At 47.7% G+C, this 63,956-nt stretch overlaps 2 long non-coding RNA genes across 4 annotated transcripts; both read right to left on the bottom strand.

Moving 5' to 3' along the window:
• Window positions 1-15,901: 15,901 nt before the first annotated feature.
• Window positions 15,902-18,180, bottom strand: LOC114484408 (uncharacterized). Its single transcript, XR_003677272.2, has 3 exons — window positions 18,007-18,180; window positions 17,674-17,869; window positions 15,902-17,548 (listed from the first exon to the last, which is right to left on the bottom strand). It is a non-coding gene; the product is annotated as an uncharacterized lncRNA (long non-coding RNA).
• Window positions 18,181-18,265: 85 nt separating this feature from the next.
• Window positions 18,266-50,833, bottom strand: LOC114484407 (uncharacterized). 3 transcript variants are annotated; one of them, XR_003677269.2, is made up of 4 exons: window positions 50,670-50,833; window positions 47,606-47,676; window positions 45,296-45,406; window positions 18,266-18,358 (listed from the first exon to the last, which is right to left on the bottom strand). It is a non-coding gene; the product is annotated as an uncharacterized lncRNA (long non-coding RNA). The 3 variants fall into 3 exon arrangements; XR_003677270.1 differs by lacking the exon at window positions 50,670-50,833 and adding an exon at window positions 48,830-49,991; XR_003677271.2 differs by lacking the exon at window positions 18,266-18,358 and adding an exon at window positions 20,669-20,747.
• Window positions 50,834-63,956: the final 13,123 nt, after the last annotated feature.

The following is a 63,956-nucleotide window of genomic DNA, read 5'->3' as shown; positions in this document are numbered from 1 at the left end:
AGCAAAGAGGGAAGAAAAGGACTCTTGCCTCTTCGGCAGCTCCAGACTTCTCCCGGACTCCCTCCCGGCTAGCCGTGGCGCACTAGCCCCTTCAGGCTTATCATATGATATTTATCTTTCTCTGTCTGACTTAACTTTACTTAGTATGATAATCTCCAGCTGCATCCATGTAGCTGCAAATGGCATTATTTCATTCTTTATTATGGCCGTGTAATATTCCATTGTATATAAATACCACATCTTCTTTATCCATTCATCTGTCACTGGATATTTCGGATGTTTCCACGTCTTGGCTATTGTAATCGTGAATATAGGGGTGCATGTATCTTTTTGAATTGTAGTTTTGTCTGGATATATACCCAGAAGTGGGATTGCTTGAGCCCCACCGTCTTTTGCCACTTCTTCATGGGTGCCCATATTTAATCAGGATTTCTTTTCAGTTGGTATCAATACATTGCTAGAAGCCCCTCCGGTGACAACACACACATCAATGAAGTAACAAAGTAATTCCTAGATTACACATTTCTTTTTCACACTTGCTACTGTGAAGTGTGCTCTTGGTGAGAGGTATTTGGAATCCAGTTCATCTCGTTAGTATAATACGCGGCCGTGTTCATTTCGTCGATTAGGTCTTCGTGAGCATCTCCAAGTAGGAGCGGGAAGCCCTCAGGGGAGCGGGGGGCTGGGGAGTGGCGCTCCCTGGGGAGGGGGGGGGAAGCGTTTTCCAGTCATTTCCATGGTGGGGCCTGATCTCCACGTTGGGAGAACTTTGAGGTGGGAGGTTGGGGGTCAGGGAGCTAGGGGCTACTTGTTACGTGTGCGCACACACATGCACGGACACACACACCCAGGGAAGGGAACTCGGGGCTCAAGGCTGCCCCCCAGCCCATCAGCGCCGGGTGGACACACCAGCTTGGGGTCCTGACAGTGTCCGCTCACACAGGCTTGGATTTGGAGCAGGAAGAAAGGAAGCGGATGGGATGGGAACCTCAGAGTTAGACAGACGCTCCTCGAGATTTTCCTGATGTCTAGAGATTTCTACCACCCTCCAGCACCCACTATGCCACAGCCTGCAACCCTGCAAACTCCCAGACACTGACGCCAGGCCACCGCCCTCTCTCCGAACGTGCTCCCCGCCGCCCCGCAGGCCTGGCAGAAGGTGCCTATCTGTGTGAGATGGGGGTTTTCCAGCCTGCCTCTCCCCCCCCAGACTCTCCCGTCCACGTCCAGCCCCGACTGCCTAGTGGAGGTGCACCCGGAGGGGACGCGGGGGTCTGTGCAGCGCGGGTCTGGGCTGGATGGGCCGGAGCCCCCGCTTCTCCGGTGCTGGCGCCGTGCCGCCCGCTGGTGGCCGCAGAGGAGCAGTGGGCAGCTGGAGGGTCACGCCCCGCTCTGGGGTGGAGGGACACAGGAAGCAGACAGACACTTCCTCTAGTCAGTTGTCTGTGAAGGCCCCAAGCTCCTCCCACACGTCCGGCTCGGACCGCTGGGGATTCAGAAAGGAGAGACTGGCCTCAGTGACAGCCGATAAAAGAAAGGGCTTCCCTCGGTCTTCCTGCGGCCCCGACGGCCCTCCGAGTGCCCAGCACCTTCAGCCTGAGAAAAGCGCTTTAGAATCGGGGTCCAGCTGAGTCACTCCTGGTCCCTAGCAGCGCCTCCCTCGCTCGCCTGCCAACCCCAGTTCAGGGCAGTGCCCCTCAGAATGCTCTTCCTGGGCATGCTGTTTCCCCGAGAGCCCTTTGCGGGAAGTTTGCATCTGGCATCTCTCTAACAATCAGAAAGTCAGGAGCCATACAGTCCCTGGAGCTGGGTCCCCAGACAAGAATGCATTCCGCCTTGGAGGAGACCTGCTCTGGGTGAATTGCAAAGGCTGTGGTCCAACGCGGGGACCCCCGCGTCACCTGCTGAGCTGCTCTTGTGGTGCCATTGGTGCTGCTTACTGTGTGTGTGTGTGTGTGTGTGTGTGTGTGTGTGTGTGTGTGTGAGACACCCACCATATTTTCTGGTAATAGCTCTGAGCAGACATGGTATCAGTGGCCATAAAACAGGGCCTCTCGTGGGAAGCCCAGGAAAGTGGCACAAATAACCACCAGTGACGCACCATAACAGATGAGAGCTAATTAAAAATGACTTATTGGGCTTCCCTGGCGGCGCAGTGGTTGAGAGTCCGCCTGCCGATGCAAGGGACACGGGTTCGTGCCCCGGTCCGGGAGGATCCCACGTGCCGCGGAGCGGCTGGGCCCGTGAGCCGTGGCCGCTGGGCCTGCGCATCCAGAGCCTGTGCTCCGCAACGGGAGAGGCCACAACAGTGAGAGGAAAAAAAAAAAAAGACTTATTACACCGGAACTCTTATTACACTGGAACTCTTTTTTTTTTTTTTTTTTTTTTGCGGTACGCAAAGACTTATTCTCGGAAAAATGACTCACATTTATAAAGGGTCTGTTCACGTGAGGAAGAAATCACTCCTACCTGCTGGGCCTCCCTTTCCAGCGCACGCTCACTGGTATTTGGGGGAGGAAGGGGTCAGAGGTTAGTGAGAGAACAGAGTGTCTGCTGTCTCTGCAGCTGCCACGCACACTGGTACCTGCACAAAAAACTGGATGTTAATGGATTTGACTGACATTCAGTTTTCAACAGTATCTTTTCCCGGACTTCTTGGCGTTTTCATGTTTTTAGGACAATGCAATCACAGTTGCAACCCCAAAGTTTGAGTTTATAAGCAACTTTGACACAATCTGTAGCTCATGAAACTTGCATCCCGGCAACACAAAAACTTATCATGGCGAAGATCTGTTGACGTCAATGCCTTTTATAACTTATTTGTTGGCAAAAGGAGAGACATACTCTGCATTATTGTTTTGCAAGTGTGGGATCTGGGTCAGTATGACCTACAAATTGATAGGTGGCCCTGGAATTACCCGTGGGCTCTGAAGAGGAAGAAACAAAACACACGGTTACTAAGGCCTTGCTTGGTTCTGGGGTCGGGCAGTTTCGCAGGCTCCCAGGAGATGGCATCTGCTTTTTGGACAATAATTTTCAAGATATTCCTGTTTCCCTCTCCCGAGGCACACGGAGAGGGGGAGTTTGCAAACCCTGGGGGCAGCTGTGGGAAAGTAGGAAGCTGGAAATGCTCGGGTTAACCCTGGTCTTGTCCTAAAAGCAGGCTGACCCACCCACCCCCGGAAGAGGAATAACAGGTATGTCTCATAACAGGCAGCCACACAGTACAAGGTCTGACCAGAAAACAGTGTGTGACTTTATTTTACTTTTTATTTTTATTTTATACTGGAGTATAAGTTGTGTTAGTAGTGTGTGATTTTAAAAAGTGTTCTTACATAGGAGTAGGGATCATCATATCCTTTTTCAAGCATTTTGGGGATCACTCAGGCTCTAAACACAATATTTAACCCTCTTTTGCCACCTCAAGAGCAAAACAAAAGCCAGCAACCCAGATTTCAAAAACAAAAACTAAAGGGCAATGGCTCGGGGTGTCTGCGTGCCTGGAACATCTGGGCGGCACGGCTGGCCTCGAGATCCTGGGAGGGCGGAGGTCATGTTCCTGAGCTTGTGACGGACCAGACGGCCCGCCGAGTTCAAGTTCATTCATGTCAGATAACCCAGAGGGGCTGTTATCCTGTTTCCTGGGTAAAGAGGCCAAGTCTCACCAAGTCAGTGCCAGCAAGTGTCAGGGAGCAGCCGGGAGCTGGGCATCAATGCCACCGCCTGGGTGCCAGGTGAGGCCCCTGCCCACAGGGTCCCCAGTTAGGGCCCCGCGACCCATGTTATCCGCGTGTCTCTCCGTGAAGTGCTGGTGAATGTTCTCACCCAGAGGGGCCCGGGGCCTCCAACCTGCTGCTCTGTTTTCTCAACACCAAACTTTTGGAAAATTAGCAAAACCATCCGGAGTTTGCAATCTCCCTTTCTCCAGTTTTATTTCAAATACAGAAAACAGTCTAATGTTGAATGTCGAAGCTGGCGCCGGTTGTAGGTTCCGGGACCATTGCCTGGTCTAACCCCGGCAATCCAGAAGTGCGATTCTCCCTCAGTCGTGTGGCCACGCCCGTCCAGGGGGCAGCACAGGAGCAGGAAGGACACACGGTGGTGTAGGGGCGTGGAGGGGCCATGGGGGGGCCCAGTGGCAGGAGGGTCTCCAACGCGGGGCCAGATGGGTGTGGACAGGACAACGCGGCTGATATTCATTTATCTGCACTGTTGGGACTGTCCTGGCAAAACACACAGATTTTCTCATTCTCCAAGAAAAGCCTGTCAGGTCCACACACTTCCATAATTTACTCCCGTGAAAATTATTTTTAAACGTACAACCTCAGAAGGAACAACTACTCTGTAAATCACAGTCGAGTAGACAGAGAGCAAGTGCTTTCTCTCGATGTAAGTGATTCAGCAAAATGCCGTGACTGGCACTTATGCCATCAAGAACTAGTAAATGGAGGCTTCGTATCAGTCAGCGAGCAGAGCTGCCTTCTTCCCCTTTCCTTCTCAGGCCTCCGGGAAACAAGGGCCTGGCGAGGACAGAGAGAAGGGGCGCGCGGAGGACCCGTGGCGGGCCCTGCGGAGCCGCTGGGCACTGGCTTCACTGGAAGCACATCTCGCTGGCCTCGTGGGGTGTTGGGAAGATGCACGTTAAACCCTGGAAATCTCCCGTGTTTGTGGGAGGAAAGCAGAGATCTGCGCGTCCCAGAACTCAAAGGAACTGCGGAGATCATGCCATTTCATCAATCACTCAATCAACAGTGTTTATGAGACGTGTGGTTTCCAGGGAGTCCACCGTGATGTCGGTCTCCTGCCCTGAATGGAGCAGGGGCGTCTGGGGAGAACTGCAGAGGGTGATGGGGAGGCTGTCGAGTGTCACCAAGTGAAGGTGGCAGGAGGGGAAGGACCCTCCTGCCTGCCCTGCCCGCTTAGACCTGGGCACCCCCTGCACCCTGACAGTGCCCCAGCGGGAGAGCAAAGTGCCTGCTGCAGGGTCGGAGGGGAGGGGGTGTGGGAGGGGTGTGGGGGGGTGAAGATCCCCCCCCCGGGTCTCACTAAACCCCGTGGGTCTAGGGGTTCCCGTTCCCGCAGGGCTCTCGAGCCACCCGCAGGGAGGCTTCTGGCGGGCCCACGGCCTCACCCTCAGACACACCTGGCCAGGTCTGAGCTGCCGGGACAGCAGAGCTTGGGCCGGGGGAGGCGTCTGCACAGGCCCTCAGCCGAGAACCCCCAAGGGTCGCATCCACGGCAGTACATTCTAGGGCTCTCTGCGGGAAAGCTACACACCTGACCTGTGATGAGAAGTCAGCGCAGGTAACCCTCTCCCGCCTGAGGTCCTCAAAGTGGGGAACGTAGCTGTGGATCCTGGGCAAGGAGAGCAGACGGGAATGGGGGCGGGGCTGGGGCAGAAGGGCCCCGCGCTGGGATGCTCGGCAGCCCGCAGGGAGGTGGGCTCGCGGAGGGGTCCAGCGGGGCCTGCCCGTGGGCGGCCTTGGACAAAAGCTGCAGACGAAGGCTCATCACAGGATCACAGAGGTCTAGAGCAAGAACGTCTGAGAGCCCACCCTTCTCTCCTCGGCAGGTCAGGAGGAGACTCCAGACTCTGGCCGGCCTCCTCCTCGAACCCAAGGCCGTCCCAGCAGAGGACGGCCTCGTGGCCTCGACAGGGTTCTTGGAGGCTCTCCTTACTCTTCCCTGCTTCTTTGAAAGAGCCGGGATGCAGCAGAGAAGAGAAACGGTGAGGCAGCTTAGCCCTGGGCTCGAGGAGTTACGGCGCGGAGATAAACGGTGATTCAGGCGCCCTTCTGTTCCTCAGCCTCTTGATAGTTCATATCCACAAAATGTGCAACCAATAAGCGCTAATCCTGGGGCCGTGCTTAATCTCTGTCTGGGGCTGCAACGTAAGAAGGACGCTATTTGTCTGCAGGTAACACGAGTGAGCCACTTTAAGATGCTGATAAAAAAATGCCAGTCGTATTTACCGTCAGAACCAGGGCTGGGATGCGGGTCCCTAGCCGCTGATGCTGCTGGGCGGCCTGCGGCCTGGACGTCGGGTGTGAAAGGCCCCCGCGGCAGCTGTCGCGGGCACTCCCAGCCGGGGACCCCGTGAGACGGAAAAATAAAGCTGGGGAGTGTAGATCTGCATTTCCTTGCGTTTCGGATTTGTTGTGTACACATAATTATAGAGATAGTTATCTCCTTTATGGGAAGTGTATAGAAAAAAGTAGGAAAATAGCTAGGCACAACCTCATTACCCAGGTATACCCACGGTTGATTTTTTGCCATGTCTCCTCCGGGGTCTTTATTATTGTTTTTTTAAGCATAATTGAAATAATACAGTATCTATAATTCTGGGAACTTTAAAAAATTTAACATAGCATAAATATTTCCTCATGCATTAAACCATTTTGTAAACACAAAATGTAAACACAATTTTTAATGGTTGCGTAAAACTGAAAATTTTTCCCTCTTAAGTTACGATTTTAATCCTATTAATCTTGGCTCCTGTTCACTGAGCCCTGACTATTTGTAGACACAGTGTTTAGTGCCACCTATAGATTATCGGTTTTTAATTCTCAGATCAATCCTATGGAGTGAATACGATTATTTTCCCAATATTACGGATGAAGAAACCAGAATCCGATAGGGGCTAATGGTCCTAATCAAGGTGCCAGGGCAGGTGACCCAGCTGAGCATATTCACACCTCCATCTGAGCGGCCCCCCCCCCCCCCGTAGCCTGTGTTCCACGCACGCACTCCTGGGGCCCCTCCCACGTGCCAGCTGAGGGCGCCCAGGACTCGGACTGGCGGCAGGACAGAGAGCTGGGCCTGCTGTCCAGGGTCTCACTGGCCTGCAGGGCACACAGACCGCCGCTGACCCCCCGTTTCACTTTGGGGAGCTTTCCAATGTGCCTCCTCTTTTCTGCAGTAGGGACACTAGGACCTGTTGTGGGCCTCAGGAGGAATAGAGAGGATTGAAACGAGTGGGCTGTGCTGGGCGGCGGCAGCTCCTCCCAGGTGGGGAGGAGCGTTTGCGGGGAACAGGAGACGAGGGTGAGGGCGCACCCGGACCTGCACCTCAGAGCTGGTGTGGGCAGCAGCCACCTTGCGCCAGTGGTTTGCGAACTTTGGTGTCTGAGAACCACCTGGACCACAGAGTCTTATTCTGCCTTAGAAAGGAAGGAGCCTCTGACACAGGCTACGACGCGGATTGATCTTGAGGTCGTTATGCTGCAGGAAATAAGCCAGGCAAATACTGTGTCATCCACTCATAGGAGGCACCTAGAGTCGTCAGAGGCATAGAGACAGAAAGCAGATGGTGGGGACCAGGGACTGGGGCAGCGAGGTGAGGAGTTAGTGTCTAATGGGTACAGTTTCGGTTTTACAAGATGAAAAAATGCAGGAGATGATTTCTTGAATGCGAATGTTGTGTGTGTTTTGCCACACACACACACACACACACACACACACACACACACACACACACACACAAACAAGCACCAGAGCTCTTCTCTATTGAACTGGGCTGTGGAATCACCTTTGAAGAACTGGAAGCATAGCCTTGGTGCTGATTTATCACAGGTGTGCCAAGACCCAGGGTCAAAAAAAAAAAAGAAAAGAAAGAAAAGAATCACCTGGGAAGTGACATGAACCATCTCAGAGGACATGCTTTGCCACCTCTCGCGTGTCTTGCAAAGTCTGGGCTGAGCCCCAGGGTCCCCCCGGAACTGCCGGAGCTGTTCTGGGGCTACATCGCCCTCTCCTGAACAGGAGCCTCTGGGACCTGCATTCCGGGCTCTTCCCTCACCAATCATGCTCCACCCTCGAGTTTCATTTCAACACTGGGTTCCAGAAATTTACAACCGCTGAAAACCACCAACCCAAAGGAATGAAGAGAATTCCAGGCAGGCCCCCCTGAGAGATTTGGAGGCGGAGTCCGCAGACCCCTCTCTCTCGGGGGAAGGATGGACTAGAGAAGAGGACCCACGGCGCTCAGCACGGTGGTGGACAACGTGGGTGAGAGGCGGAATGCCAGGAGGGTCTGTTTCTGAGGCTGGAGCTGCTGTAACAGCCCAGGAGGGCGGTGACAGCCTCTTAACCAGGGCTAACTCACTGGCAACCGCATTCAGCAGGGCCAGGATCCAGGATCAGGAAGCAATTTCCTAGAGACCTCTGAGCAGTCGGATTAAATGTTACAAAGTCCCTGCGGTAAATCTTGTGCCTTTTGCTGATAATAGAGCCCTTGGGCTGTCACAGGCGTCTCACTCTTACAGACAATTCACCCAAGTCTGGTTACTTGATTCCAGCTCGCGGTATATTAGCAATGAAAAATTCGGTGGAGGAACTGAGGGGGCTGCCTGAGACAGGTGAAGACAGCGCCGTGACCCTGACAGCAAAGGAGGGACAAAACATTACACGGGAGTAAAATAATTTACAGCTTTGTCATCCAGGTCATTTACTGCAGCAAACAATCTCATGCAACATTTTTGGGGATCCAAGAGAAAATCAGAAATGGTGGCCCCAAAATGGAATGAATTTTTCCTTCTCGTGGGAACTATTGGGACAGAGATTAAGGACATTTGCTCCCTGGAGCGTGTTCCCACTTAGCTGTGCCTTTTTCTGGAAGACAGGCTGAAGGCTACTGACAGAAGAGCAACAGCTTTCAGCCCCTGTTCTCTCACCCATGTGTGTTGCGGGGGGGTGGTGGATATTGCTGCTTCCTCACAGCTGGAGTTTCCTAGGGGCTCCTATAATGAGTACCTCCACCGGATGGCTGAAAACAACAGGAATCTATTCTCTCACAGTTCTGGAGGCCAGAAGTCCAAAATCAAGGTGTCGGCAGGGCCGGCTCCCTCTGAAGGCTCTAGGGGACGGTCCTTCTTGGTGGTTCCCAGCATCCCTTGGCTTGTGGATGCATCACTCCAGTCCCTGCCTCTCTCTGTCCAGAATTCCCACCTCCTATAAGGATGCCAGACGCTGCCCCCCACCCCACTCCAAATGACCTCCTCTTAACTCATTACGTCTGCCAAGACCCTATTTCCAAATAAGGTCACATTCATGAGTTCTGGGCAGGCGTGAATTTGGGGAACCCTATAGGGTCCAGTACACCCATCCTTTACCCGTTCCTCTTCTTCTCCTTCCTACCAGCTCCCAGGTTTTCCTTTGGAGGAACGCCTGCCTCCACCGTTCTCCCGCCTCTGAGATGTGTTCAGCCAAATAGCACAGCCAGTGAGGGAGGAAACATCCCCCTTGACCTTGGGTCGGACGAGGAATTGCCAGGGGCTGGAGCCGCCATTTCACAGATAACGTGGAGTCGGCCCGGGGTGAGGTCCCTGGGCTCCCAGACACCCCGTCAGAGCTGTCTCCCAGAGGTACCCCGTGCCTGGAGTGCTGCTGTACCTGACGTGGCCAGTCCACCCTCCCCTGGTGTAGGGCTCCACTTGGGTCCCCTCTATCGCCCAGAGTGTCGTAGGCCTGCCTTCATGGGCCCACGGAGGAGAAGTAGGCCCCTCTGTCTTCAAACATGAGGCAAAAGGAACTTTTCTGCTTTGGGAAAAAGTGAGTAAAAAGGCACTTGGTTGTATGACCAAGCCCTCTGTCATTTGCCCATCACCCAAGGGTGCAGGGCAGTTAACCACGGCACCCAGGGCCTTTGGGGCGATTGAAGTCTCCTACCTCTGGACAGAGGATGAAAGCAGTGTCCGTAAAGAATGAATTGGGCTGGGAATACAGGACCTGTGAGACCCCTTGACAGGCTCCAGGCCCTGGGAGTCCTGATAGAGCGTCCGAAATGAAAAGAACTCAAGTAAGGTCTGATCTGGGGAGTAGAGGCTGCCCTGAACTGGGCAGATTCCCAGCAAGCCATCAGTAGTTCTTGTGCTACGAATGCGTGCAAGTAATATGATCAATAAATGCTAGTGTTCGTAACAAAAAATCATTGGGGGCGATAAGCTGCTAAAAGATAAGTATCTGTTTATTATTTTCATGAAAAAATGGCAAAAGTTTTAAAAGGTGAGGACTTGAGTTATTTGAAAAATTTATTAGAACCTTCTTCTTCAACATCAGATAACTTAAAAGTTGCTTAAAAGCATCTCTTTAAGTGTATGCATGTGTCTGCAAGCAAAGAAGAGCCCATTTGTGCTTTTTCAAATGAAGGAGAACAAATGTTAACTGAAATCTTTATTCAATACTTAAATGCCTGATTATTTTTTCCAGTTCTCCTACAAAGAAACAAGAACTATATGAAGACTGAAATGCTGCTTATTGCTAATACAGAAGTTTGCAAGACTAACTAGATGAAGATTTCTCTCTCTAATTATAATTCTTTACTCTTAGGTATGTAGCCAAGAGAAACGAAAACACGTTCCCCGCAAGACACAAATGTTCACTAAAGCATTAGTCATCATCGTGAGAAAGTAGAAACGACCCAAATGTCTGTCAAGGGATGAATGGATAAACAAACGGTGGTATATTCATACAAGGGAATATTATCAGGCTAACAAAAGGAATAAAGTGTGATACATGTTAAAAGATGAACCTGGCTAATGTTAATGCTGAGTGAAAGAAGCCGGTCACAAAAGGCCACGGGTTGCATGTTTCCTTCTATGTGAAAGATCCAGAACAGGCAAATCCATGGAGACAGAACGTGCTCTGGTGGGGACTGGGTTTGGGGTGAGAGAATGGGGTGTGCCTGCTGATAGGTCAGGGTTTCTTTTAGGAGAGACAGAATGTTCTAAAAATTAGAGGGTGGTGATGGTTGCGCAACCCTGTGAATGTATTTTTGAAAGCATTGAGTTGTCCACTTTCAGTGGGTGAATTCAATGGCAGGCGAATGCCATGATGTATCTCAGTGAAGTTAAGCATCCCCAGGTCCTACCTGCAAAGAGCTCAGAATCACTACATTCAAGAATCTTTTCCTTTAAGATATTTCCATGTTTGTTTTTTTTTTTCTGATAATTATCCAAATAATTGGGTCCGGGACTCTTACAATTTAGGATTTTTTTTCTTTTTTTTACAAAGTCAGACAGCTTCTGCTAGAGTTAAAATGAAAAAGTATTTCATGTTTTAGTAACAGTCCTTTTCCTTTAAGATATTTCCATGTTTGTTTGTTTTTTTTCTGATAATTATCCAAATAATTGGGTCCGGGACTCTTACAATTTAGGATTTTTTTTCTTTTTTTTACAAAGTCAGACAGCTTCTGCTAGAGTTAAAATGAAAAAGTATTTCATGTTTTAGTAACAGTCTTCCGGAGGTAAGAACCTTAACTGACAGCTGCTTTCACGACCTTCACTTTTCTCTCCTACGTCTCATCCGTACCCACAGTTATAAAAATGCTACTGTACTGACAACTCTTTTTAGAATTCTCCTAAATTAGGAAACATTATTTGTGACACAGTGGGAGTATGATATTGACATTGGTAAATGGATATTGATGGGTAGGTGGATTGAGTAATTGCGAACATTTTAGATGTCAGGTTAGCAGGATCCCTTGCTTTTAAGCTTCACGAAAGCAAAATTTGCCTTCACTGAGCAATTTGGACACTCCGTGTAAAAAGCAGGGGAGGAAAATGTCTATATTATGTTGAAAGTAACATGACCACATCATGACAATTGGGTCTTTGAACTATTGATGGTAAAAAGAACATCTTGTGGCATACAACTCCAAGATGATGAGCTGCCCAAAAAGACAAATTAGAGGAGCCCCAGTCGCAACCACGAAACTGGAGGCCATGGAAATATAACGCCTGTTTCAGAGCAGTCCTCTCAGATCCATCAGCATCCCCGCTACCACCCGCAGGAGAACAGCGGCTTACCTCGTGCGAGCTGGTTCAGAATTAAATGAGCTAGTTTATGCAGGTGGCTCGGGACAGTGTCTGGGATACAAAAAGCACTTAATACGTGTCAACTGTCATTATCACTGTTATTATTACTATTATTATTTTTACCTGCTCACCAAATAGCTCTTATAAGCATCCTGGAACTGAGCCTTCTGACTGTCCCTGGCTTGTCTGGGTTTTGTGTCTACCCTTGAGGTGGTCCCGTCCCCGGGTGGGAAGTGAGTTGCCACCCAAAGCACAAGGAGTGAGAAGGGGGGAGGATGAACCCCCCGAGTGGACTGGGGCCATTATCAGTGGTAGGCAATGAAGCGGGGTGGCCTGAAACAGCAAATGTCCACCCTGGGGGGCTGGACCAGGGGTAGGTAGGCTGGTGAACGCCGGGACACGTTTCATCCCGGGAGACCAGTGCGTGCTGACTTGTGTTTGACACGAGAGCTGTAACGGTGGAACTGCCGAGACGCGGGCGTGCGCGAGACCAACTGCCAGCTCCTCCCTGAAGTTGCGTATCTGAGCCCGTCCTAGTCGCTGGAGAGACGGTGCTGGGCTGGGAGGGAGCCCTGCTACTATTAGGGGACATTCTGGTGGAAACAGACGGACAATAAACAGGGAAGCACTGGAGTCTTCTACAGAGAGGGAGGGGAGGGGGCAGGAGGCCTCAGGAGGGGGCCCGTTTGGGCTCAGTCCTGAAGGATGACGTGGATGACATCCACTGGGAAAGAATTGCAGGGCTTGGGATCCTGAGGCAGGAACAGGCGTGCCTGGCTGGAGCCCTCGGACACTCACAGTGTGTCTCCGGTTCACCACGGTGAGAATGTAAAATAGGCGTCGGCACGAGGGCTGAAAGGTAAAACACAGAAAGTCTCCTATCCTTGGAGGATTATGAATGCTTTTAAACTTTTAAAAGTGAATGTTTATACACCACCATAAATCATATTTAAAAGGAAAAGCAGTTACTAACCAGCAAGCACCCACCCAGGACCGCACAGCAGGGCTGGACCATGACGCGGGGCAGGGGAGACGCTGGGCTGGGGCTTCTGGACGAGGGGGCTGCATCTCTAGATAAAGTGGGACAGGATCTGACATGATAAGTTGCTTAATAAGAAAAGAGCCACCTTATGAGGATTTGAACCAAGAGGGGACAGCCTGGAGGGCTCGGCCTCGGGAGACCCGGGCTCTGGGTCCCTCAGTGTGGCCCTGGGCAGTGGGGTCTTCATCTGAACAGCAGAATCACTGACCACTGCTTTCCATCCTCCCGGGACCATCAGGATGAGGAAATGAAACAGAACATGGAGGTTCTTTGGAGACTGGAGAAGACAGCGCAAAACTCACACGTCATTGACAGCATGGACCGAAACTTACCCACCTTCAAGTAGTAAAAACAAAGAAGAGTGCTTTTAAGAATTCATTTTCCCTGAACAAAAGCAAATAAACACATCCTCACCGTGTTAATCAGTCTTAAATCAGCTCTGTTTAAAACCTACAGACTCTCCAAGTATGGGTATAGCCTACTGATGGTTGCATTTTCCCTGATGATGGCATGAAATTGTAAATTTAAATAGAAATCGAGAATTTGAAGATGGGGGTTCATTTTTGGACGAATCACCCCGATAGTAGATATGGTTTGAATGTAGCCATCAGCAGGATGATGGCTTTTCTTTCAGCTTGGATTCCCTGAATATTTTTCAAAAACTTAAGTAGCATATGTTTTCAAAGTTAATAAAAAGATGTTTACATTGCGGTTGAGAGCCTAGCAATAAGAGATTCAGTTCCAGCTCATTGGAAGCTCAGCGAGATGTCCCGGCCCCTTCCTCGGGGGATGGGCTAGGTAGGAAACTGTGGAAACCCCATTTTGGTTCCAGAACCACTCCGAGTAATGGGGAGAGGCCACCGCATCCGAGAGAATTTTGGCAAAACCAGTGGGAAACGATCCTTTGAAGACACAGTGTTTCTGAAGAGGGTGGTCCTTTCCCTGTTCCCACTCAGCTCTGCTTTTAGCTTTAACACTTTCGTAATCGGAAATTCTGATGGTGAACAAAATTTATAATGATGTTCAAAGGCTAAAGAAGCCGAAAACTCGAAGTCTTGAGGAGATAAATATTAATGCCTATCGTGTTCCTAACTATGTTTCGTTAAAGTCTGGAGAAGAGGGCGGCTGAGAAAACATCAAAGAAGATTGTTTTGTCTGGAGAGGAGAGGGGCAGGGGAGATGACAGTTCCTTTCTAGAACATGAGGAGGTGTTCTTAGGGCAGAAGCTGCCTGTCATTCCCTCCTGGGTCCCGAGGAGAGCAGTGAATTGAGGGGGGAGTTCTGGGCCCCTGGTCCTCAGGGCCCCCTCACCCTGTCTACAGATTCCTTGGTGCCCGGGGGGGCCCACTGGGGGAAAGGAGACCCTGGGCTCCCCTCAGGGCAGCTCCCTGCTGGAGCCAGGGGGCCACAGGTGTGCTCCACGGCAGCCTGGAACCAAGAGGGTGCCCCAGTGGACACCTTCCTCCTGCTCACTCGGTCAGCGGAATAGGAATGGGAAACAGTAAAACGTAGGGAAACGAGAACATCCAAGATGACACTCTAGGGAGACCTAAATCTACAGAAAACCCTTTGGACGACCTCACTGGGCTGAACTCGGATTCCCGACACCCTCACGTTTCCAGCCTTTCCGGACACGACTGCATCTGTGTCAGATAGTTTTAGTTTATATAGCAGACTCTCTGTGGTGCTTATCACGTGACAGGCACTGTTCTCAGGGCTTTGCAGATATTCGCTTGTTTTCTGCTCTTCGGATAAAGGGAAGCACCCTTACCAACCCTGCTTTGCAGATGAAGAAACAGGCACAGCCTGGAAAAGTGGCTCACCCGGACCACGTAGCTGGGACGTGGGAGACATGGATGGCAAACCTACCCGCTCTGCGGCTGTTGATGTAAAGGGTCATTAAGTCTATCTGCATAAATGCAAGAAAAAACCAAGATGACCCCCGCGCCCGGGTGTGAGTACACGGCGGCCACGCGCATCCACGCGGTGAGCAAGGATGTACCGTGGAGTCGCCTCAACGGAGCCGAAATCAAACCCCAGCTGTGTTTGTGGGGATGCTGTGTTACCTGCCTTGATAAATTCACGGTCCTCTAAACCGCGCCAACTTTGACTGCTTCACACAAAGCTGGTTCGGTTAGAGGCCCCGCTTCCTCGCTTGCTCTTGCCCAGGCTTGCAGCTCACCGTCTCCAGGGCTGAGTGGACAGCACCCTTCTCTCGGGTTGGTGAGAAGGCCGGGCCGTTGACTATGAAGTTGGCTTGAAACCTCCGGTGAGCATCTTACTTTAATCAGGGCCCCTGCTCAGTTGAGCAACATCTGCCCACCTCCCAGCAAGGAGACGAGGAAGCGAAAGCACATTTGTGGTTGGGGAAAATGAAGGAGCCCGCGATGAAACAGACACGCGCAATTTCCCAGCCTCTTCTGGCCCTGCCGACTCCTTCTACGATAACATCTAATCTCGAGAGCCCTGGGAGAATTTTGTTAATCATAGGATTATTTTTGCATGGTACATAATGAAGAAGCAGTAAGTTCAGAAAGGATTTTTTGATTGGTATGTCACTAAAGATTTCATTATAACGTTCATTTTAACACAAATGTTGATCGCTTTGATTATACATAAAGACGCATTTCAACTGTCCCTATGGCAACCGTGATAGTCTCCATTTAATTTAAAATAAGTACGTGGTAAAAGCATGATTTGTTGACAAATGCATTTTCAAATAAGATATTATATCCTGTTGGGTTTTAGCTCATTACATATCCTAAAATGTAGATGGACATATATCTTCATGTCATAAGATCAAAAACAGCAAAAAGCACAGTCATAGTCTATTTGGAATTCTTGCATTTTGTTATTTAAAAGCCAGTTGATATGTTCCCATAATATTTATATTTTTATATGTCCACTATCACATGTACTTAGTTAATATGCTTTTAGATACATGATAGAAAATTATTCTATCTTAAATGGAAAATTTTTATATCATTATTTAATTCTTTGATATAAAAAATGTTTATAAAATGATATAAAAAATGTTTTTACCATTTAGCAATAGGAAGCCCTGCAAGGGGGTTGGAGTTGGAGTATGATGTTCCTGGCATGCAGTTTTGGGGTTTATACTGTTGGGGGTTCACTCTGCTTCTTGGATTTGTAGGTGTTTGTCTTTTGCTACATTTGGGAACTTTCCATCCACATTTCTTGGAATGCCTTTTTTGGGCCCACTTCTTTCTCCTCCTCCTGGGACTCTGATGGCGGGATGTTCGCTCTTTTGTTCTAGGTGCACGGCTCCCTGAGGCTCTGCCCACGTTTTTTTTTCCAGTCTGTTTTCTCTGTGTTCCTCAGATGGGGAAATTTCTGCTGTTCATCCTGAAGTTCACTGGTCCTTTCCTCTGTCCTCTCCAGTCTGCTTCTGAGCGCATCCACTGAGGTTTTCACTTCAGTGATTGTATTTTTCAGTTATAAAATTTCCATTTGGTTCTCCTTCGTGTCTTTTATTTCTTTGCTGAGAGTTTCTATTTTTGTTGTTGTTGTTTGTTTCAAGTGTGTTTGTCATGGTTTGTTGAAGCAGTTTATTTTGAGGGTGCTTTAAAATCCTTGTCAAATAACCAACATCTGGGTCCTCTTGGTGTTGGTATCTGCTGAGCATCTCCTCTCGCTCCGGCTGAGATTCTCCAGGTGCTTGGTCTGATGAGTAAACTTTTTATTGTAACCTGGATATTTGGATCATTCTGTGATGACAACTTCTGCTTCGGAAGGCTTCCCATGATACCACACTAACAGGGCGAGGGGCGCTGTTCTTGCTGCCAGGTCAGGGGCCGACCAGTTTCCCTGAGGAAGGGGTGCAAGGGTGGTACCCAGCCTTGCTCTGGGCCTCTCCGATGACCTGGCTGTGCTGGTGTCAGCCTTCTTCCCGCTAGATGGTAGTAAACGTTCTGGCCCTAGGGCCCCCCTCAGCCTTTGCTGGGGTCGGGGGTGGGAGTGATGGTCGTGGATTTCTCCATGGAGTTTGGAAGGTGTAAGGCAGTAATTGAGTCAAAATTCTCTGTCCTGCTAGGCCGCCCCTCTGGCCAGAGAGAGCAGACTCTTCTTGGGACCTCTGGTCTGTGCCCACTGGGGTTCCGGGGCTGCTGGTTCCCTGTATCCAGTTCAGGGTCTAGGAACGCACTCCCACACCTGGCAGGTCTGCCTGTTCTCTTCACTTTTCAGAGTCTTTGCGTGTTTGTTTCATATCACGTGCAGGGATTCTGCCTGTACTTAGAGGGGGGACAGGGTGATGTGTGTCCATTCCATCCAAGTCCTGAATTGCAAACCCCCTGCACTGTCTTACCGTATCATTTTCTTTGCTTCTGTCAAACATTGTTCTTTCCCTGTTTATTCCCATTTTCCAGAGCTCAGCATGTCCTGTTTGAGACCTCCTGCAGCACAGTGGACCAGGGTGAACGAGCGCTTCGGAATCAGATGCACGTTTCACTCCAGCTCCGTGACCTAGGTGCTGAGTGATCTGGGTAAACCGCCAGCCTCCTGCATGCCAACCGCTTCCTCTGTGAATGGGCACGATGCCCCCTGTCTTGTAAGGTTGGAGCACTCACTGCCACGCACAGTGCATGGAACCGCAGGCTCTCGGAGAGTGGGAGTTGGTATTATCAACACTCTCCCTTTCGCTGGCATCAGATTTCACAGTCTAATATCGGGTCTGTAAAAAGAAACACACACACAAATATTACCTTCAAAGGACAATTATTTGTGATTTGACATCTGCAGTAAAAGTTTCACACACAGGCCCCCTGCACCTTTGGGCCCACTCACCCAGCCACCTACCGGTCTCAGCGCAGAAGGCCGGCCGCGGGCAGTGCGGACACGGAGGGATTTTCACAGCGGACGATGGCAGGCATCGTCTCCATCTAGCACTAACTGCTCTGCGTGTTCCAGAAGCTTCCCTCTGTGACAAGAGCCCCGTGGAAGTGTGACATTGACCGAGGTGAGTGAGTGCCTTCTCCATTTCACATCAGGTTTTCTTGTAACGTGTGACCAACACAAAGGAGCCAAACCTTACCCCGACGTGGCCTCTGCCGTGGGCCTCAGAACATCGCCTGTGGGTGTCCCCTCGTGGCCGCCCTTCCCAGGCTGGAGCACGCGCACAGGGGCTCTTACCTGGCGACCGTGGACAGTGCGGCCCATGAGCTCGGAGCCGCTGCTGGGTGGCCGCGTCAGTGACCTGGGCGCGAGTGGATGCGCGGGGTGGCGCGCAGGGCCCGCGGGGGACCTTGTGCTGGAGCCGGGGGGAGGGCCTGGCCTCTCCCCCTCGGCTTCTATCACCTGCCTCTGCGTTCCGCTGACCGGCAGCCCGCACCGACCCACGACTCCTTCACCACGAGAGGACGTGAGGTGCAGAACCGCGCTCGTCTCCGGGTTCAGGTCTTTCAAGGCTCACCGCTTCAGGGGCACAAAGCCTGGCTCTGGGGCAGCCTGTCCTCCCGCTGAAATTGGAGCTGGCGGACGTCGCCTGTGCAGGAGAACACAAAGGTAGTGGTTTGAATGTCTTTCATTTCTGTGTCTTTCTCCTACAAAAATGCCTTTTACTTTTCTCTGATACCTGTTGATTTTTACGCAGAGGTGAGTAAAAGCAAATGTACTATTGGATCTTGCACAGAAAGTCATATTTAATGACATTTCGTTGGATAGGTTAACAGTCCACGTGGACGAGTTTGAGAAACATTAAGGAACGGAAACTTCCACTGTGTTCTTGAGTTTCCGATAATGGTCTTCCTGTCGGCAACTTTTTAGCTGTGTGATCTCAGACGTGTGGCTTTACTTCTCAAAGCCTCAGTGTCCCTGTTTGTAAAATGGAGATAATAAGAGTCCCACCTTCAGAGGGTTACTGTCTGGATCACATGAGTTAGAAGATGAAAGCCCTTAGAACACTGTTTGGCAGAGACCGTGAAGCACTTTCCTGCTGTGATTAAGGAGGATAGCAAAGTGTTACAGGCAATTCTCCAACATTCACGCCGCAACTTGCCTTCCCCCTCTTGGTTGCTATGGTTGGATTTTGATTTGTAGGGCCCTCTGGATTTGGGTAGAAAACAAATAGCTTCGCGTCTGGAAACCGGTGCCCCCCCCCGCGTGGCCCTAAAGCTTCTTGTCCCAAGCTGTCCAGGGTCAGCCTTGCCTGGATTTTGCTCTTTAAATTTCATACCCTATTATATACATATGGCATTTCTCTTTCACGTTTGGAAAGATTTGCTGAAACTGGTTTCGCATCTAAATACGCTATTTGTACTCTCTCAAGTGTGTCTCACAATACTCGGTGACAGTTCTTTTACGTTAGCAGATTCCCTCGTCACCACAGTGCTTGACCCTCAGGCCCATCTCCTGGGGTCCCTTTGAACCCTGAAGACTTGGAGGGGGGCCTTGGATTTTGCCAATTACATTTGCTCTTCCAGAAACATTTGTTGTTCCTTCCCAGTGTCTTCTGCCCTCCTGGTGGTGGCCAGCTGATTACTCAACGATTTGTTCCAGTAACTTCCCAGATACCGATTCCAAGATGAACAGTCTATAACTAGGTCCTAGGCCATCTCTCTTAAAAGGTGGCAATACTGTTCCTTTCGAGGAACCTCAGGAGACTTTTTCTGTCCTCTGGGACCCCTCACATGACGGCTCATGTCCCGCTGTGACGCCTGCCAATGCCTAAAGTGGTCCAGAGACCCCTAAGGGAACCGATCCTTTGCTGGGTAAGGGTCCATCATTCCTCTTCCTCTGCAGCCTTTCCTTTCCATCCATCCATCTCTCACGGGGATTGTGCAAGACTGTTCACAGAAGCACTCTGCAGCAAAAATAATGAACTCAAACATGAAAACTACATAGTCTGGTGTTTTGCCTTCCATTTTAGGGGAAGGCGTTTTCCTTTATTTTTCCCTTCATTTAATATATTTGAAAAATGTTGACATTTCTTATTTCTCCTGTGCTGCGGAATCGTCCAAAGCTCGTCACTCTGTAACTGCTGTCCACTGAGACCTGTCTTTATGATCCGGTGTGGCTGTGACTTTATGAAGAAGCCACTTTGATGCCCAGCTTTGCAGTGCTGTTCCTCCGGATAACAGGGGGGACAGTCATCTCTGCAGGTGGCTAAACGCTGGTCCCTCCTGGTCGCAGGATGAATTCTTCGGTGTGGGTGCGCTGGGGGGAGGGGGCAGGCCCACTGCTCAGTTAGATCCCTGAGAGGCAAGTCCACGCCACCCCAGCCCCTCCCGGTCCTGCGCCCCCTGCCTGGGTCTGCACAGCCCACGGCTCTGGCTGCCAGGCCCCCTTCGCCCAGCAGGTAGCCTCTCTGGATGGGGCGCCACGAGGCGGCCCCTTCTGGCTACCTCCTGTGGAGTGTGCCAGTCGTAGGGAGAGGAACCATCTTCCCCACTGGGCCAGCGGGAGGGCAGGGGCTCTGGACGGCCTCTCCCTGCTCCTCTCTCCTGTTCAGGTCTCTCCCTCAAACGCACCTGGGGCGGTTGACGGGCAGCTTCCTGAGGAGCAAGCCTTCCACTCCCTGGCTGAAAACCGCCTCAACTCCCCGCTGGCTTAGCAACCCCATTACCTTGGTTTGGGGAAGGAGACACCACCGGCAGTCATGTGACGTCTGCCAGGCGGGTGGCCCACACCCCATGCTTCCCCTACCCTCCCCGGCACGTTGGTGACGTCGTCGGGTGGGAGGAAGGTGGGGAGGCGATGAGAGGCCGGGTGAAGGGGCAGAGCGGTCTGGGTCTGACGACAGGTGAAGCCCTCCTGGGAGCTCCCTCCGCTTCTGTCCCGGGTGGGACCCCTGTGTCCTCAGTCTCACGTCTTCCTCTTTCCTGGCTGCATCTCCTCCAAGAGGATGCACGTCCTTCACGAGTGTCCTAAAGAGGCTGCAGAGAAGCTCAGATCTCAGGTTCTGGCAATGCCCCAAAACGTCTTGTCTTTACCCTCATATTTTAGGGTTTGGTCGGGGATAAAATTATAGGTTGAACATCATTTTCCTCTTGCAATTTCCCTAGTTCTTATTTTTGTCTTTTTGTTTTTACGAAGGGAAATATCAAATGGCCTGATACCATAAACTGCCAGGGCCCCGACCCAACCATGTGTCCCAGCCCCACGTGTAGCTGTTTCTTTGGCATTGATCAAGGACGACACACTTCTACATGATACATGCATACTGGTAACTCTTGGTTCCTCAGCTTTCTCTTACTGTTGTCTTGCTGTTGGTTGGCTTATTTTCATGGCAGCGTGTAAAATTTCTATTTTTTGAAAATTCTATGAACATACATAAAAAAGAGTAGTATATGAGACCCACAGGTATACCCATCATCCAGCTTGGCCAATGACCGGTTCATGGACCATCTTGTGTTTCGCTCAGGATTTTGAAGGCTTTGTCTTCTCCCTTCCCTGTGCTGAGGAGTCCTGTTCATTCTACCGTTTCTGTGTGTGAACGTGCGTTTGCTTGCTGTTCCCATTTCAAAGCCCTTCGGGTCTTCTATTTGGTGATGGTATCCCCACATTTCATGATGATGGACCCAAATGTGGACCCAGTATTTTTTTTTACATTTGCACATCTTTCAGTGCTGAGAAATTTCCCTTCACTTTATCCTTTAAACTGTTTATAGAAATTGTGTTTTATTTTAGCTCTCACACCTACAAATCCCAAGGCCTTTTATTTATTCCTTGGCCATACATATGTGTGTGGGTGCATGGGTGCCTGTATTCATCTGTTTTTGTTTCATGAATGCAGCATCTGCTTATCTATCTAATATTAATATTGATTTTTTAAAGTTTATTTCTGCTTCCTTCATTTTCATTGATTATTTCCTCTAGGTTAATTAGTTCCATTTTATGTTTTCCCCATCAAATTTCTAGTAATGCTTAACCATCCTCTCATATTGATAACTGAGGTACTAAAACCCAGATTGGTTGAGCTCATGGTGGGGCTTGTGGATGGGTAAGGGTCGCCCACACCTGGTTTCTGAAGGTCCGGGAGTACGTGGGGAAGGGGTTCAAAGAGCAGAGGGCCTTTCCCAAAATCTCCTGCCTGGATACCACTCCCCATGCTGGCCTTTGGCAGTGTCTGGGGTCCCACATTCAGAGCACCTACTGTTCACTTTCTCCACTGAATAAACCTTCAGTTTCCTGCAAGACAGAGAAGCGAGGGATAGTGGTCCTCACCTGCTACTCAATGCTGGAGGGGACCCTTCTCAGTGGGTTCCTTGAGATAAACTACCTCTCTTCCGTCAATGTCTCCATCTATAGACACTTCCTCAGCCCCTCAAAGCCTTTACCAGTTTTCACTCTGTCCTCTAAGTTCCATGTACTTGTTGAAATACCTCACCTGCTGCTGTCTTTTCTCCCATTCTCTTTGTTCCTGTGAATAAAACTTTTAAAATTCTTTTGCAGCAGGTCGGGTAGAGAGAAGAGAAATGCATCTGTTCAATCCACCATCTTAAACAGAACATTTGTTTGTTTCCTAGAGTTCTTTTTATTTTTCTGATTTCACTTTTTTCCTTCCCTTGAATAATTGCATCTGGTTACGTGTGTGACTGATTCTTCTAAAGCATCCACCTGCTTTATCTTTAAATCTCCCACTGTTTCTTCCCTGTTAAGGAGCAGTTACGGCCTCTGTGCTGTTCGATTCCTCCAGCATTCTGAAAGAGGAAATTCTCTCCAGTGTAGTCCAAAAAGCTATCTGGTGGTCTGTGGTCAGCTGAATTATTTTTCCAGAATGTAATGGAATTAAACGCCCCATCGTAAGTAGATGTAACTGAATGCTTTGGCAAGTTGACCAAAAAAGGTTTCCTCAACCTCCTCTCGGTGTGGATGGCTATAAATAGATTCCATCAAGCTGTGGCCCTCAACCTTAATCTCTTTGGCCTTAGCACTGTCTGGTTCGTGGCCTCAGATTTCCTGAGAGATTTTACTCCGTGGATCATGGCGTTTCTCCCCACTGACGCGGAGCTTTCCTGCCATGATGGTAGAATGTGAGAATGCAGGATTTTCTCCCCAGCAAGGAAAGAACTGAATTTCTCATTAACTTGAAGAAATTTTTATGATCATCACATTGTTCAGGTCTGGTCTTTTCAGGAAGCTACCAGAGGGGGCTTCCCTGGTGGCACAGTGGTTGGGAATCCGCCTGCCAATGCAGGGGACACGGGTTCGAGCCCTGGTCCAGGAAGATCCCACGTGCCGTGGAGCAACTAAGCCCTTGCGCCACAACTACTGAGCCTGCGCTCTAGAGCCCGCGAGCCACAACTACTGACCCCATGTGCCACAACTACTGAGCCTGCACTCTAGATCCTGCGAGCCACAGCTACTGAGCCTGCACGCCACAGCTACTGAGGCCTGCACGCCTAGAGCCCGTGCTCCTCAACAAGAGAAGCCACCGCAGTGAGAAGCCCACGCACAGCAATGAAGAGTAGCCCCCGCTCACTGCAACAAAGAGTAGCCCCCGCTCGCCGCAATTAGAGAAAGCCCGCGCACAGCAACGAAGACCCAACGCAGCCAAAAATAAATAAATTAATTAATTAAATTTTTTTTTAAAAAAAAGAAAAAAGCCGAGAGGGGGGGGGGGGAGGGGGGGGGGGGGGGGGGGCGGGGAGAAAAGAAATGATGTCTATTAAAAAATGGTGTCTTTTGCTCAAGTTTCTAAACAAAAAATATTTTTTTTCCAGGAAACAGGGAGCGCTGATAAAACCCAAAACACTTTGAATGTCAGTAGTTGCTCTGCACGTGCTTCTTCTGGACTTGGCACCCCTTCCATCCTCACAGTGTTTTTCTTTCCATCCTGGCACTAAAAGGGTTAAATACATACTGGGCCATGATCCCAACTTCCTTCAAGTACTTTAAACCCTCAGAAGCCCATGCAGGGATTATTGTCACTTCCTGTTTTAGCCAGGGTCCTCATAATCTTTGGCAACTGTATTTCACTCGCTCTGTTTTCTCTGAGCCAGAAGGGCCCAGCCTCCCCCTTTAAGCACCAATAAAGGCCGCGGTAAAGCAAACGACCCAGACCCAGAAAACTGCACGGCCAGAACAAAGCGTTCCTGCCTGACACCGACGACGATGAATGGCAGCTACATTTAGGCCAAAAAACATCCTAGAGGTGCTGAAAGGTGCAGTAAGATAGAGTAAGACTTCCAATCTTTTGGAATAAAAAAATTAAATATTACTTCTGCTACATACATTTGGAACATGTTTGAAAAAGCAATTGACCTATGTTTTTAGGCAAATTCGTTGATCTGTGTCATCCTATTATATTAATTTTGTGCTCTGTTTGGTCATAACATTGTTTGAAGATCATTTGCTTAATCTGAAAAGTGAGAACGGAGTGTTTTTCAAACAAGCAAGGGGAGAAGTGAAAAGAAGATGTGAAAAGAGCAGGCTGGTCCATATGCTGGTTGACGGGGGACTGGAGGGGTCTCTGTTCTTCCTGAGCAGTGAGAGGCTGGAACTAAGCCGTGAAGTCAGCAGACTTCTATTTCTGAGCATTTCCTGACTACAGGAAATACAGCTGAAGTCTGACGTGCTTATCAAACTGCAGTCTCAATATAATTCAATCACCAACAAATTTCCCCTGTATAGATGTTTCAGTAGCAGTACACAGTCACAGTTTTAGTATATATTTCACCTTTATGCCCAATGTATAATCAGTTGCTTCTAAAAATATATTGTAAGTGTTCAGGTGCGGGAGAAAGTTTATTTTCCTAAATGGAACATAAAAGGATCAATTGCATTTAGAAGGAGAAAAATAGCACAGTAAGTGATGTCTTTCTTGGAGCTGTAGGTCTTGCTATCATCTGGGATTTTTTTCTGTATATATGGGTATAGATCATTATTGAAATAAAAGCAATGGCTTTTTAATATTCAACATGTTTTAGAAACATAGGTATTTATGTCCTGTTGACGAGGGAATATTTTTTTAAACTGGGTCATTGGAGTTATTTTTTATTTTTTTATTGAAGTAAAGTTGATATACAATATTGTCTTAGTTTCATGTGTATAGCAAAGTGATTCGGTTATACATATACGTATATGTATATATCTATTTTTTTAAATTCTTTTCCACTATATTTTATTACAATTTACTGAGTATAATTCCCTGTGCTACACAGTAAATCCTTGTTGTTTATCAATTTTATATATGGCAAGTGTGCATCTGTTAATCCCATACTCCCAATTTATCCCTCCCCCTTCTTTGGTAACCATAAGTTTGTTTTCTATGTCTGTGAATCTGTTTCTGTTTTGTAAATAAGTTCATTTGTCCTATTTTTTAGATTCCACGTACAAGTGATATCATGTATAAGTGTCTTTCTCTTTCTGGCTGACTTCACTTAGCACAATCATCTCTAGGTCCATCCACGTTGCTGCAAATGGCATTATTTCATTCTTTTTCATGGCTGAGTAATATCCCCTTGTATATATGTGCCACATCTTCTTTATCCATTCCTCCGTTGATGGACACTTAGGTTGCTTCCATGTCTTGGCTATTGTAAATAGTGCTGCTATAAACTTTGGGATGCAGGTACCTTTTTGAATGACAGCTTTCGTCTTTTCTGGATGTAGCTAAGGGAATATTGAAAACTTTTTCTTCCAGCTTCATTGAGATATAATAGACGCACAGTAGAAGTTTAAGGTGTATGAATATTAAACTTATTCCAAATTTCACTCTACATGATCCCACTCATTTTGTATTGAGACTTTTCCAAGCCAGTATAGGAAGGACCCCAGAGCCTTGATTTGAGCAGGAGGCAGACTGGCACAGACTCTCCAGTGAGATGCCAAAGTTCAAACCATGGCCCAACCATCTGTTGGTTGTGTGGACACTCTATCTCAAAGTTTAGGGTGAAATGGAGATAAACCTGTCCCACCCCGCGGGGTTGTTGTGCGGATTAAGTGAGTGAACGTGTGCAAGGTCACTTAACACAGCAACTGGTTGTTATTCCTACTTAAGGGAAAACCTGGACTTACCCAGATAATTGTGATGGTTGAGGCTTTCCTGGTGGATATGGCCAGACAGCTGAGGCCCCTTTCTGCTTCCAAAAGTAAAGATATTTATGCCATAATTTGGGACGTGAGCAAGTATAGTGGTGTCTGAGCTTCTGCTTCATTATCAGACAAGAATCATACCATTTGTCCTCAAGTGATTTTGCATGGGTAGTATGGGCAGGGGTCTTGGAAAAGCTAATTTACAGATAGGAAATGGCTTTGTCTCCTCAAGGAGAGTCCTTGATAGTTACTGGTGCCATTTTCAGGGCTGAAATTCTTTTCCTTTTAAAGAAGTTTGAGACACCAGAGAAAGACATTGGAAAGTTGTAAAGTAGGGTTAGCGTTGAGTAGATTCCAACATTCTTCACTAACTGGGTAGTTCCAAATAGCTAAGATTCACACCTCCTTGCAGACAACAGCTTGAGAGAGGATGGAGGGAGGGGATGGATTTTGGAAGGAACAGGGCTAGGAAGACACAGTCATCTATGGGAAGAGCCCATGGAAAGGGTGTCCAGCCAGACTGCAGATCTTGCATTTTCCCTTTAGTCAGCTCATATTATATGTGGAGGATAACAGAGAGTTACAAAATGTAATTGATGAACTGCTGGCAGATTTTGGGAAGGCACAGCCTAATTCAGAGGAGATCAAGGGGGCCAAGGGCTGTGAAGTGGCTGGAAGGGAGCAGAGGCCAATTGGGGGGCTCCTTGGGGAGGTTGTCTCCACCGGGGGATTTTTATAAACCCTCCCCAGCCTCTTGCCAAGGACACTTTTACCTGGTATTCTGTTATTTGCAACTGAAATGCCCTAACTGACATAGGCTTGCAAATCCAAACTATCTCAGATACAAGAATTATTGGAACACGATTTCCAGACAAAATACAGGATAACCAATTATATTTAAATTTCAGGTAAAGAATGAATAATGTTTCAGTATAAGTATGCCCCAAATATTGCATGGGACATACTTACACTAAAAATTATTTGTTGCCTATGTGAAATTCAAATTTACCGGGGGGTCCTGTATTTTTATTTGCTCAATCTGGCAACCCTGCATTGGAATGGGAGTGGATGTATATGGTAACTGAAAATTAGCATCACAATATGCCTCAACTCCCAAGGAAGGGGTGAAATTAAGGACTTATCATTTAAGAAAAATATATTCTAACAGCCATAATGCCCTATTTGTTGCATGTATAACAGTGTTAAAAATGGGAGTCTTTTATTCCAGTTTCCGCCAAGGCCTCAAGACAATAGGTGTCAGCTAGTCCCATATCCACGCAGGTGCAAGACCTCTGGGGCGCTTTCAAAGGAGGTGGTGAAAGTCAATTTCATGATTCTTGCCCCTCATCAACCTTCTTAACAGAAGCTACAAATTCACTTTTAAGCCAGGATAAACTGGGGGAAGAGAGGCACTGTCATTCTAAATGAAGTTTGGTACTTTACCATATAGGACTGGGCACTGTAATTTCTGATATAAGGCTATTATTACTTTGAGAAGTGACCAGAAGACTGTGTAATTCAAGAGTGGTTGGAAAAGTTATGAGGACCAGCCTGAGATTTCACGCAGGAAAGAGACAGCTGGCAAAGCAGATTAAGAGGCACGTGAGGGACGAGAAGAATATGGTTGTTTCCTGCTTGTGTCCTGAGTGTCCTGAGTGTCTTCCGTGCCATGCTGCATGTTCCTGAGATCCCAGCCCTGGTCTGAGGCCCCGAAAAATATTAGTGCATTCAGTGCTCTCAACAGCCCAGTGAGGTACACGCTTTCTCTTACTGTTGTCTTGCTGTTGGTTGGCTTATTTTCATGGCAGCGTGTAAAATTTCTATTTTTTGAAAATTCTATGAACATACATAAAAAAGAGTAGTATATGAGACCCACAGGTATACCCATCATCCAGCTTGGCCAATGACCGGTTCATGGACCATCTTGTGTTTCGCTCAGGATTTTGAAGGCTTTGTCTTCTCCCTTCCCTGTGCTGAGGAGTCCTGTTCATTCTACCGTTTCTGTGTGTGAACGTGCGTTTGCTTGCTGTTCCCATTTCAAAGCCCTTCGGGTCTTCTATTTGGTGATGGTATCCCCACATTTCATGATGATGGACCCAAATGTGGACCCAGTATTTTTTTTTACATTTGCACATCTTTCAGTGCTGAGAAATTTCCCTTCACTTTATCCTTTAAACTGTTTATAGAAATTGTGTTTTATTTTAGCTCTCACACCTACAAATCCCAAGGCCTTTTATTTATTCCTTGGCCATACATATGTGTGTGGGTGCATGGGTGCCTGTATTCATCTGTTTTTGTTTCATGAATGCAGCATCTGCTTATCTATCTAATATTAATATTGATTTTTTAAAGTTTATTTCTGCTTCCTTCATTTTCATTGATTATTTCCTCTAGGTTAATTAGTTCCATTTTATGTTTTCCCCATCAAATTTCTAGTAATGCTTAACCATCCTCTCATATTGATAACTGAGGTACTAAAACCCAGATTGGTTGAGCTCATGGTGGGGCTTGTGGATGGGTAAGGGTCGCCCACACCTGGTTTCTGAAGGTCCGGGAGTACGTGGGGAAGGGGTTCAAAGAGCAGAGGGCCTTTCCCAAAATCTCCTGCCTGGATACCACTCCCCATGCTGGCCTTTGGCAGTGTCTGGGGTCCCACATTCAGAGCACCTACTGTTCACTTTCTCCACTGAATAAACCTTCAGTTTCCTGCAAGACAGAGAAGCGAGGGATAGTGGTCCTCACCTGCTACTCAATGCTGGAGGGGACCCTTCTCAGTGGGTTCCTTGAGATAAACTACCTCTCTTCCGTCAATGTCTCCATCTATAGACACTTCCTCAGCCCCTCAAAGCCTTTACCAGTTTTCACTCTGTCCTCTAAGTTCCATGTACTTGTTGAAATACCTCACCTGCTGCTGTCTTTTCTCCCATTCTCTTTGTTCCTGTGAATAAAACTTTTAAAATTCTTTTGCAGCAGGTCGGGTAGAGAGAAGAGAAATGCATCTGTTCAATCCACCATCTTAAACAGAACATTTGTTTGTTTCCTAGAGTTCTTTTTATTTTTCTGATTTCACTTTTTTCCTTCCCTTGAATAATTGCATCTGGTTACGTGTGTGACTGATTCTTCTAAAGCATCCACCTGCTTTATCTTTAAATCTCCCACTGTTTCTTCCCTGTTAAGGAGCAGTTACGGCCTCTGTGCTGTTCGATTCCTCCAGCATTCTGAAAGAGGAAATTCTCTCCAGTGTAGTCCAAAAAGCTATCTGGTGGTCTGTGGTCAGCTGAATTATTTTTCCAGAATGTAATGGAATTAAACGCCCCATCGTAAGTAGATGTAACTGAATGCTTTGGCAAGTTGACCAAAAAAGGTTTCCTCAACCTCCTCTCGGTGTGGATGGCTATAAATAGATTCCATCAAGCTGTGGCCCTCAACCTTAATCTCTTTGGCCTTAGCACTGTCTGGTTCGTGGCCTCAGATTTCCTGAGAGATTTTACTCCGTGGATCATGGCGTTTCTCCCCACTGACGCGGAGCTTTCCTGCCATGATGGTAGAATGTGAGAATGCAGGATTTTCTCCCCAGCAAGGAAAGAACTGAATTTCTCATTAACTTGAAGAAATTTTTATGATCATCACATTGTTCAGGTCTGGTCTTTTCAGGAAGCTACCAGAGGGGGCTTCCCTGGTGGCACAGTGGTTGGGAATCCGCCTGCCAATGCAGGGGACACGGGTTCGAGCCCTGGTCCAGGAAGATCCCACGTGCCGTGGAGCAACTAAGCCCTTGCGCCACAACTACTGAGCCTGCGCTCTAGAGCCCGCGAGCCACAACTACTGACCCCATGTGCCACAACTACTGAGCCTGCACTCTAGATCCTGCGAGCCACAGCTACTGAGCCTGCACGCCACAGCTACTGAGGCCTGCACGCCTAGAGCCCGTGCTCCTCAACAAGAGAAGCCACCGCAGTGAGAAGCCCACGCACAGCAATGAAGAGTAGCCCCCGCTCGCCGCAACTAGAGAAAGCCCGCACGCAGCAACAAAGACCCAACACAGCCAAAAACAAATAAATAAATAAAATTTTTTTTTTAAAAAAAGAAAGAAAGCTACCAGAGGGAGGAGAACGGGGGGGGGTGGGTGGGGGCGGGGAGAAAAGAAATGATGTCTATTAAAAAATGGTGTCTTTTGCTCAAGTTTCTAAACAAAAAATATTTTTTTTCCAGGAAACAGGGAGCGCTGATAAAACCCAAAACACTTTGAATGTCAGTAGTTGCTCTGCACGTGCTTCTTCTGGACTTGGCACCCCTTCCATCCTCACAGTGTTTTTCTTTCCATCCTGGCACTAAAAGGGTTAAATACATACTGGGCCATGATCCCAACTTCCTTCAAGTACTTTAAACCCTCAGAAGCCCATGCAGGGATTATTGTCACTTCCTGTTTTAGCCAGGGTCCTCATAATCTTTGGCAACTGTATTTCACTCGCTCTGTTTTCTCTGAGCCAGAAGGGCCCAGCCTCCCCCTTTAAGCACCAATAAAGGCCGCGGTAAAGCAAACGACCCAGACCCAGAAAACTGCACGGCCAGAACAAAGCGTTCCTGCCTGACACCGACGACGATGAATGGCAGCTACATTTAGGCCAAAAAACATCCTAGAGGTGCTGAAAGGTGCAGTAAGATAGAGTAAGACTTCCAATCTTTTGGAATAAAAAAATTAAATATTACTTCTGCTACATACATTTGGAACATGTTTGAAAAAGCAATTGACCTATGTTTTTAGGCAAATTCGTTGATCTGTGTCATCCTATTATATTAATTTTGTGCTCTGTTTGGTCATAACATTGTTTGAAGATCATTTGCTTAATCTGAAAAGTGAGAACGGAGTGTTTTTCAAACAAGCAAGGGGAGAAGTGAAAAGAAGATGTGAAAAGAGCAGGCTGGTCCATATGCTGGTTGACGGGGGACTGGAGGGGTCTCTGTTCTTCCTGAGCAGTGAGAGGCTGGAACTAAGCCGTGAAGTCAGCAGACTTCTATTTCTGAGCATTTCCTGACTACAGGAAATACAGCTGAAGTCTGACGTGCTTATCAAACTGCAGTCTCAATATAATTCAATCACCAACAAATTTCCCCTGTATAGATGTTTCAGTAGCAGTACACAGTCACAGTTTTAGTATATATTTCACCTTTATGCCCAATGTATAATCAGTTGCTTCTAAAAATATATTGTAAGTGTTCAGGTGCGGGAGAAAGTTTATTTTCCTAAATGGAACATAAAAGGATCAATTGCATTTAGAAGGAGAAAAATAGCACAGTAAGTGATGTCTTTCTTGGAGCTGTAGGTCTTGCTATCATCTGGGATTTTTTTCTGTATATATGGGTATAGATCATTATTGAAATAAAAGCAATGGCTTTTTAATATTCAACATGTTTTAGAAACATAGGTATTTATGTCCTGTTGACGAGGGAATATTTTTTTAAACTGGGTCATTGGAGTTATTTTTTATTTTTTTATTGAAGTAAAGTTGATATACAATATTGTCTTAGTTTCATGTGTATAGCAAAGTGATTCGGTTATACATATACGTATATGTATATATCTATTTTTTTAAATTCTTTTCCACTATATTTTATTACAATTTACTGAGTATAATTCCCTGTGCTACACAGTAAATCCTTGTTGTTTATCAATTTTATATATGGCAAGTGTGCATCTGTTAATCCCATACTCCCAATTTATCCCTCCCCCTTCTTTGGTAACCATAAGTTTGTTTTCTATGTCTGTGAATCTGTTTCTGTTTTGTAAATAAGTTCATTTGTCCTATTTTTTAGATTCCACGTACAAGTGATATCATGTATAAGTGTCTTTCTCTTTCTGGCTGACTTCACTTAGCACAATCATCTCTAGGTCCATCCACGTTGCTGCAAATGGCATTATTTCATTCTTTTTCATGGCTGAGTAATATCCCCTTGTATATATGTGCCACATCTTCTTTATCCATTCCTCCGTTGATGGACACTTAGGTTGCTTCCATGTCTTGGCTATTGTAAATAGTGCTGCTATAAACTTTGGGATGCAGGTACCTTTTTGAATGACAGCTTTCGTCTTTTCTGGATGTAGCTAAGGGAATATTGAAAACTTTTTCTTCCAGCTTCATTGAGATATAATAGACGCACAGTAGAAGTTTAAGGTGTATGAATATTAAACTTATTCCAAATTTCACTCTACATGATCCCACTCATTTTGTATTGAGACTTTTCCAAGCCAGTATAGGAAGGACCCCAGAGCCTTGATTTGAGCAGGAGGCAGACTGGCACAGACTCTCCAGTGAGATGCCAAAGTTCAAACCATGGCCCAACCATCTGTTGGTTGTGTGGACACTCTATCTCAAAGTTTAGGGTGAAATGGAGATAAACCTGTCCCACCCCGCGGGGTTGTTGTGCGGATTAAGTGAGTGAACGTGTGCAAGGTCACTTAACACAGCAACTGGTTGTTATTCCTACTTAAGGGAAAACCTGGACTTACCCAGATAATTGTGATGGTTGAGGCTTTCCTGGTGGATATGGCCAGACAGCTGAGGCCCCTTTCTGCTTCCAAAAGTAAAGATATTTATGCCATAATTTGGGACGTGAGCAAGTATAGTGGTGTCTGAGCTTCTGCTTCATTATCAGACAAGAATCATACCATTTGTCCTCAAGTGATTTTGCATGGGTAGTATGGGCAGGGGTCTTGGAAAAGCTAATTTACAGATAGGAAATGGCTTTGTCTCCTCAAGGAGAGTCCTTGATAGTTACTGGTGCCATTTTCAGGGCTGAAATTCTTTTCCTTTTAAAGAAGTTTGAGACACCAGAGAAAGACATTGGAAAGTTGTAAAGTAGGGTTAGCGTTGAGTAGATTCCAACATTCTTCACTAACTGGGTAGTTCCAAATAGCTAAGATTCACACCTCCTTGCAGACAACAGCTTGAGAGAGGATGGAGGGAGGGGATGGATTTTGGAAGGAACAGGGCTAGGAAGACACAGTCATCTATGGGAAGAGCCCATGGAAAGGGTGTCCAGCCAGACTGCAGATCTTGCATTTTCCCTTTAGTCAGCTCATATTATATGTGGAGGATAACAGAGAGTTACAAAATGTAATTGATGAACTGCTGGCAGATTTTGGGAAGGCACAGCCTAATTCAGAGGAGATCAAGGGGGCCAAGGGCTGTGAAGTGGCTGGAAGGGAGCAGAGGCCAATTGGGGGGCTCCTTGGGGAGGTTGTCTCCACCGGGGGATTTTTATAAACCCTCCCCAGCCTCTTGCCAAGGACACTTTTACCTGGTATTCTGTTATTTGCAACTGAAATGCCCTAACTGACATAGGCTTGCAAATCCAAACTATCTCAGATACAAGAATTATTGGAACACGATTTCCAGACAAAATACAGGATAACCAATTATATTTAAATTTCAGGTAAAGAATGAATAATGTTTCAGTATAAGTATGCCCCAAATATTGCATGGGACATACTTACACTAAAAATTATTTGTTGCCTATGTGAAATTCAAATTTACCGGGGGGTCCTGTATTTTTATTTGCTCAATCTGGCAACCCTGCATTGGAATGGGAGTGGATGTATATGGTAACTGAAAATTAGCATCACAATATGCCTCAACTCCCAAGGAAGGGGTGAAATTAAGGACTTATCATTTAAGAAAAATATATTCTAACAGCCATAATGCCCTATTTGTTGCATGTATAACAGTGTTAAAAATGGGAGTCTTTTATTCCAGTTTCCGCCAAGGCCTCAAGACAATAGGTGTCAGCTAGTCCCATATCCACGCAGGTGCAAGACCTCTGGGGCGCTTTCAAAGGAGGTGGTGAAAGTCAATTTCATGATTCTTGCCCCTCATCAACCTTCTTAACAGAAGCTACAAATTCACTTTTAAGCCAGGATAAACTGGGGGAAGAGAGGCACTGTCATTCTAAATGAAGTTTGGTACTTTACCATATAGGACTGGGCACTGTAATTTCTGATATAAGGCTATTATTACTTTGAGAAGTGACCAGAAGACTGTGTAATTCAAGAGTGGTTGGAAAAGTTATGAGGACCAGCCTGAGATTTCACGCAGGAAAGAGACAGCTGGCAAAGCAGATTAAGAGGCACGTGAGGGACGAGAAGAATATGGTTGTTTCCTGCTTGTGTCCTGAGTGTCCTGAGTGTCTTCCGTGCCATGCTGCATGTTCCTGAGATCCCAGCCCTGGTCTGAGGCCCCGAAAAATATTAGTGCATTCAGTGCTCTCAACAGCCCAGTGAGGTACACGGGTATATTATCATCATCTCCAGTGTACTGGGAAGGAAACCTAGACACACAGAGGTCGAGTAAGTCACCCAAGATTACACATGTACAGTGAGGCAAGGCCAAGATTTGAACTCATGCATTCTGGCTCCAGGACCACCTCTTGGAACCATTTTTAAGTGATTATTATTAATTAATCACTTAATCACTATTAAGTGATTAAATATTGTAACTTCTCATTAAGTAAAGCAAATGCAACCAAATTTACATTAAAGGCTCCATATTTTCTATACCTCAATAATTTTATGATTGTCACCACCCCAACACCACTGTCATCATCTCATCATCATCATCTCATCATCATCATCATGATCTCCTCATCATCACCTCATCATCATCATGTCATCATCATCATCACCTCATCATCACCTCATCATCATCATCTCAACATCATCATTTCATCATTATCATGTCATCATCATCACCTCATCATCATCATCACCTCCTCATCACCACCTCATCATCATCATCATGATGTCATCATCATCACCTCCTCATCATCATCATCATCTCAACATCACCTCATCATCATCATCATCATGTCATCATCATCACTTCATCATCATCATGTCATCATCACCTCCTCCTCATCATCATCATCTCAACATCATCATCATCATGTCATCATCATCACTTCATCATCATCATGTCATCATCACCTCATCATCATCATCATGATGTCATCATCACCTCCTCCTCATCATCATCATCTCAACATCATCATCGTCATGTCATCATCATCACCTCATCATCATCATCTGAACATCATCATCACCTCATCATCATCATCATGTCATCACCATCACTTCATCATCATCTGAACATCATCATCACCTCATCATCATCTGAACATCATCACCTCCTCCTCATCATCATCACCTCATCATCATCTCAGCATCACCTCATCATCATCATCATGTCATCATCACTTCATCATCATCTCATCATCTCATCATCATTTCATCATCATATATCATCATCATCATCATTATATCATCTCATCCTCATTACCATCATCAATTCGTTAATTCCAGATCCCCACCAAACACTCTCTATATACTGTGCACCAACATACTTGCACTGTTTTGTATCACAGGAATTGATGATTTTTGAAATAATAGTGCCATGACTAGCGATTATCATTTACTGAGTGCATAATATGTACTGTACTGAATCCTTTACTTATTTAATCCTCTCAACAAGCCCTCGAGAGTTAGAGAATAAACTGTCCACATCCAGTAAGAAAAAGATTTACAACCAGATATTTCAGATCTGCTGCCTGGCCCTTGACCATCACAGCATCTGGCCTCCCTGACAGGGTTTCCTCTCTCCAAGTACAGAGCTAGACTAATGGACTTAGCCTGGGCAAGAGAAAATTCCTCTGGGACGCCGTGGCAATTGCTGACACTCTCTTGCATTCCAGCCTTTGTCCTTGATATGTCCACTTATTGGGAGACGATGCTTCAATATTTGTAATTTATAGTGCAAATATCCTTTGCCTTGCTCCCTGAAAAATACTTAAATAAAAATGATGATTGCCAGCTAGCACAAACAACAGGAGGGCACCCACCTTTCTAACATTTGGATAGTTAAGGAGGTCTGCAAATTTGGAAAACAATATAGCCATTACCAGGCAGCCGGCGTGCCCCCTCCTGATGCATTGTGGGTCAGAGAGAGCACAGTGTCTTGTAACCATGGAAACAAACTAAGTTTGAGAAGCCTGAGAGCAAGCCTCCAGCATCCAGATTACCCTTCAACGTTGGCAAAGGGGGAGAAAAGCTCTAAAATCACTTAATGCATGGGAACTAGTTCTAAAATATCTAGACCTTAATGAAACCAATTATTCTGGCTGACTCAGGAGACAGGGAGAGCTGTGACCTACAGAAGTGTCTGATAAGTCAGTCCCCAGCCTCTAACGGAAGCAAGAGCAGCAAGGAAGCCTTCTCCCCTCTCCCGAACTCACATCACAGGTCTTGCGCTCACTCTGTCTCTCTTTCCAGAAGGATGTGCCCTTCCGGAACTCCACGGGAAAGAATCCACCCTCCCCGGCAGCTCTGCTCCCACAGCCCTCTCACCATAAGAGAGGACGTCCCCCTCAACCTGTCTCTCCCAGCAGACACCTCAGCAAGACAGGCCATACCGAGGGACGTCCCTGGAAAATGCAATCCTTCCTTCTCACGTTGGCACCTTCCTGGGTGTTCCTGGGATTATGACTGAGACTCATGGTCAAATCCAGTGGATCCTGGGAATCCTTTCTAGCCTCTGTGCCTTAGGGAAGCAGGGCTGGGGGTCACATCTACTTGTGTCCATTTGCAAAAACAGCTCTTTTAGCTTCTACAGACTCCCCGAGGCCCAAGGAGCCACAGCCCTTACCCTGCGTTCTTGACTTTGGTCCTGGAGAGAGATGGATGGTGTCCTTACGGCAATGGCACGGCCCCGTCTGCTGCTCCGGTCTTCGCTGCATGTCCACCAAGATAAGAACTTTGGGCCAACATGTAGTTTTGTTTTTTGCGACCCATATCTTCTTGGGTGACTTGGATTAACTGACTTGGGGCGCAGGGTGCCCAGAATCTCCACATCTCCGTTGGTGCCGAGGACACGTTGGGCATAAGTGGGCAGTAAGCAGAGAGGATGGCAAGGGGGAACACACTCCCATTCCTCCTGGCCCAGCAGCCGAGCCCCGGGCCTCCTCATGGACAGAGGCAGCTGGACCTGACCTCGCTTCTCCTGAGGACGCAGCCTGAACATCGATTCCATGAGAGTGTAGCTGGGGAAAGAGCCCGTAATGCCACAATTATGGTTCATCTGTTGCTATGGTATTTCTGTGGCCTGTTTGGATTCATGAATGTCTTGATTATTTTCAATACCCATTTATAGAACACTCTGTTCATCACAATGGATTCTGAAACCATCTTCGTAGGGTACTCTGATAACAGACCCCATTAGTAATGGCACTGCCACCTCACAATGTGCACAGGAAGCGGGTGTCGTTTTAATAACTAAAATCAGGGAAAGTGAAAGAAAAGACGTTATGAGAAATGACATTATCATTCTAATAAGGGAAACTCAGCTTTAGTTTAAATTACAGTTGACATAACTTGATGTTTTGATGTCAAAAGATACCATTTGATATCACTGAGGCTTTGACATCTAGTTGGTGGCACAGTTGAGAGGAAATATTATTTGAAGAACAGGTGACTGATTTTAAAGGGAAGCATAATGAGGCTGACGGAGGAGCTCGTCAATAACCTTGGCTCACAAATCTCTGGTTTCCAAAGAAACTACGTCGAAAACTAACTAATTCACAGTTCAGTCTTTTATGTATTGGAGCCTATATTCGGAGAATGTTTACGACTTAGGAATAATAATGTATAATAATTATGTATGTATAAATAATATTAATACTATAATAGTGTGAGCAATAAAAAAAGAGAAAAAATAATATCCTCCTATGGGTAAATGAATTACTGTGTATTCAGGCAACGGAATTCTGCATCACAAATGGAATTCTGTATCACAATGGAATTCTGTATCACAATGGAATTCTGTATCACAATGGAATCTGTATCACAATGGAAATGAATGACTTAGAGCTACATACATCAACACCCATGGACAACACACCAAACAAACAGGCAGGAAAAAGCAGAATGCCTACGATATTATACCACTCATGGAGACGTCAAAACTATGCAAGACTAAGCAATATATGATTTAAGAGTACACTGCTATGTGCAAAAATTACAAAGGAAATTAAGTGAATAAGGAACACAAAAGTAAGCAAATAAGGACCATAAAATACACACACACACACACACACACACACACACACACACACATATAGGCATGAATATATCAACTATGACCTTTAACAATATTGGTCCAGTTCTAAGGCTTAAGCTGAGTGGTTGGTCTGGGGTGTTTGTTATATTATTCCTTGTATCTTGTGTATACTTTTTAGTATCTTCTTTTGTATTTACGAACCACAGTAATGGCCATCAACTTGCTTTTCTTTTTCTACCTACAAACGTTTATTTTCCCCTTGTCCAGGCGGGGCTGTCCCAGCACTTGCTCCTGCCAAGCGGGGATGTCCAGGCCTCCCATCTTCACGGAAAAAACTCGCTTGGGTCAGAGGACATGCTCTCTACTGCTCTGTACAACGGGATTAGAAATGATTCCTAACCCCCCTCGATTACAATCCAGTAATAATGAGTATAATTAAGTGGCGGAATTCACAAATATGTGAGTTTCTGCCTAAAAAAAGCAATTGTGGGGCTTCCCTGGTGGTGCAGTGGTTGCGCGTCCGCCTGCCGATGCAGGGGAACCGGGTTCGCGCCCTGGTCTGGGAGGATCCCACGTGCCGCGGAGCGGCTGGGCCCGTGGGCCATGGCCGCTGGGCCTGCGCGTCCGGAAAAAAAAAAAAAAAGCAATTGTGAACCAGGATGATGATTTCTATATTTTTCAACACAATGTGTTGGCAAAATCATACAAAATAAAGTAGATGATCTCTATTGGCTCTCTTCCTTTATATGATTTTTCTGGAATACAACCAGGTCAAATTAGAGAGTATCCTACAATTTCCCTTCCCCTCTGATTTGGAACTGAGGCAGATGGAGGTAAAGAAACTTATTTAAGGTCATAAAACACTGAGTGTCCCCAGGGGCTCAGTCTAAGCCCCCGTCTCCCAGATAAGGGGCCGGCCCACACCATCCCCCAGCCCGTGTTCTCCCCTCTGATACGTTACTATGAGAGGGAGGGCCACTTGGAGTCTGGCAACTGTTCTAACACAAAGAGCACTGATCTGGGAGGCAAGAGATCTAGGTTTAAGTGCTAAATCTATAATCCACAGTCTCAGCCACCTGCCATAGAAGAACTGTCTCCATTTGTGGGATGGTATGTTTTAATACCCTGGTGAGTGGGTAAAATTCCCAACTAGATTCGACAACAAATACAAAGGTTTATGTGCAAAATCGACCGTGACCTAAGTGTAGCCCAATAAGCAACGGCAGATGCCTGCTCGGCTTTCGTCTCCATTAGCACCTTTTAATACCATGATCTTTCCATCTTCCAATACTATTGGCAGCACCCTATTGGGTGCTAATTCTCCCACGAACACCTTGCAGCTTTTGACTGTCCAGGTGAGAAGGCCTTCAGTAGGTTTCTGGGACGGCAGTACCAGAGGGCACGCTCTTTACACAAGGAAGAAACCAAGATGGTAGGGGTTGAGGGTGACCCCGAATCTTTAAAAAGAAGGCGGCTAGGAAAACATCTCAAGCCCTATCTTTGCCAACAGTACACTTCTTCTGGTTGTGTCCTAGGAAGTAGAATAGCCAGATCACTTCCAGGAAGCAAGCCTACCTTCTCTCACGATCAGACCCCCTTCTTCTGGTGCTTCCCTCCTGCGGGCTCCCACAGCCTCTAGGGCAAACTCATCTGCTGGTCAGTATTCTGGCCGCAACCAGAACAACTACGTCTGGCTATTTTAAGTACAAGAAATTTATTGGTGGGGTATGAATGCAGAGAGGGTCACAGAACTGACCCAGGACTCAGAAGGCTGCCAGGAACTCCGGATTTCTGGAAGGTCAAGGAGCAGGAAGCAGCATGGCTCTCTCTTTGCATGAAAAGTCTGGCCAACAATACAGTGGACAACAATACAGTGACTGTGAATGGATTCTAAGTACCACTTCCCGTCAGTGAGTCAATGAGTTCCCGCGTGGGAGCACCCAGCAGGTCCCGCAGTGGGTCAATGCCAAGTGCAGATGCCACAGGGCTAAGAACGGGAGTTACTCGTGGTCCAGCTTTGGTGGGGACAGCCATGCACTGCATTCCACTAACACAGCCCATCTTGGGGATTCTGCCAGGACACAAGGAGTGACAAATGCCCATTGAACTGACTCCTTCGACTCTTCTGGATTTATACATACACACACGCACAGACGCACACGTGCACACTTTTCTCCCTGGATGTTCACTTCCAACAACAAACTAGTTCTCTTTAACACACTCCTGCTCTCTTTATCTCCAACAGAAGATACGCTCACTCCTTCACCAACGGGCAACAACCCAAAGCCTCGATGGTCATCCTCAGCACCAGTGTTCCTCCTTCCTCACGTCCCGCCGTGTGCCATCTTGCTATTCTGAAATCTGCGCACTAAATTATGGCCAGCTACCAACCAACTGTGTTTACAACAGTGAGGAGAGGAATGAAAAATGGAAATTAATTAACTCATAAATATATACATGACACAGCGAGGAAGGAAATACCCACAGAGGCTCCAGCATGATTTCTGCAGCGGCCAGAGCTGATGTTTATGACCCTCTTTCTACCATCGTGTTTGTTTTGCCTTCAGCCAGCATCTCGAATGGCCTGAGGTCCTTATACACGAGGGTTTCCCAAATATGCGTTCTTGAGGAATCTGAGAGTTTGCTGGTCCTGTCTGTAGAGGATTGTATTAGTCAGAGTTTTCCAGAGAAAAGAACCAATAGGATGTGTGTATATAGAGAAAAAGATTTATTTGGGGGAATTGGCTCACACAATTGTGGAGGCTAGCAGGTCCACAATCTGCACCATGGACCATCAGCCAGAGACAGGTGATGCCGCAGTTCAGGTCCAAAGGCCTTCAGCTGATGCTTCCCTTTTCAGAGGTTTTTTTAAATTCCAGCCGTCCTGGTGGATGTGAAGGGGTATCTCATTGTGCTTTTGATATCAATTTCCCTAACCACTAATGATGCGAGCATCTTTCCAGGCACTTACTGGCTCTCTGTATATCTCCTTTGAAAAAATATCTATCCGATCCTTTGGTCATATTTTAATTCGGTTCTTTGTCTTTTCGTTATTGAGTCGTAACACTTCTTTATATGTTCTGTATCCTATAACCTTATCAGATGTATGATTTGCAAATATTTTCTCCCATTCTGTGGGTTTATTTTTCCAATTTCTGAGAGTGTCCTTTGAGGCACAGTTGTTTTTTTTTAATTTTGAAGAAGGCCAGTTTATGTATTTTGGAGGTTGCCTGTGCTTGGTGTGTCATATCTCAAAAAGTGTTGCCTAATCTAAGGTCATGAGGGTCAACACCTATGTCTCCTTTGAAATCTTTTATAGTTTTAGCTCTTTGATCCATTTTGAGTTAATTTTTGTATATGGTGTGAGGTAGGAATCCAAATTCATTCTCTTTCAGGTGTCCCAGCACCATTTGTTAAAATGACTATTCTTTCCTTATTGAATCGTCTTAGTTTCCTTGTTGAAAAATCAATCGGCCACAGATGTATGGCGTTATTTCTGAACTCCCGGGGGCATTCTTTTGATCATTGCCTTGATTACTGTAGCTTTCTATTAAGTTTTAACATCAAGATTTGTGAGTCCTCCACCTTTGTTTTAATTTGTCAGGATGATTTTGGCTGGTTTTGTCCCTTGCACTTCCACCTGAACTTGAAGATAAGTTTGAGCTTCTTGGACACACTTGAATGTCTTAAAATGATAGCAGGGGCTCACAGGAGGTTGAAGAACAAGACTTGTAAAACTCGCAGGAAGCCAGAGAAAAGGAGCTCCGGCTGCCCTGGACATGATGTGATGGCTTCACCTCAGCATCTGTGAACAAACTCCAATTGTTCCTTTGTTGTTGCTTTGCATCCTCCAGTTCCAAAGTCCTGGTGTGGGTGCCCAGCTGGCCAAGTCCAGTTCCCATGTCTGAGCTCTCGCTATCTGGGAAAAGGAGAGCAGGCTCACTTTTCCTTTCGACTTTGGTACCAGGAGCTGGGACTCTGCATCAGGTGACAGGTTTTCACTATGTTTTTAATAATATTCACTACATCTAAATGGGGATAATTGTTTGCTTATCTGTAAGTTCCATAAAAGCAAGTATTACGCTTTGTCCAACATTTTTATCTGCAGTTCTCTGTAAGCAGCATTTTTCCCTAAGGGACTGTGTCTTTTATTTCACACAAAAAAAATCCACATAAAATAAATATGCGTTGAAGCAAAAAGAGAATAACAATCCTATAGCCTAGGAGGCAGGTATAATTATTATCGTTCCCATGATACAAACAAGAAAAGTGAATCTTTAAGAGTAAGTCATTTACAGAAGTTCATATAAAAAGTGAATGGTTGGGCATAAACTCAGGTTTCCAAACTCCAGCACCCACAGTCCTGGGCACTATTGTACCAGACGGTCGTGGGCCTGGACACTGGCCTTTAGTACGCGGATCAGTTTCCTAGAGCTGGTTCACAAACTGGGTGACACCACAAACTGGGTGGTGGCTTAAAAACACCAAAATTTATGCTCTCACACTCCTGGAGGCCAGAAGTCCAAAATCAAGGTGTGGGCAGAGTTGGCTCCTTCTTGCCCTGAGGGAGAATCTGCTCCAGGCTTCTCTCTGAGCCTGTGGTCATTCTGGCGATCCTTGGGGTCCCTCAGCTTGTGGACCCACTGCCCCATGTGGGCCTCCATCATCCCTGGGTCTCTGCGTCTCTTCCTCTCTTCTTATAAGGATACTGGTCATTGGTATAGGGCCCACCCTAACCTAGGATGACCTCATCTTACCCAATGACATCTTCAAAGACACTATTTCCAAATTAGATCACATTTTGAAGTTCCAGACGGACGTGAATTTGGCGAGAGACTATCCAACCCAGTTCAGAGTCACACTGACCTGAACTAGGGTATTTTTGGCCCCTCCCTAGCTTCGTCCCTAGCTTCGCGACCTCAGAATCCTCACCCGCCGGCGGTTGTGATGGGTAACGCAGGTGACAGTATATCCCGGTTTGCCTCAGACAGTCCCTGTTGCCCTGACATCACTTTAATACTGTCCCCATGTACTCCCCCAAGTGTTTCCATTTGAACAATAAATGATGCGGTCACCCCACGTGCCATGTGTGTGAATGTCTAATACACAGGAGGCCCTCAATAAGTAGCAACATCTATTATCAAAAGAAGCAGCATTCAGTAATGGGGCCACAGGTTTTGGGTAAAGGCTTTCTGTCACCTAGGAGGCGAAGGCTGAGCCCACAGTTGACGGCTGTGGCTACAAACCAAAGAGGACCATTCATGTGTGGAGAGTGGAAAGGAGGATAAATCACACGCCGACTGGAGTTCGCAGAGGCCTCGCCCATGAGTAGCTGCACCTTCAGCGCTGTGGCTATAGTCGAGGGGTATATTTACGTCGTTGGGTAAAAGGCGGGGCTGAATCTTGTTCACTGACCTCTCCCCTGGCTTAGCACAGCAAGGCAAATAGCACAGCTTCTAAAGTTGGTTGATTTCCTGAACGAGTTATACAGACATTCCCAAATCGAGGTTCGTTACACTCAAGTGGGGTAATTCCAGCTTTCCAAGATGGACAAGCAGAGTCTAAATCGCTTTTGTTTCTTCTTTGTCGCTTCTTTGCAAAGCGACCTCATTAGACTCTTCCACTAGCTGTTAAGGCAGGGTCTTGAACTTTGTATCGGCCGCATGTCTGCCCCCAACCCAGACCTACTGAATACAAACATCCAGGGTAGAGCCCAGGACTCTGATGTTTCAAGACCATCTCTGGAGAGTCTCCGCTCATTAACTCAGGAGGCGAAGCTGCTACCAGGGGTACCTGTGATCCAGCTCCAGCAGGAAGAAAGGAGGAACGAATGGCAAGGGCCCAGCACACTCTCTTTACCTATTTGTCACCAAATGTAGATTCAGAAACAATCCTGATACTCCCAAATACCGTTTTTCTCATCTCCTTAAACATTTCCCTTAGTGACGCCCTCGCATCTTCAAATCAACTCAAAGGAAGGTGCAACCTTTCTCTGCAGCTTTAGGACTGTGCTGTCCAGTATGGCAGCCACCTGCAGCTATTTAGATTTAAATTAATTAAATACAATTTGAATTCAGCTCCTTGGTTTCACTTCAGGTGCTCAGTGGCCGCGTGGCAGCTCCCACGTTGGACGGTGCTGACGTTGGGAGCTTTTCATTGCTGCAGAAGCTTCTATCGGACGGCACGTCTCTGGCTCTAGAGGGGTGTCTGCTGACCTTGGAGGCAGGAGAGTCACGGGAAGCTTTCAAAACCCCAACGCCCAGGCTGCACCCTTGGCCACTTCATCACAGCTTCCGGGGACGTGGCCCAGGCCTCTCTATAGGTGCCCGGGTCATCTGGAGGGTTGTTAAAGCAGAGGTGGCCGGGCCCTGCCCGCAGAAAAGTCGGGGGGGATGTGAGAACGTGCCTTTCTTTTTTTCTTTTTTCTTCTTTTTTTTTTTTCTTTTTTTTTGCGTTACACGGGCCTCTCACTGCTGTGGCCTCTCCCGTTGCGGAGCACAGGCTCCAGACGCGCCGGCTCAGCAGCCACGGCTCACGGGCCCAGCCGCTCCGTGGCATGTGGGATCCTCCCGGACCGGGGCACGAACCCGTGTCCCCTGCATCGGCAGGCGGACTCCCAACCACTGCGCCACCAGGGAAGCCCGAGAACATGCATTTCTAACACGTCTCCAGGGAGCTTGGAGCTTCTTTCACAGCCAATGCCCTAGAAGGCAGGCAACCCAGGAGACTGCATCCACCCCGCAGAGCACCACAGCGTCCCTTCTGGCAGGGCACCCGCCACCCTGCACTGCAAGTAGCAGCAGAAAGTGGGCCGCACCCTGCTTCCGCATTGCTGCCCTGTGGCCCCAAGAGAGGGGCCCCGGAGGCCGCTGGAACTGCCCAGGGCGGGGGCCGATGTCCAGCTCAAAAGGAAACTTCACTCTTACTCCTAACTCCACTCCATCACTTTTTCTCTGCGTCATATTCCTAAGTTCCTGAGGCCACAGGGACATGGCACCCTCTCCAGCGCAGCCTGGCTCCAGGGTTCGTGAGAAGGAGGGGCTCGCCCTTTCCAGATGTCCCCGCCATGCCCGGAGGGGGATCTCTGCAAGTCCCCCGGTTCTGCAATCCATCCAGTGTTCTTTGTCTGCCCACTGGTCCCCCAGAAAATCATATTAATGGGTCCTACCTGGGAAGACAGTGGCCCTGGCCTTTTGCAGCCTGAAACTTCTGGAAGCCAGAACCACATGGGTAATATTTTAGGATCACACATTGAGACCCACAGTGAGACTGGCCCCAAAGGGATGCAACCCAAACAACCTGCTGCTGCAGAGTCTGTCTAAAGGCCCCCAGGGTTTCACCTCCAATCTCCGCCTTGGTTCTATTCAAAGGGTTTTCCTCCAGGATCACGGATTTCCTTCTTTTCTTCTTCTTCTCATCCCATCTCATTTTAATGTGGGCTTCTCTTCACTCTAGATGAAGAAAAGCATTTACAAGGTATGAGAGTCCATCCCTCATGTAGCCCATATTTTCCATTAAAAAACAATGAAGTTGCATGGACGGACCTAGAGATTGTCATACTGAGTGAGTCAGCCAGACAGAGAAAGACAAATACATGATATCGCTTATATGTGGCATCTAAAGAAATGGTATAAATGAACTTATTTACAAAACAGAAATAGAGTCACAGATGTAGGAAACAAACTTATGGTTACCAGGGGATGGGGGGGAGGGATAAATTGGGAGACTTGGCATGAACAGATACACACTACTATATATAAAATAGATAGCTAATAAGAACTTACTGTATAGCACAGGGAACTCTCCCCAATACTTTGTAATGACCTATATGGAAACAGAATCTAAAAAAGAGTGGATATATGTATACGTATAGCTGATTCACTTTGCTGTACAGCAGAAACTAACACAACACTGTAAAGCAACTATACACCAATAAAAATTAAATTTAAAAATAAATAAAAAATAAAAATAAATGCTAACAACAACAACGACAAAAATGAAGTTGCTCTAACCTAGTCCCAATTTCTGTGCCTTAAAGAAATAAAGGATAATTGCTTATCCATCAGAGTGGCTTAACTTCACCAAACACCAGATCTTAAATGCCATTTTGAGGCCAAAAAAACCTTCACTCTTTCTTAATACTATGTTTCTATGGGTATATTAGAATACAAAATGAGGAAACTGAATTCTACCACAAACCTGAAGGGTCAACAAATCGTTGGAGAGAATGTGTGATAATAAAGTGTAAAGGTTTTTCAGACCCTGAAAACACTGATAAGCAAAGGATCAGCTCCTTGATCTTGTTCCAAAGACTTCCAGAATAATAATTGTTAAAAACACAAAGAGCAAAACGTATAAAAGTGCAACAACACAGCGTTTCAGGTTTACCCACCGACATGCACGTCCGTAGATTGCTCCGGAAATCCAGCCCCCAGGTCAATTTATTTCACAGAATAACATAAAATGTTTACAAAGTCCGTCCTACATCTCCCAGAGATGTAAGTTTCAAATCACATGGTGCTTTTTTTAAGCACTTGAGGTCAAGCAGGAAGAGATTCCTTTTACGCTGGAAAGGAATCAGGGATTCGGGTCGTATTTTAGCTCATCTTTCATTTTCAAGCACTCCTCAGACGTTAATAAGCGTAATCCCCTAATTTGGCGAAGAAAAGCAGAAACTAACACAACACTGTAAAGCAACTATACACCAATAAAAATTAAATTTAAAAATAAATAAAAAATAAAAATAAATGCTAACAACAACAACGACAAAAATGAAGTTGCTCTAACCTAGTCCCAATTTCTGTGCCTTAAAGAAATAAAGGATAATTGCTTATCCATCAGAGTGGCTTAACTTCACCAAACACCAGATCTTAAATGCCATTTTGAGGCCAAAAAAACCTTCACTCTTTCTTAATACTATGTTTCTATGGGTATATTAGAATACAAAATGAGGAAACTGAATTCTACCACAAACCTGAAGGGTCAACAAATCGTTGGAGAGAATGTGTGATAATAAAGTGTAAAGGTTTTTCAGACCCTGAAAACACTGATAAGCAAAGGATCAGCTCCTTGATCTTGTTCCAAAGACTTCCAGAATAATAATTGTTAAAAACACAAAGAGCAAAACGTATAAAAGTGCAACAACACAGCGTTTCAGGTTTACCCACCGACATGCACGTCCGTAGATTGCTCCGGAAATCCAGCCCCCAGGTCAATTTATTTCACAGAATAACATAAAATGTTTACAAAGTCCGTCCTACATCTCCCAGAGATGTAAGTTTCAAATCACATGGTGCTTTTTTTAAGCACTTGAGGTCAAGCAGGAAGAGATTCCTTTTACGCTGGAAAGGAATCAGGGATTCGGGTCGTATTTTAGCTCATCTTTCATTTTCAAGCACTCCTCAGACGTTAATAAGCGTAATCCCCTAATTTGGCGAAGAAACCCAGCCCCCCAATACCGGGCTTTTTCCTGGGCTCTAACAAAGAGAGCAGGTCCGCCCCAAAGCGGCGAGGGGCTGCGGACTCCGCAGACCTTGGACCACCCTTTTGCCCCAAGCTCCAGCTTTTCAGTTAGGAAGTTAAAGAGAAGGAAAGAAAAAAAATATTTAAAATTCAATCACAAGAGTGTCTATGCATCATTAAAGACAGACCTTTGCTCTGTCACTTTCCGAACTTTAAATGTGAATTCTTCTTCTCAAGATTACTGCTGGATTTTGTTCTTCTGGGGAAAAAAGAGAACACTTTAAGCACCCTAAAATGAGGCTTTCACCTGATACTAATTTTCTTCTTAGTTATAAAGGCTATTGTTTGTTTGAACAAAGAGAAATAGGAGCTATTAGCAGCTGTTTACATTATAGGAATGAGGGCACAGAGGGGGGAGGGGAGGAAACCTCCTTCATTAACGAGCAGGGGACGGTTGATAACTGGGGAACTGCAGGCCCGAAAAAGGAAAGACAATGCTCATATTTTCTCGTCCTTCCACCCTTCCACGACGCTATATTTACCATCTGTTAAATGCCACTAACACATTTTAGATAGATCTAGGTTTAGTGTGAAATTTTAGATGATAACTTGATAACTGGGGACCCGAAAACCCGAAAAAGGAAATCATATTTTCTCGTCCTTCCACCCTTCCACGACGCTATATTTACCATCTGTTAAATGCCACTAACACATTTTAGATAGATCTAGGTTTAGTGTGAAATTTTAGATTAAACAAGCAGGTAGAGTCTGATTTTTAAAACAAAAACAATACACCACCCTAGAACTCTGGGATCAGGCTTGTGGGGAAACACTGCAGGGCCAGGCTGAGCACACAGGGCGGCCGGGCGACTGTGCCATGTCGGGGTCGCCCCCGGCCCAAGGAATCCTGGCCTTTCAGGAGGGGCCGCAAACCAGGCTCTCGATAAATATTTATAGAACAAATGAGTGAATGAAATTCACTTGAATTAAACATGACTCCTCTGTGCCCAGCATAATTCACTTTCATTTCAGTGATTGGAAGCTTGGCTGAAAAGTGTCCTTCTGAAACCTTAGAGCAGAAGTTTCCTGTACTGCCCAGCTCCCTGGAGAGCCTCCAACCGGGCCAGAGGCAGAATGAACCCCTAACGCACAGCCCTTCATCAGAATATTTTTATTAAGGAAAGAAAAATCACAAGCGATGATATCCGGTGACTGGCTTCTGCCACCCACCCATCTCGCGTTCCACCTGGTCATGTGCTGGTTTCAAACTCAGTGCACAAGCAACACAATTCAGAATTGTTTCTTTTTTTAATCTTTGGGGAAGAAACAGAAATGGAGGAGAGGGAAGAGTAAGAAGGGCGGGTTAAACACGAGGCAGGTCCAGGCTTTTAATATGACTGTTGCTAACTCACCAGATAATCAAAGCATTAAATGCAGGCGTAATTTGTCCGCGGAGGTCCCTCCGTTGTTCCCTGAAGCATCAAGGGGGGTGCGAGTTGGATTCAGTGTTTACATCCACGAATCCTAAAGGCAAGGCTAATGCCCTTTGCCGTTAAAGCTGGGGACCCTGCTGTATATCTCTCGAATGGAACAAGCTACGTTTTGAAGGACCATTGGCTTCCATGTGGAAATATTTATTTGCTGGCCACTGCAGAGCTGCCAGGAAGGGATAAAGCATCTCCTGCTGGAGTTTCAGAAGCCAGTCTCCAACCGCTGGATTATGCTGTGTTCTCTGCCTCTCCCTCACGACTTCATCAATCTTTTTTTTTTTTTCCTATAAGATACTTTCATTTATTGCTTCTAGAAAGCCAGGTGCATTGCAGTGGATCTCTTCTCGGCAGAATCCTTGTTTCATTATGGAGCACCTAAGGTGTGCTGGCTTCTAGCAGCGGGATGCAGAGAGGAGGGGCCCCTGGTCCACCTCTTCGGGGCCACCTCGAGCTGGGAGGGACTCTGGCTTTTCCATGACACACACTGACTTAAATCCTTCAGAGATTTAACAATCCGCTCTGTGAGCCCAAACTTCCCCGTTGCTGGCCAGAAAAAGAGTTCCCAGGAATTTCGGTTCCTGATGCTCCGGGCAAACAGCATTTGCACAAAATGTGCCTTGGCGGGCGGGGGGGGGGGGGCTCTCAGAAGTGCCTGTTTTGCACGGTTTACAAACATGTCAGGTTGCACTTAGCCTTGTGCTTGCTTTTAAAGTGACATTTTGGCATTTTGCATTTAATCCAGACTAAAGCTCTTTGGTATCGGGACTTGAAAGGTCTTCCAATGGCCAAGACTTTGCAGCTTGGATAACATCTTTGGAAAGGTTAGATGAGGCCATTTTCTAAAGCCGTTGTGGGCACAAACACAGGACTTTCTGCCCTGCTGAAAAAGCGGGGGGAAACGGGGTTCTCCCGGCCCAGCCTCCCCTCCCGTCTGTCCGCCTCTGGGTCCGCGGGGAGCTGCGGGCGCTGCAAGGCTGCGGGCACTTGCACGAAGCATCCCGGCTGCACCGAGGAAGGCGGGACCACCTCGGTCCGCGTGGCCGCGGCCTCCCAAGAAACCGGAGCCGGATCCGGAGCAGGCCGAGGAGGCGCGGCCCAGACCTGCCAGCAGGGGGCGCCGCGGGCCCCTCCAAGACAAAGGCCCACAGCCCAGAGCCGGGAAATGGGGGCGGCGCCCGGGGCCGAGGTGGGCTGCCGGGGGGGCGGGGCCTACCGGCCCCCTCCCAGCGCCGCCCCTCCCCCCCTCGAAGCCGCAGGCCAAGCCCGCCCGCGGCCCGGGGGCCTGACCCGGTGCAGCCTGGCGCCCCCCGGGAGGGGACGAGGGATGACCTGGTGTCTTTCCTAAGATGGTTCCCGTTGGCTGCGCGGTCGCGGGCATCTGTCCCCGTGTCACCGACGGGCTTCCCCCCCGGCGCAGCGCGGCTGCACTGGTGGCCGCGAGGAGGGGACCCCGGGCCCGCATGGGCACGGCCGCCGAGGCCTGCGTGCTCCCTGCGGTGTCCGGGGGCACAAACCCCAGCGTCCCGACCCGGCGGGCAGGCCGGGCAGGTCCTCCCTCCCCGGCCCTGCCCGCCCCGCCGGCCCCTCCCAGCGCGGTGACCTCATTCCCAGGCTGGGGAGCGGGGTGAGCCCGCCGCCCGGGCCCAGGCGTTTGCAGGCACGCGCAGCGCGGGCGGCCTCGGGTTGTCTTTAGAGACACAGTAGTTTTGTGTGGCCCAGGCCACCTTCCCGACACTGGAGCCCAGAGCTCTGACAGACTCACTTCAGTGCTGTGTCGCGGGACGCCCAGGGCCTTCTCGCACTTTGCACCAGGCGAGAGCAAACGCTGGCCGCCGCGCAGAGACCCTCCCCGCCGTCTGCACACCCGTCCCCAGCCCGCGGCCCGCGAGGGCCGAGGCTGCTGCCCGCCTCCAGTGCGAGTCGCGTCCAAACGGCTTGACCGGATCTGCTGAGGGAGACCAGGGCCTCGGGGGGAAGCTGTGCAGCGTCCTCAGCGCCCGCCGGGTGCTCGGAGGACAAAGAGGGGCCTGTGAGTCAGGCTTCCCTCCGGCCAGTGGGAGACACACCCGGAAGCATCTTCTCCCACGCAGGCCACACCTGTGCCAGCCGAGATGCTCCCTGCGCCGCGGCCGCAGGGAGTGCCCGGCCCCTTTGTCACGCTGCCCCGAACATTGGGGAATCTAATGCAAACGTTACTTTCCCTGGCCGCTTAGCCAGGGCTTTTCCAACTTTGAAAGGGTTAGCTGGAAAAAAAAAAAAAAAAAAATCAAAGCCAAGTTTGGGGATTAAATTTCCTGTGTAGCTTCAATCCGTTACAACGGAAATGCAGAGGGGGAAAAAAGCATTAGGAACAAACTTCTTCGGTACGTTTCGCCTGTGCCCCAGTGAACCCGAGGCACCCCTCCCCCTCCCCCCCACAAGAGCCAGGGAAGATCTGAATACTGTGATTATGACAGAATGCATTGGATACATTTTCTTTTTTAAGATAAAAGTTTTATTTCAGAGAGAAGCACAAAGCCGCCACTGTCGTGAACAAGCCAGGGCCTCGAAGGGACTCAAGGACCTTCCAGAGGGGAACAAAAGGCATTGGCTCTTGATTAAGGAAAGTCATTGGTGGCCCAGCCCCTGGGCCTCTCTGTCCCTCCTGCACTCCGGCCCCTGGGACCTCACTGCAGAGTTCTCCTGGGGGCGACAGCCCTGCTCGTTCCCTCTCAGACCCCTTACCCTTGCTAAATCACCCCCAGGCCTCAGCCTGCCCCTGTCCCCAGCCATCATCCCCGTTACCCACCAGGGTCCTTGGCCTCCTTAATCGATAGAAATTGATCAGAGGCCAGGCAAGAAATTCAGGCAAGGCTTTATCGGGGCCCCTGCTGCAGCACGAGGGAGCGAGGACAAGTAACAGATTCCCTTGCTGGCTCACTCAAGTGGGGCGGAGCTGGTTCCTTGCGCGGGGTGAGGGGAGGGGTGTGTCCAGGGGTCGGGCCGGAGGGCCGCCTTAGGTGGTCTGCCCACCCCTTTGGCGGTGTTGAGTGCAGGGGACATGCGCAGTGCCCTGCTTTTGCTCCCAGCTCTTCAGAAGGGGCAGTTGGGCTTTTCTGGTCTTTCTGTATCTTGTTGTCCGTAATTTGCCCCAGCTGCACGTGCACGCAGTTATTTTTAGTCCCTTATAGTTTCTTTGTATTTTGTTGCTGGAGGAGAAGTTTGTCCAGGTGCGGGCATTGCAGCACTGCAGCAAAGGGTCCCAGGTCCCAGGTCCCCGCCCACCCCTGCAGGACTGGGTTCACCTCCTGGGTTCCCACGAGATTCTCCCCATCACCCCGTAGAGCCCCAGCCTTGACCTTGCTCCATGCTTACTCTGGCCATTGCCAACTTGGGGGGACCCCACTCAAACATTCGCTCCCGTGACATGTATGGATTGAGCCCCAAGCACAGTCTGAGCACAGCTCACTGCCCTGTCTTGGGGGCTTCCATATGCCCTTTCTCTAGTTCACCCTCAGCTCAAGTCCCAGAGCCAGGTAGCCTGCAGGGGAGGGCGTCCTGGACCCTGACGCTTCCATCTGCCCTGAGTCTCTGCGGCCAGGGAGTCCTCCAACCTCGCAGGTAGGCTCTACCCTCCAACCGTCTAACTGACACCAGTCCTCCCTGATTTTCTCCAGGTTTCTGGAATCTCCAGTCCTGGGCAAAGGAGGCAGAGTTCTCTGACTGCTGGTTCAGGGAAGCGATTAAAGCCTGGCTCAAAATTCCTTCTCTTTTTTACCCCTCTCTCCACCAGTTATCCTCCAGAGATGTCGTTTTTAATGTCATCCCAGACCCTCATTCCTCTTCTTCCTACAAAGTGAGCACCGTCTCCAAGCCTTAAACAAACAAACAAACAAACAAAGAAGGACCTTCCCTTTCCCTTCACCACCAACATCTTGAAGGGAACGGTCTCCAACCTGCTTCAGCTCTGTTGACTTACACCCCTAGAATCTGGCTTCTAACTGAATCCTTCCATCCTTGTACAAAATTGCTGCCTCAGGGAATTCCCTGGTGGTCCAGTGGTTAGGACTCGGTGCTTGCACTGCTGAGGGTTCAATCCCTGGTCAGGGAACTAAGATCTCACGAGCCAGGCGGCGCAGCCAAAAAAAAAAAAAAAAAAAATTGCTGTCTCAAAGATCAGAGTGACCGAATAGCCTATGTTTAGTTTTAATTTGGATTTCGTGTTCAATGGGCAAGTCACTGTGTCCATCCTTAAGCACCCCTGTCACCTCCAGGACACTCATCTGAAAGCAGCCTCCTTGTGGAAAGGGTGGTGTGTCCTGGAAATACCAAGGGCCTCCAAGGGGACAGGACCAGAAGTGGGGTTTAAATCCAGGTATAAAACCAGAAGTGTAGACTCTGGGACACCAAACCTCACAATCCCAGGTACGTTAGTTAGCTATTGCTGCGTAACAAAATATCCCCAAACTTAGAGGCTTCAAACAATGAAAAACATTTATTGTCTCACACAGCTTCTATGGGTCAGGAATTCAGGACTGGCTGAGATGGTGTTCTGGCTCGGAGTTGCTGCAGAGATTGCATCGAGGTGTTGGTTGGGGCCATGGTCAGCTGACGGCCACGTCCAGGACCGTCGACTCACATGGAGCAACAAGCTGGTCCCCCGTGGTGTGAAGTCGGCACGGGGCTGTGCGTTCATCCCCACAACTGGCGGCTGTCTCCCTCCAGAATTAGTGATCACCGAGGTCAAGGCAGAAGCTGCAGTGTCTTCAAATACCACACCAGGCACATCACAGGACGTCGTTTCTGCATCGTGCTGTCAGTGACACAGCACGGGCGGGATTACCAAGGGCGTGGATACCTAGGGGCAAGGTCGGTCAGGGGCCATCTGGGGGCCCCAGCAGGTGAAATGAGCCTCTGGAAGGCGGAGGGAACACGGCTTTATAGGACTACCTAATTCATAGTTTTCAAACCTTTCTTTATCTCTTTTTTTTTTAAAGCTGAACACTTTTATCGAAATCCCTTATATCAGAATCACAGTTTATATACAAATAAAAATAGAGCCTCCCTAGCTCAAGCCACGCAGGCTGCTGGTTTCCCTCCCCAGCTGTGCCTTTTCTCCCCTGCACTCCCCTCCACACCACCTTCAAGTGGTCCTTGAAGCTTCTCCAAAAGACAAAGATTTCGACCCAGAGAGCGTGAGGAAATGGGTCCTGCCTGCACCGCTGGGGCCACTGGATGTTAGGAACAGTTTTTGGAAAGCAATTTGGTGACAGCTATTAAAATTTAAGTACACGTGTCCTTTGTCTGTCAGTTTTACTTCTAGGAATCCATCCCACACATAAACTTTCATAGGTGCACAGAGATGCAGGTGCAAGGCAAAATTTTAGAAGCGCTTAAATGCCTGTTTATAGAGGACTGCTTACATCAATGATAGTACATCAGGCTATTACATGCCTATTAAAAAATTAGGGATTTTTACATGTATTAATGTGGAGACATCTATCGTTACATTAGAAAAGCAAGCTGCAGAATACTACTTACAGTTTGATCTTCTATGTGTGCACATACAGACTTCACGGTCAGAAAGAATTTCTGGAAGGTGGTAATGTGGTTTCCCTGTGGGAAGTGAGAACCGCGCGTATGTAGGTCAGTGAAGGAATCAAGAGATTTCTTTCTCCGCCTCACCGTGCCGCACGCGGGATCTTAGTTCCCTGACCAGGGATCGAACCTGGGCCCCCTGCAGTGGACGCGCGGTCCTAATCGCTGTACTGCCAGGGAGTTCCGAGAGATTTCAATTTTCACTTTACACCATTTAATATTTTTTACATTGCTTCCGACCACCTTATGATGATTCACTTCCTTCTGGTGAAATCCAGTTCATATACCATAAAATTCACCATTTTGAAGTGTACAGTTCATCAGTTTTTAGTTCACTCATAAAGGTGTACAGCTGTCACGGCTACGAATTCCAGAATAAGACGGACCAATTTTACAATAAACATCGTTAAAGTAGAATGGGAAAAGCTTCGATTATTATCTCCTGGTGTCCACGCTTGCTTTGGTGGGCAGGTCACTTAAAAGGACTGCCCGTGGAGGGGCAGTGGCCATCACATCCCCCCTGGGACCCCTCCCCACACTTCAGACTTTTGAAACTCCTTCTGGAGGCCGTCCCGCTACCTCATCACGCACTTCCGTCCACAGGCGCTCACGTTGCGTCTTTTGTTTGCCGGGCACCTCACTGATTCTGGATTTCCCTCCACCGACTGCCGCCGTGCCGTTCATTACCGCTGGTCGTAGCCGGTGATTTTAACCAACCCCACCACTGACCATCCTTATGTGTGTTCCTGGACATTGCTATCCTCCTAGGGACTGCGCCACGGGTTTTCTAAGCCCTGAGTGCAGGGAAGCAGGAAACACTGCATAGATCCACAACAGGACAAGGAGAAGGGATTCACCAACACAGCCCGGAGCCTACCCTTTCTCCATCGCTGCTGCGAGAGCGAGTAAGGATGACCCTCTCTCTTCTGTTTCACTCCTCAGGCCCCTCGGGTCTTTGTGGCCATGTCACCTTCCTTCACAAGTTCGGTCCTGAAACCGCTAGTGACAGTCCAGTCTTTGGGAGCGCGGGCTGTCAGAAGGCCAGGTTATCCTTGGTCAGACCCTGGCCTTCTCTGTCTTCACTGAGTCTACCTCTGGCGTCTGGGTTCTCCCTGGCGACAGCCGCAAACCCCCCAATGCCCGGGCTCTCCATATCGGGGCTCAACCAACGTCTTGGGTTTCCCCGAGGGCCTACTGCATTCACGTCTGTGGGTCCCTTCCCCGGGCCCAGCTCCAACACAAGCCCTGGACCAAGGCTCTGGACCTGTGGCTAAAGGCATTTTCCCCTCATTACCCTTTCTCATCGTACATTGAGCCCCTAGTTTGGGAACTATTGGAGCATTAAGCCCCTCCCTGGAATCACCAGATCCCAATCTTATTTCCACATTCCTACACCAAGTATATAAAGGTGCTTGGATTCATAATCCTGGTGCGTGCAGAGGCTGGCCTGACGTGTCACTAAACAAACCCAGAGAGACAGCGACCACTGCCTAGTGGTATCTGACGCACAGAGAGACTGTGTGCCATTTATAAACGCCACGCAGCATGTAACGAAATCACAGAACCTATGAGGCTCGAGACACTTAAATGGGTTCTGACTCATCTTGGTGCCTGTTTGCAGAATCTTAGCAGAAAATGTACTTGAGGAAACAGAGAAAGAGGAACTCGGAACAAAATAAAAGGTCAGTGAAACAACATGTTTTTGCTGGTTCATCTTCCAGCCAGGAAGACCCCAGCAGGACTAACTGATTTCTTGTACGTTTTTGAGGGCATTTGTATCAATTCAAGGGTAGAGATCACTTTAGACAGAAGAGAAACCAGAATATACCACTACTAATGTTTCAGTACTATCAAATTAAGTTCAGATTGTTTTGGTTAGTTTACTTCCTTATCTTCACACAAGGGAAATCAAGGGAAAAGTTTCAAGGGAGAATTTGGGCCCCTAGACCTCACCATAGTGGGTTGCTGGTTTTCTAGACTCTCCTTTTTGAGATTGCTTTTGCCCATCACTGCAAATTGAGATGATACCTTTTCTTTTAACCTAAAATTGTGCAGGCTCTCTCTGCTCCTACACAGGAGAATGTGAGCTGCCTCAGCAACGCTGAATTGTTTGTTGTATCTTTTTCTAAATTAAAAACAAAGAAATAGAGTTCAGGTGACTTTAGGAATGGAAGCCCTCAAAATTGCTTTTGTGGGGACTCCCCTGGTGGTCCAGCGGTTAAGACTCTGCACTCCCAATGCAGGGAGCCCAGCTTCGACCCCTGGTCAGGGAACTAGATCCCTCATGCCGCAACTAAAAGATCCCTCGTGCCTCAACAAGTATCGCGCATGCCACAACTAAGACCCAGCTCAGCCAAATCAATCAATCAATAAATATTTTTTAAAATAATAAAATAAAAATTCCAAAGACCTTAAAGGTATTGCTTTCGCATCCAGAGGGAAGAGGCATTGGATCCCCCAGTGGGCTCTGTAGACAGAAACAGGCACGTGCCGGTCACTTGTGGTTTTCTTTGGGGAGCAGTGCAGACTCTCCTGTGTAAAACAGAGACTCGTGGCCTCTGGCTCGGGAAGGAGAGCTCTCCAGAGATGCACACGCACCGGGTCATAATCCGTGCCTCTGTGCCCCTGAACTCCCTCCCTTTTGTTTACAGGGAATGATATCTTTTAACAGCCTGTGGGTGACACTCACGCTCGGCATTGAACCTGAGATGGGGTCCAGCGCTGTGGCCCGAGGCAGAGGCCCGAACTCCTCACTCGTGGTCCCTCCTCCCGCTTCCCTGTTTCCCTGTCCCCTTCTGCATCCTCCGCGCTCCCTTCCTGTCCTGGCTCTCCCCACCGCCTCCTGTTCCGGAACTCACGTCACCATCCACGGCGGCTCCTGCTTCCACGGGCCTCCTGGCAGCCCTCCTGGGATGCGGCAGGGCAGCTCGTCGTCTTCACCAAGAGCTGCCCAGCGCCCCCCACGGCCAGGCACGTGTGTCCTCTCTCACAAACGGGAAACCGAGGCCTGGCAAGGTACTTGCCCCAATCTCAGCTCAACGGAGGCCGAGTCAAGACTTGAAATCCAATCTGTCTTCCGATTTCGGGCCCTCCACCTTTGCCCTATCGCCTCCGGCTGGCTGTGCATTTTCTGCAATAACTGCAGCTACGACGCAGTGAGCAGTCACTCGGTACCGGGCACGGCCTTTCTGGGGGCACCGTGGTCGCCTTCCCCTCTCCTTTACAGGCAAGAAGGCGGGCCCGGATGGAGGCGCTTGCCTGTGAGGGCCCCGCTGTGAGAGGGAAGGTGGGCTCGTCCTGGGTGGCCGGGCGCCAGGCTCCAGGCTCTGGACCCCGCTCTGCCTCGCTTTGCCCTGAGCGAGAGCTCATCGCGTGGAGACCTGGGTCCCAGGCCATAGTGGAAAGACCGAGCATGCCGCCGGGGCTCCGTCACTGCCTGCCCTCCTTGAGTCGTGGTTTGTCGGGCAGCAGAAGAGCAGGGTCTCACCTGCCTTGCACAGTCATCGCCCGGTTGCCCCCAGCAGGCTTCTGGGCACTTAGAAGGCGCCCGTGAGCGTTAGGGCTTTTCATCGCCCTCTCTGACAACCACCCTGCTCGCGGATGCTAATCCTTCGGTCCCTCTACCGCAGTCGCTTTTTCCAGAAGGACTTGAAATGTTTCGCAAGTTCCTGAGCGGGGGGCTAGCAGGGTCGAGGGAGAGCACTGGTGGTAGCAACACAGAGAACGCCCCTCCCCGGTGCCTTGGCGGCTAAATGCCACCGTCAAGTTCCCTTTCTGCACCATGTGGTGCGCCCACCCTGGCTGCCCGTCCTTCTGCGTCCCCACCGCAATGACCCTGGGCTCGGAGGGGGCCCTCCTGCGGTCAGGTGACGGGCGCATCACAGGCGTCGGTGTTAATACTGGGGGCGCACGGGATGGCGCCTCTGTCGGATACGTATCGAAGTGTGAAAGAATCTGTTTGTGTTTAGAGCCTGCCTCCTTTGAAAAGGCTTTGGTCAAGCTGTCTGGGCAGTCAGACTGGGAGGGGAGCTGGGGCGGGGTGCAGCACCCCCGGGGGGCAGGGGGCCTTCCCCGTGCTCCTGGGGGTGCACTGCCTGGGTCTCCCGTTATCTTCACGTTTCTCTTCCTCTTCGTTCCTTTTCTCTTTGCTTCACCCAAATTAAATGCCCGCGATCATCTACTCTAGTCCACAGATACCAACATGGAAATCTCTCTCATCCTATAGGTGGAGGAAAGGGTTCTGTTTCGGGCGCCTGCCCTTGTCTGGGGGAGTCAGCACAGCCCGAGACTGGCCAGGACGCGAGAACACTGGCCGCAGGGGCACCGGCCACCAGCCGGAGGGCGCAGCTTCAGACCCGTCGGCACCGAGCACCAGATGCCTGCGTTAGACGTGTCCCCGTGCTGAGAAATGCAAATCCCGGCAACAGTAACTCCGTGAGAGTCCCCTCCGCCGACCCCCACACGGGCATGCGCGCGCGCGCGCGCACACACATTGCTTCTCTTGCATAATTTACTCTTTCTTCTGACTCACAGCATTTTTCCCTAGTGCGTCACTGAAACCAAACACCTCCCATTACACACCCTGGGAGCACACAACTCCTAAAGAGAGATGCTCGAGTGCTCACATGGTAAAAGTATGTAGTCATTAAAAATAATGTTTTGAAGCCAGAAATTACTTATGCACTGACAGTTTACGAAGGGAGATGTGAACACCTTTTTTTTCCCAGTTATTCACAATAATGTCCTCCTGTTACCATAGATACAGATCCACCGAGGATGGCCGACTCCTTCCCAGAGATCCGTCCACTCCATCAGCCCCAGGTCAACAGGAGGGCACGTGGAAGGGGGAAAAGTCAAGGGCCACAGTCAACCAACCCCTCCAGCTTCCCTGTTTTCAGTGGGTGGCAGCTGGGCGTCAGGGGACTTGCGAACGTGGACTCGTACGAGTTTGGCAAAAGTGACACACTCAGAGGAATTGACCCCGACTCGAACCAGGGCATGCCCCGGCCCCCAGGCTCTGCTCCACGGGCCCTCGCTTGGCCGGCAGAGACCTCGTGCTCCCCTCGAAAGGAAAAAGCCGCCGTGGTTATTAAGGCTTGAAATCATGCATCACCGTGGCTGAAACACCGTACTGACTCTTGTCCTTCTGTATTCAGCGTATCGTATTCTCTGGGAAAAAAAGTCATTTCAGAACAAAACAAAACAACAAACACTGGGCAAGTTAAGAACCTCTGGAATTAAATACAAGGGGAATAGCCAAGGCTTCCAGATGATGTGACCAAATGAATAGAAAAGCATTCAGAAGAATAGGGCAAATTCAGAAGTCGGTGGACCCCAAACTCTAATTCTGGGTTTTGCTTTGAGCTGTGAGCTTCTCACTTAGTTCAAAAACCCAAGAGTCTCATGTTCGTAATAAACGTATCATGTTGATACCCGTTACAGCTTGCTTCTTATTCTTTTATCTGCTTAATTAAGTCTAGGACTACGTATTTATGGCGTTCAAATTTGTCCTTTGAAGTGATGAAAAAGTTTTGGAAAAGGGTAGTGTGGATGGTTGCACAACGTTGTGAATGTAATTAATGTCACTGACTGTACACTTAAAAAAGGTAAAATGGCACCTTTTATGTTTATATGTCTTCCACCCTAGAAGAAACATTTTAAGTAGCCACCCAGAGATCGAAAAAAATGTATTTTTTTTTTTGCTTAACTAAAATTAGGAACAGAAAAGGAAACCAGAATGGTATGGTTGGTTATCATGTATTTTGTTAGATGCACCTAACAGAGATCACTTTATTTTGCCCAGAACAGTTCAAGAATAAAATGAATTGATTTACCTAAACAAACCAACCCAAGTTGCCCTTTGAGTGCCACGGTTGGAAACAAACAACAGAAGGCAGTATCTGCCCAGTGGAGCGTGCTTCTCCTTCTGCTGTGTTTTAAGGTCTGTGAGGCTGTGTTGCCCGGTGGCCCTGGGGCAGGGATGCTCAGGGTTTCAGGTGTTTGGTCCCAGTCTCTGGGGGTGACTCCACCTGCCCCATCACATGGGCAGCTGGTGCCGCTGTCTCTGAAGGATGCCATCCAGGTGACCCGCAGCTGCCCTTAATAAAGGCCACTTGTGTCTGAACCTGGTCAGTATTGCTTCGAAGGGTCCTAAAAAGGCAGGGTTGGGAAGTGGGGTTGTGCGGACGCTTTGCTTCCCCCAGAGGGGCTGGGGATGCTATACCTGGTCTGTATACCTAGACCGGCGTCTCTCTGAGATCTGCGTGGAATACCAGAGATCTATTTTCACTCCTTCCACCATCTCTCTTCCAACAAGAAGCAGAAAAAGAGTTTGCTAAGAGTGCTTAGATGTTTAAACTTACATAATTGAAATATTCTACTAGATACCATGACATCCTCCATAGATCCCGGCAAAAAGTCTCCATTACTAGTGAAGAAAGTGAAGATGAACATCTGAATAGAGGAGAGATTGTACTGATTATAATTCTCCACTTCACATTCCTGGGCGTTTAGGGAGGCTTTTTCTACGAGTTTATATTAAAGATGCTGCTTGTGAATGTGACTGCTATTTGCATATGTGGACATTACTGAAAAGGCTAAAATGGGACCAATCCTTCCTTCCATTGAGTGTATGCATGAGCATTTGAAAAAACACAGAATTTGCTTGGAGAACAAAATCCACCCGCGTGACGCCTTGCTGTGGCTGTACACCACCCACTGTGTGCAGCGATTTTACCTGATGGGTGAAAAAGAAATCGACCTTTGGTTTTCAAATGGCAGTTCAACACCAACCCTAACCTAGACCAGGAAAGGGTGTTTCATGGTTAATGGCCATTTGTCTTGCTATTATGAATTGTAAAAAATGTTTAAAATATGGACAGATGGAAGTAGAAGGCTGGATGGGTGGATGGATGGACGGGTGGACAGATAAGTGGATGGATGCACAAGGACAGCTTGGTAGACGTTGAGCTTTTTAAGGAACGTAACTAATTTTATTTGCAGTTTTTTCAAAACAGGCCATTTCTTCATCTTTTAAACAGTTCACAAGAATTCAATCAGTACTACGTAACAATGGTAACAATGGAAAAAATATACATATATACCACGTTGGATCTAGTGGGGAGGCATATTCCGACAGCAGTTTCCTGACAGCAGTATTTTGTGATTTGGGAGAACTTGCTAAAAAGCAACATTTTAAGAAAGCAGAAATCTTTTCCAAAATCACATCTAAAATCTGCTTTTGTGGTCAACTTTATTTAACTTCCTGATTTAGGGGGAAAATGTAGATTTTAGACCTCCTTAGAAATTATATGTAATAACTGAATATATTTTAACTCTTCAGATGCACTTATAGCAATTTAATATATAAGAGGTTTCTTTGAAGACAAAAGTTGTTATGCAAATGACAGAATTAAAACTCTATTAGACACAAATGAATTCCCATGTAGTTAAGCTTTTCAAAGTATTAATGGATCCAGGCTTATTATTTTTGTGAAAATATTTTTTTAGGCTTTATCTTTCCTAATTAAAAGATATATTCTTGTTTATCCACATGCAAAAAGAAGATGCATATACTTGACTTTAACATTAAAAGTGATACTCTGTGTAAGCTATTTTGCACAAATTCCTTACCAAACTAGATTTATCTAGCCCAAGATGATAAAACAAAGAAGGTGATTGCGGGTAAGATGCTGTGGTTTATTAGTGCAAGCACTGGGCTGCGAGGGGGCCTTTCAGAGCACGCGTTAGAGTTTCAGTAATAGATCAGAGGAGAAAACAAGACGGGTAATTACGAATTATTTTTAAGTCTGTGAGCCCCTTCAAGACAAGGCTTGTGTCTTTCCTTTATCCCAAATCCCAAGATACAGGATGACCCTTCAAAAACGTTTAAGATACGGATAGATGGATAGATGGGTGGGGGGATGGATGGGTAAATGGATGGAGGGGTGGATGGATGCACCGGGACAGGTTGGAAGAGGAATGAAACCTATCAGACTTGATTGATCAGTGGCAACTTACAAACGGAAAGGAAATTTACATTGGATATAGAGTTATTCAATGTACTTAGCAACAGTTCTCAAAGCATGACCTATACACTATGTATGTAAAAAAAGATTGGGGCACTTGTCAAAATGCAGACTCCTGGGATACTCTTCTAAGTTAGAATTGTACAGCAGGGTCCAGGAATGTGCATTTTCAGAAGCTCTCTATGCATAGCAAAGTTGAAAATCACTCATAAGTAGTGTTACAATATAAAGGAAATAAGACATCTTCTATATTTTTATTATGTTTTCGATCTCTACGCCATAGGGTAACTAAGAGACACAGAAAAAGGAAAAAGAAGTCTCTCATAGGGATGATACCCCATGAGCATGGACTGAAAACAAACAAAACTCAGACTGGTTACCCAAGAATAGACTGAACAAGGCATTCTGTCCCACAGCGTAGGAAATATGTCTCTTAGCCTAAAGACACTCTCTGCAATAATTTGAGGATTATATTAGCAATGTCTGACATTTCCATATGGAGGAAGAGTGAATAATTTTATGAAATGATACTTTCTTTGACAGAAAAAGCATCTTGAACGTTTTAAAACAATATGAATGGAAATTACTCAGAAATCCCATAGTCTCTTTCCATCAGTAATAGCGAGGGCATGCATGTCAGGAGAACAGAAATGTATTTCAATACAAATGCCTAGGGGCTCAGCACATTTTGTGCATTTAAATTTAAAAAACGCATAGGTGTACGTTCAATATGAATCACTAGAATTACAGGGTAGCTTATGAATTCTGTGCATTTCAGAAACATACCCCCTGAAGCTGATGTCTTTAACACCAGTGTGTGTGATTCAAACTATAGCATCAACATTTATCCTCAGAACATTCATGGACGCGCAGTATATTTTCAGCATCTTCTCTGGGTCACTCTCCATGAGACAAGCACGGTGTCGGGCATGCGTTTGTTACACTTCCGTCTGTCCTCATGGTCTTCATTTCCTCTCTTGCTCAGCCTAAACGGCAGCCACGTCCGACCCTGCTGAAATAGTGTCAGTGGTGACAATACGGAGGGTCAGATATTTTTTTGTTATGTAATGTTGCAGATCACAAGGCACGTGCACATTTAGGAAATGTGATGCTGCTCCTTAAAGCCTGTTAAGGGACAGACTTCACACTGAACCTATTCAAAGATTAAAAGACGGGTGCATTGGAAGTGGAAAATTTTCAACATGGTACGCCAACACACATACCCAACGCACAGACAGCGAACGAAGTCCCATCTCTCCCAAACGCTCAAACTGTCTTCGTATTTCAGATATATGGAAGTTTATTTGGCACAATCAACTCTCTGAGTCTATTTCCCTCTTTGTAAAATGGCAATAATCCCTACTTCCGAGGCTGACGGATATTCACCTGGCCTGCGGCTGCCGTGTCCATGGCCACATCCACGGTCCATATCCATATTATTCTGG

The sequence above is a fragment of the Physeter macrocephalus genome, chromosome 19, assembly GCF_002837175.3.
Source record: "Physeter macrocephalus isolate SW-GA chromosome 19, ASM283717v5, whole genome shotgun sequence".
NCBI lineage: Eukaryota > Metazoa > Chordata > Mammalia > Artiodactyla > Physeteridae > Physeter > Physeter macrocephalus.
This window is presented reverse-complemented; position numbering and strand designations above follow the sequence as displayed.